This window comes from Haemorhous mexicanus, chromosome 7 (genome assembly GCF_027477595.1).
Source record: "Haemorhous mexicanus isolate bHaeMex1 chromosome 7, bHaeMex1.pri, whole genome shotgun sequence".
Taxonomy (NCBI): domain Eukaryota; kingdom Metazoa; phylum Chordata; class Aves; order Passeriformes; family Fringillidae; genus Haemorhous; species Haemorhous mexicanus.
In genome coordinates, this window is record NC_082347.1 from 1,907,820 (window position 1) to 1,979,908 (window position 72,089).

A 72,089-nucleotide genomic window follows, 5' to 3' on the forward strand; every position below is an offset into this window, starting at 1 on the left:
AAAGCTTTTTTCATGCCCTTTTAAAGTTTTGAGCCTACTTAACCTTTCTCTTAATCCTATCTCACTGCAGAAAATATATATTATAGTGAGCGCACTAGCATTTAGGCAGGACTAGACCCACCACATTAATTAGTACATTAGCCAGGAAATGTCAAATTGGTGAACCAAAACCACTGCACAAGCAATCAAAGGGAAAAGGTTTCCAAAGTTTTAAATAAATAAATAAATAAATACATACATACATACATAAATCAGCCCTTGAGTGCAATGGCAAGCTAAATACCATGCAGTACTTGTACGTCACAATCAGTGCTTCTAAATGCCACCTCAAGACTGAGTCAAGAGCGGGAAGATAAAGAAAGGTCTCAAAAAATTCCCTCAATAACCAGTTCAAAGGACTGGTTTTTTTTGTTTGCAGCACATGTATTCATTTTGCACAGTAGATAAGCTGATGTGATTTGCATCAAAGTGAGGTGTTAATACAGCATAAGACAAATATGAATTCTTAATTAATACAGTATAAGACAAATATGAGAATAGGGAGAGAAGCTTACAGCACTTAAATGCTAGAGGGATCTTTAAGGTGATGTCTTCTTTTTAAAACTTAAAAGAAAAATCTTAGATTGGTCTTGACTTCTTCTTCACATCATCCTCACCCACTGCTGGTGTTTGTGCTGTAGAAACTGATTCAGCTCAGGTGGGCTCTGTGCAGGTGCAGCACTGCTTTGATTTCAGTCTCTGTCCATAACCTAGGAGTGGGCAAGGAATGCCTTCAGGTACATTGGCAGCTTCTCCAAAACTCAGTGCTTAAGGCAGAGTGATGTGATGCCTAATTTCCTCTTACTAGGCAGTGGAAGTAGGTGAAGGCAGAATAAATTACTGCTTTTGAAGCAAACATCATACATAAACCAGTGAAACCTGGAGAATTTAGTTGGGGTGAATATATTAATACAAGTGCACAGAGCTGTGGTTTGTTGTTTTGTAGCTGGACCACTGCCAGAAAGTTTCTTAACTCTTTTGGGGCAGAGGAAGTAAAAAGCATTTTAGAAATTATGAAACTCAGTCTTTCCAAGCCAAATATTTCCTCAGGACCTGCTCCTCCTTGGTGAAATGGATGCTGTGTTTTGTAACACAGGTTTGTAGAACTTAGAAAGTTTCAAAATAAGTCCTTCAGCCTAGGAAAAGCAGCATTTCAGACACACTTGGCTTTGGGCATCTTGCTTCAAGTTCCCTGTGAGAGGAAAGGGTGCTGTGCTGCGTCCTCTGGGAAGTCTTCACTTCTCTGCTGAGACTTGGTTTTACTTGCCACTAACCGGCTTTCATCATGGAGAGGTAATTGCAGGTAATTTATATGAAATTCTGCATAGCTGAATAATAATGAACCTGGCTACTCTATCAAAAGGACAGTAATGGACATTTAATGTTGCAGTGTATTGTAGAAAACAGTGGTCAAACCTGGAACTACAGTGAACTGACTGACAGAACTGGTTTATAACAGTAGCTGGGTCTGACAAAAAGCTGGGGTTTTTTTTTGACTGCTCCCTTTCAATGAACATTATGTGTTTTCTTTATCAGAAATGTGCTAGCATACCATAAAGTTGAATGCAGTAATGACTGGAACAGCTATGAAAAATGTAGTTTGCCTGATAATAACTCTCGAGTTGAAGAGACACAGAAGGCATCATTGGCTTAAAAAATTAGCATTATGAGATTGTAAATCGTTCACTTGCAGATGGTGTAGCCCAACAGAAAATATATTTGAGAAACCTGGCCTGCCTTTTTGGCTCTGCCCATTACTTGCTGGTTATCTGTCTCATTTCTGCTTCCTTATCTGAAATAAACCCCCAGCCTCAGCCTGCTGCAGAGTAGCTGGATGCTTATATTGCAGAGTATTTTGGGCACTATTAGAGATCAGATGGCCTCATCTTCATGGGGTGGATGTTTGGTGAGTCTGAGGAGGGAAAAGAAACAGCCTCTGATGTGTTCCAGTTTAGGGGTATTGCCAGCTCGTGGTGCTGACACTGCCTTGAGCTGGCCAGGTGGCAGTCTTCCTAGGAGCAATGTGTATCTTCATCTCCATCTTTCAAAAGTGGCAGGCAAAGTTAGGAATGCACAAACTGTGAGCTATTTGTAGCCTAACTACACCAGTTAATAGGACTGTTGATAAAGTAATTGATATTCTCAGATATTTCAGCCAACTTTGGGGTGCTGCAATTAAGGGTCAGATCAGACTAGACCTCAGAGGTTGTGTTAGTAGCTCATGCATGTGTAACTGAGCTAGAATCTCCTGCATCTTTTCTCAGTTGATATTTCTTTCCATTTTGAATAAATTTACTCTTTCATCTCAGCTTGTGTGCAAGGCTGTCCTTGAAATAACTGTTAGCCAATGATTTTGGGTTCTGCACCAGTTGCCTGCAGCAAAGACTGCCTGATGGCCGTCACCTGGTTTTAGTAGAACACTATGAGCAAAGAGGTACATTTTGTAGGTCTGTTTTACAAAAGCTAGGGAAATGACAGGAACCCCCAAGAAATCTGAGAAAAGGAGAATGAAAATAAAAAGTAAAACTCATGGGGCAACCTTTATCTACTGACTGTATTGATAGGATTGTATCAGAAATTTCAGCAGTTCTGTTCTCTCCATTACATTTATGACTGTGTCACCATTTAGGCAGTTAACCCATATTTTCTGGACTTCCTAGAAAAATTCACACTGAGGTGGGATTTACTGCACATGTTCTATACCATGGTGTACTAGGACTCTTATTAAAACTGAAAAAAAAAAATCTATTAGTCTTTTCTAATGTTTTTAGAGAAAAATGAAGATTTTTATGGGTTGTGTGTTGTCATGCTTGCTGTCAGCTAAAAGCAGCTGAGTTATCCATTGCAGACTCACCTTTGCTCACTAGCTCAGCACCACTACTTATATACGTGCCTGCTGTGAGCTGTGCATCAGAGCATCTTTGTAGCAGTGTGCCTTACTGCAGTCTCTGGGAAAAAAAATTATGAAAACCACAGTGTATTTTTGGGGAGAAAATCTGATTGATCTCACCACCTTCTGTAAGTGGAATGATGTTAATTTCTACTGTCTCTAAGAATCTCATTTATGCCCTATGTTACATGTAGGCAGGCAGATGCAGTAAAAGCATGATGCAGAGCTCCTGGGGGTGTTCAGCAGCTGTGTTGGCTGTCATGACCTTGGTGATGGACCCAGGACTTGGTCAATTACTGGAAGAGGGGCATTTTGGGGAAGACAGATTAAGTGTGCCAGGGAAGAGGTTTAAGTGCAGGTATTTGTCATCCTGGCCCCAGGATAAGCTGATAAAAAGTACATCAAAGAAAAGTTCCTTAGAAGGAAAGTATTTGTTAAACCAGCCTTCATGTCAATAGTTTGTAAAGATTTGACTCTCTAGTGGTCAAAGCATATGGAGAATGGAGGGGAAAAAAATTAACAATTCAGCATACATTTACAGAGAAGTACTTTGGAAGATTCTGGATTGCAAGAAGTAAGAACAGCAAAATTAAAAGCAGCAGATTAATATGTTGGGTCAAGCATGTACTGGTGGCTGTGGATGGAAGTGGTAGCCATGCTTTATTTTGTCATGCAAACCATTGGCAGCAAAAACCAGAGCTGTGCAACACTTGGCATTTCTATTTTGTAGAAAAATGATATATTTCAGCATTTTTCCTTCCTAAATTGTATCAATTAGTTAAAATATTTTAAAACCTGATTTGGGAAAAATGAAAGTGTTGACTTCTTTGGCTGCGCTTATGTCTACATTTGTGCTCCTTCAGCTAAGCTGCCAGCTCTGCTAGCAGCAGTGTGGGTGAACTCTGTCACTGCTTGTTGACTGATCCCATCTCCCATGACACAGAGTGATGGCTAGGCAAGGGAAGAAGTACTGTGGGAAGTTTTTTGGTCAGCTCTAGGAGTTGATCCTGTGTATGTGATAGGAGGATGTGGCAGTTCCATTCTGCAGCTTGTAAAAAGCAGCAGTTCACAGTTGAATTCAAAATTTCTTCCTGGCATCACACGCAGCAATTTTATTTGATCCAAACTGCTTGAAACAAGACCATTTGGTCTCCCATAAATACACATTATTAAAACAAATATTTCCCTAAAGCTCAATTTTTCATGTAAAAATGGATTTTGATGCCTTTTGGGAACTACCTAAAAACAGAGGCCAGACAAAATTAAGGGACTAAAAAGCAGTTATATTTTTTGAAAGGTCTTCAGGTACATTTAGGGCAGACAGACCCCTCCCCTGGGACTACACTCAAAAATGGACAATGGATCATGACTTTTCACACTTTTATAAGTTTGGTCCATTTACATATTGGAGGTTAATCTTCAAATTATAGCTTCAGGTAATGAAGTAATTTACCCCAAGTTTACTCCCCCCAACTCACTTTTTTTTACACTTTTCGGGGCCTGAGGCAGTGAGGTTAATTCCCAGGCCTAGAGAGGAATTGTTTTGTCTGACCAAAGTGGGAAAGCAGTAGCTACTAGCACTGTAGGTGGAGTTTAGAACGATATACTAAAGAATTACAGGATTACAAATATATGAAAAATATAAAAACTAAAATCAAAAGGTATCAACAAAAGCACGAAATAATCATGTCTTGGTAAAGGCTTGTTATTCTGCTGCCTTCTGCTCCTGTGTGTTAATTCTCCAAATGTTATAGTCTTACCTTCAAATGTGTAAAGATAATTTAATTAGCAGCAAAGACTTCTCCTATCTAGGAAAATCCCATGCAATTTTATTAAGGTGGAAAATGGAAAAGGATAAAGATCAAGACTATAATTTTTAATTCAATATCACACTCTCCAGTGTCTCATTATACTCCTTGTAAATGATTCATAGCCAATAATTGTCTGTGAAGAATGAATGACTCCCCTTTTCCCAAATCTCCTGCACTTATCCTTGAGATACCTTTGTTTTGGATTAAGACTTTCTCCTACTGTCTGCACAAATGTCTCTTTCTCCTTGGCTGTCACAAGGCAGAAGAGATGAAGCATCTGAGAATGCTACCTCTGCTCCTTTCCTCAGGTGGGGGAAACCCTCGGGCAGGGTTTGCACTCAACAAAGTCGTTGAAAAGCCACCGAGATCAACAAAGGAGCAGATGCTAAAGCACTGTGACCATCAGGGCTGGTCTTCTGTTTTAACACTTGTGAAAATCAAATGGCGAGGTGAGCTCTTAAACTCAGCCAGAAAAGACACGCTGTGCTTGGCACTTCTCTCCCATGCAGGGTCGTGGAGGAAAACAGCCCACTGTACACTTGACATCTTGAAAAACGCTTTTTTTGGAGCATGAAGGATCTTTCTTCTGTTTTTTCTGGTCCTCTCCTGGCCCACAGATGCCTAAAACTAATCCTGCTCCTTAATCCTTCAGCCACTGTGAGGTAAATTTGCTGTGTCCTGGCTCAGCAAGAGTTGATGAAGATTTGTAGTGCAAGAATAGATAGGGAACCTTCCCTAAATCCAACTAGAAGACCTGATGAAGAGCCTTTTAGTCTGTGCCAGGGCTATTTCTGTCCTGCTTGTTACAAATCACTGTGGACATGAGCTGCTGCTGCCTGTTGCTCACCTGACACAGCTTTTCTGCCAAGTGGATGCTTAAAGGAGGGTGAGGTGAGTATGTCTCCAGTTGCTTCAGCAAGACACTGTAGGGAATCTGGTGGCATGAGGAGCTGTCTTGTCTTAAAATTGCTTGGAAAGTGTCAGCATGGGAGCTGTAGCCACTCTACAGTGCTACTCTGTTGCCTTACTCTGCTACCTCAGTCAGTGCTTTTTTAGTCCCCTCACATGCTCCGACCCTCTGAGATGGGTTCGCTGCATGATGAATTGCACCTCATAAATATTTCTCTCAGTTTGTCATCTCACTGGAAACTTTATTTCATGCTCTCTTTTCCACATGGATACTAGTTCGTCCTCATCCTAACATATCCTAACACTAATTTCATCCAACTTTTAGTCTCTCCTCCTGAGAAATTGTTTCCTTGCTTGTTCAGGGATCCTGATTTTTACCCTCATATATATATATATATACACACACATACATACATACATACATACATATATGTATGTATTATATATTATATTTTCTGTATATTTCTTTGGAGTTACACTGTTCTGTGCTTTGGGTTTGACGGTCTAACATAATGACCAAGGGCACTTCTGAGCCAGAGTGGACTCATATGAGCCTGGGAGAGAAAGTGGCGCTGCATGGGCTCCCATTCCTCTTCCTTTGGAGTGCCATGGCTGTGGTGATGCTATGGATGACCTGCTCTTCCCACCTGTGAGTGCTGAGATGCACTGTTCAGGCTGGCCTTCAGAGCTCTTACTTAAAGTCTCCTTTGTTGCTGTGCAAATTTGTGGTTGCAGCTGAAGAACAGCACAGGAAAAGTGCTAAATTTATTTTATAGGGATGACAGGAACCAAGATGTCCATAAAAATCTTTAAGAACTCCTGCAGGTCTCCTGGAGTAGAAGGCAAATTACTGCCTCAGACAAACGTCTAGAATGCTCAATAACTCTTTGTTGAACAGGTCTGAATGGATGGTGCTATCTTAGGTATACAGTGAAGTTTTCCCTTCTTAAAACATTGCTATTCTGTTAAACTGTTGGAGTCTCCTTCCTCCTTCCTCCAGTTGCTCAAGACCATATCTTGTTCTTTTCTTATTGGAAATTGCAATGAACTTCTGTTTTCCTTATAGGTAGGGAACATACTCAAATTACCTTAAATTACACTTTTCTTACTAGAGGGGGAAAAGGGGGTTATATAAAGGGTCTGTGTGTAGAGGTAGACAAGAAATTGATTGACTTTATATCTGCTGCAACTTGCAAATTAACACTCTGGCATGGGTCCCAATCCCTTAGGATAATGTTCCTGTGTATTGGTTACGAGGATTCTCAGGAAAGGTGTATGTGAATTAATAAGATTTTATTACTCTTACTCAAAGATTTCATCTCCAAGTTAGAGTCCCATTTAAAATAATCTGAGTTTCCAAATGAATATATGGTCGCTCAGTATGTGACCTGTAGAGTCTGTTGTACGCAGTATAGGTCACCCATACAGGGTTAACTCACTCTCTCAGGACAGTGAATGAAAAAATTTCAATTACAACTCCATTTCTTTCCAGAAGGAATCATAAATGTATATTAAGTTGATCTGCACTGCTCATGCTTAGCATATTGAACTGCTCCTCAATTGATCAGTTTATTTTATTTGGAGATCCTCAAAGAATCTCAGTGGCCATGGGGAAATACACTGTAGTCGAAGTTTCACTTGGAAGCTTTACAAGATAGCATAAGGTTGTAGAAGAGAAATTCATGCACTTAAGTGCATCTCCCCTGAACAAGTGTTATCCATGAGTGCACACCTGACTCCATGTAACCAGGAAACTGCTGTGATAGGAAAACTGCTTTGGTGACTCAACAGGTTGTTGGACACCAAAAGAAATATCTTCAGGATGATCCATGAATTGTCTTGGCTATTTGTAATGCCCTAATTATAGTGAGTCTAGACCTGGATCCCCTGTTCCCCTGGACGACATTGCCTGGTGACTGATAGCTCGTCAGTATTGCTCACTTAGCTCTGTTAACATGCCATTCAGAATGTGCAGTGAAGAGGTTCAGGAGCAGAATGACGTCGATTAATAGATGAAAGGTGTAACAGTGCTAAGGCCTTCCTGGCTTTGCAACTGAAATAATCTTAAAAGCAAAAATTTGCATCCTATAATTACTGACCAAAACTGTAATTCCATAATTAGGGATGCAGCTCGCTCTTCAATATGATTTGTGCCAGCTCCCTGTCTCTGAGGGCTGTCCTAGGTTGACTATATGATGCTTTTATCCCCAAACGTCTTGTTCTGTTTATGCTGAATAGTAACTTTTGCACCTTTAAGACTTGGTCCAAGGATTGAGGGGGGAGAGGAGGCGTGCAGTTTGTTTTCAGACACTGAACTCACTCCTACACATTCCTGCTCCTGGACTGCGTTGTCTGCGGATGAACAGACGGCAGGACAGGGCTTTCTTTTTTTTTGCTTTTAGTTAGTTTAGCTAGCTGAGGCAAAGAAGTTCCCTGGACTGTGGGTTTTTTTCCTTTTCTTTCCCTTTCTTTGGACCTGTTCACACCTGCTCTGGACTGAACAACCATAAAAGCACCAGCAGCTCGCATCGGTGGCCACCGGGCCGGGCCTGGGCCACGGCATTTCCAGCGCCGGAGGGACTGATAAGGGACTGAGTGAGCTGAACTAGAATCTGGGGAGGGGACTTTCTGGGTTTGTCATCTCTTTTGGAGCAGCAAGGGGTTTTATTGTTTAATATTGTTTAGGTTTTCTTGTTTAATAAACAGTTTTTTTCCACTTTTCTCCAAGGAGGTATTTTCTCCTGGACTGGTTGGGGGAGGGGTGATAGAATCCGATTTCCTAGAGGAGCCCTTTGGGGGGTTCTCTCCCAAAATTGCCCTGAACCAGGACAAATACATCAATTAACGCCCAACGTGTGGCTCGAGAAAGTGGAAAAAAGCATTATTGATTGCATGTTGGTTGTGCTTGCTCTGCAGTGAGTTAAAGCACTCAGTAGCCATGTTGCTTGAACTTGCAATGTCTCTTGGGGTGGAGGCCTTCATGTGGTTCTGGTCTATAAACCTTTTTGAGGTTTCAGTACCTTTCTGGTCGCTAGGATTATTGTCCCTAAGACGTAAGTTTCACAGTACAGGGGCACGGATTGGAATAGCTATTTTGCTGGCCTTGGTGATAATGATTTATAGGGCATTTACAAGGTTACTGGAGTCTGCTTACCATATGTGTGGTTTATGGTTTCTTCGTCCTACCCCGCGTCCTAGTTCCGGCAGTATGTTTTGGGAATTTATTAGTAATTGCACCCAGTTTGTTAGAGGAGGAGCAGGGAATGAGACTTTCCAGCCTTTCCTTTTCTTCTCTGAATCTGTTATGTCACTCTTTGAAAATGTTCAGTTTCCCCTGAATGGTAAGGAGATCACCTTTCTGGTATTTAATCTGGTAAGCTTCCTCTATATGGTCTGCAGCTTCTCTAGAATGAGGGCTGAGATGTCCAGAGGAGCTGACAAGACCCCTGACCCAGAAGTAGACGCAGGCATGAAAAATGATGAGTGGTGTGGAGAATGGGAAAATATGGGCCAAACCCTGAAGGAATTTTCTGATCCTGTAGACTGGGATTTTCCATGTGAACAAATTCAGAACCCAGCTGAGGTGGGAAAATACCTCAAAGAGAAGTGCCATGGGGACTCTAAGGAAAAAAGTCTCATTGCAATAAGCTGGGCGCTGGCCTACGCTTATCGCACCCTGCTAGGTACTGTAGGGCAGCAGACAGAGGCAGGCAGGCAGGGAGATAAAGTAGCAGCTACTCCAATCACTCAGGCTGCAGCCAACACTCCAGCTGCTCAGGCTGGAGCTGAACCAGACAGTAAGCCTAAGCCACTGGTAGTTGCTGCAGGAAAGAAGCACACGAGCAAAACCAATCGGCCAGTGACTGACGATGATGATCCAGGGGAAGGACCCTCACCACCAGCTACTGATAAAAAGCCCAAAGTTAATGAAACTGACACAGCATCAGAAGCCTATATTGAGTCCTATTCCCTGAAGGATCTTCGTGGCCTAAGGAAGGATTATACCCGGCGGCCTGATGAATCCATAATTAGTTGGTTAGTCCGTCTCTGGGATGCTGCAGGTGAGGCTACAGTTTTGGATGGTAGTGAAGCCGGGCATTTGGGGTCCCTGTCACATGATCCTGTCATTGACCAAGGAATGATGAGGGGGGCTAACCCTCACAGTCTCTGGGCATGGGTCCTTGGAAGTGTTGCACAAAGATACCTGTGTGCAGACGATCTCTATATGCAGCAAACACAGTGGAAGACCATAGAGCAAGGGATCCAGCGCTTGGCAGTGGCAGAGATTGTCTTTTCAGATGATGTAAACACTGTAAATCCAGACTTGGTACCATGCACATCTGTAATGTGGAGAAAACTTGTACAACTCGGGCCACATGAATATGCTTCTGCTCTAGCAATAATGAAGTGGGATGATGGTGAGGAGACCATGCTGGATATGGCAAAGAAACTCTGAGCATATGCAGACGCTGGGCATGGCCTGACACATGCCAGAATCGCAGCAGTGGAAACACGTCTGCAGAAATTAGAGGATAAGATAGAGGAGAATCACAAGAAGCTCAGAGAGGAGATTAAGGAAGACCTTCTTCAAATCTCAGCAGTACAGATCAGAGGTTCTGGTGCCCAACGCAGACGCTCTCCAGATGGAGAGAGAAGGTACACTCCATGAGCTGAGCTGTGGTTCTTCCTGTGTGATTGTGGAGAAAACATGAGGAGATGGGATGGAAAACCTACTGCTGCTCTGGTACAACGGGTGCGTGAACTGAAGACTCAGAGAGGAAGTTCCAAAAGGGAAGCAGCTCCGGTGGCCAGTAACCAAACTGTCATATATGATGATAATGACAATATTTTTGATGCCCTTGAAGGAACCTCCAAGACATATGTCCAGGGAAAGAAGGATAACCAGGCTTAGAGGGGCCCTGCCTCTAGCCAGGTAGAGGCTAGGGAAAACCGTGTTTTTTGGACTGTGTGGATTCGTTGGCCTGGCACATCTGAACCACAAGAATACGAAGCTTTGGTCGACACTGGTGCGCAATGTACATTAATCCCATTGAGACATGTGGGGGCAGAGTCTGTTTCGATTGCCGGTGTGACAGGGGGGTCCCAGGATTTCACTTTGGTGGAAGCTGAGGTGAGCCTGACTGGAAATGAGTGGAAGAAACACCCTATTGTGACTGGCCCAGAGGCCCCATGCATTTTAGGCATAGACTTCCTCCGAAGTGGGTATTTCAAGGACCCAAAGGGATTCAGATGGGCATTTGGAATAGCTGCTGTAGAGACAGAGGGCGTCAAGCAATTGAACACCTTGCCTGGACTGTCAGAAGACCCATCTGCAGTAGGACTTCTGAAGGTGGAAGAGCAACAGGTGCCAATCGCCACCTCGATAGTGCACCGCCGGCAGTATCGGACGAATCGAGATGCCGTGATCCCCATTCACAAAATGATCTGTGAGCTGGAGAGCCAAGGGGTGGTCAGCAAGACCCACTCACCCTTCAACAGCCCCATCTGGCCTGTGCGTAAATCTGAGGGAGAATGGAGATTGACTGTGGACTACCATGCATTGAATGAAGTGACTCCACCACTGAGCGCTGCTGTGCCGGACATGCTGGAATTCCAGTATGAACTAGAGTCCAAGGCAGCGAAGTGGTATGCCACTATTGACATTGCCAATGCATGTTTCTCCATTCCTCTGGCAGCAGACTGCAGGCCTCAGTTTGCTTTCACCTGGAGGGGAGTGCAGTATACCTGGAACCGATTGCCCCAGGGGTGGAAGCACAGCCCCACTATCTGCCATGGACTGATCCAGAGTGTACTAGAAAAGGGTGAGGCTCCAGAACATCTGCAACACATTGATGACATCATTGTATAGGGGAAGACGGCAGCAGAAGTGTTTGAGAAAGGAAAGGAAATTATCCAGATTCTCCTGAAAGCCGGCTTCACCATCAAAAAGAGCAAGGTCAAGGGACCTGCTCAAGACATCCAGTTTCTGGGAGTGAAGTGGCAAGATGGACGGCGTCAGATTCTCGCTGATGTCATCAACAAGATCACAGCAATGTCTCCACTATCCAGCAAGAAGGAAACACAAGCTTTCCTAGGTGCCATAGGCTTTTGGAGAATGCACATTCCTGAGTACAGTCAGATCGTGAGCCCTCTCTACCTGGTCACCCGTAAGAAGAACAAGTTCCACTGGGGCCCTGAGCAGCAACAAGGCTTAACCTAGATCCAGCAGGAGATCGCTCATGCAGTTGCCCTTGGCCCAGTCAGGACAGGACCAGAGGTGAGGAATGTGCTCTACTCTGCAGCTGGGAACCATGGCTTGTCCTGGAGCCTTTGGCAGAAGGTGCCTGGGGAGACTCGAGGCCGACCACTTGGATTTTGGAGTCGAAGCTACAGGGGGTCTGAAGCCAACTACACCCCAAAAGAGAAGGAAATTTTAGCAGCCTATGAAGGAGTCCAAGCCACCTCAGAGGTAATAGGCACTGAAGCACAACTCCTCCTGGCACCCCGACTACCAGTACTGGGGTGGATGTTCAAAGCAAAGGTTCCCTCTACGCACCATGCCACCAGTGCCACATGGAGCAAATGGATCGCTCTGATCACACAGCGCGCCCGTATTGGAAAACCGAATCACCCTGGGATTCTGGAAATAATTACAAACTGGCCGGAAGGTGAAAACTTTGGTCTTGCTGATGAAGAGGAAGAAGAAGTGACACATGCTGAAGAAGCTCCACCATACAATGAACTGCCAGCGGAAGAAACGCGCTACGCTCTTTTCACTGACGGTTCTTGTCGCATTGTGGGAATGAAACGAAAGTGGAAAGCAGCCGTATGGAGCCCCACACGACAGGTCGCTCAAGCTACCGAAGGAGAAGGTGGATCAAGCCAACTTGCAGAGTTCAAGGCCGTTCAACTGGCCCTGGACATTGCTGAGAGAGAGAAGTGGCCAAGGCTCTACCTTTACACTGATTCATGGATGGTAGCCAATGCTCTGTGGGGATGGCTGGAGAGGTAGAAAGAAGCTAACTGGCAATGTAGAGGAAAACCGATTTGGGCTGCTGATGAGTGGAAAGACATCGCTACCAGGGTAGGGAAGCTACCTGTGAAGGTCCGCCATGTAGATGCCCATGTCCCCAAGAGCAGAGCTAATGAGGAGCACCAACACAATGAGCAGGTAGACCGGGCTGCAAAGATAGAGGTGTCAAAGATAGACCTAGATTGGAAACACAAGGGAGAGTTATTCCTAGCTCGGTGGGCCCACGTCGCCTCAGGTCATCAGGGTAGAGATGCCACCTATAAGTGGGCACGAGACCGAGGGGTGGATCTAACCATGGACAGTATTTCTCAGGTTATCCACGACTGTGAGACGTGTGCTGCCATCAAGCAAGCCAAGAGAGTGAAGCCCCTGTGGTATGGTGGGCAGTGGTCCAAGTACAAGTATGGGGAGGCCTTGCAGATTGACTACATCACATTTCCCCAAACACGCCAAGGCAAGCACTACGTGCTGACCATGGTAGAAGCCACCACGGGATGGCTGGAAACCTACCCTGTGTCTCATGCTACTGCCCATAAAACCATCCTGGGCCTTGAAAAGCAAGTCCTGTGGAGACATGGATCCCCTGAGAGGATTGAGTCAAATAATGGGACTCATTTCAAAAACAGCCTTATCAACACCTGGGCTAGGGAACATGGCATTGAGTGGGTGTACCATATTCCCTACCATGCACCAGCTGCAGGGAAAGTGGAGAGGTACAATGGACTGTTGAAAACCACTTTGAAAGCGTTAGGTGGGGGATCTTTCAAAAACTGGGAGCAGCATCTGGCAAAAGCCACCTGGCTAATTAACACCTGAAGCTCTACTAACTGAGTGGGCCCTGCCCAATCTGAGCCTTTGCATAGAGTAGATGGAGACAAAGTCCCAGTGGTACATGTCAGAGGTTTGTTAGGGAAGACAGTTTGGATCAATTCTGCCTCGAGTACAGACAAACCCATTCGTGGGGTTGTCTTTGCTCAGGGACCAGGTTCCACATGGTGGATAATGCAAAGAGATGGAAGAACACAATGTGTACCTCAGGGAGATCTCATTGTTGGGTGAGACCTATGTGTAAGTATCACTGTTTGCTAAATGTTACTGCCATTGTCTGTGTATAGCTGTATACTGAATGTATGATGTATGTGTTTATAGAGTTAGAATATATATTAGTTTTAGTGGTAAACTGACGATATGGGGATAAGGGGTGGAATGTCCTAGGCTGACTATATGATGCTTTTATCCCCAATCGTCTCATTCCGTTTATGCTGAATAGTAAGTTTTGCACCTTTAAGACTTGGTCCAAGGATTGAGGGGGGAGAGGAGGCGTGCAGTTTGTTTTCAGACACTGAACTCACTCCTACACATTCCTGCTCCTGGACTGCGTTGTCTGCGGATGAACAGACGGCAGGACAGGGCTTTCTTTTTTTTTCTTGCTTTTAGTTAGTTTAGCTAGCTGAGGCAAAGAAGTTCCTTGGACTGTGGGGTTTTTTTCCTTTTCTTTCCCTTTCTTTGGACCTGTTCACACCTGCTCTGGACTGAACAACCATAAAAGCACCAGCAGCTCGCATCGGTGGCCACCGGGCCGGGCCTGGGCCACGGCATTTCCAGCGCCGGAGGGACTGATAAGGGACTGAGTGAGCTGAACTGGAATCTGGGGAGGGGACTTTCTGGGTTTGTCATCTCTTTTGGAGCAGCAAGGGGTTTTATTGTTTAATATTGTTTAGGTTTTCTTGTTTAATAAACAGTTTTTTTCCACTTTTCTTCAAGGAGGTATTTTCTCCCGGACTGGTTGGGGGAGGGGCGACTGAATCTGATTTCCTAGAGGAGCCCTTTGGGGGGTTCTCTCCCAAAATTGCCCTGAACCAGGACAGGGCTCATCCAGGTCTCTTCCTGCACTGGATTTGGTGTTACAGGAGCTCCAGCAGCATCTCCCTGCAGCTGCAGGACTCTCATTTCAAAAGCACCTCAGAAAAAAGATGAGAAGGCATGGCAGTAGCCTGAGGATTTGCACTCACTGAATCACCTTTTGTTCCTGATCGGTGTGTGGTTTTTAGTTTCAAATTTATTGCATGCATTTTTGCAAAATTAATTCATTTTTAAACAGAAATTCAAGCTTTACCAGACAACAGTAAAAAGCTGTTGCAAATGGACTAATTAGAGATAATCGAGAATGTTGGATATAGGTTTTTCATGTCAATATTTCTGTTTTAATTATAATAAGATTGTGATTATAAATTAATCACATTTGTCAGACATGGTGACTTTTAATTGTGCCTCATAAAATAGCATTTTAGTTTATTAAAGAGGTGGCCTGAAAATGAGTTGTAATTTCTAGATGTTTGGAACTAGATAATGTATTAATAGCAACATTCTAACCATGAATTCTTTAAATATATAATTCTAAGTGGACACAACATAAAGAACACATGTTGCCACATATCACAGTACAAGCTGTCTTGTACTAGGCAAATAAACCAGCTCCTAGTACTAGGCAAATTAACCAGGTTGACTAGCAGGGGCTTTGCCCAATCACATCTTTCCTAAGGCTGCAGGCATATCACTGGTACAAGATTTGGGGGGCATAAAGATCAGACCAATAGGCTATCCAGGGCAGGCCTTTCAAATGCCCTTTATAAGGAAGAGATGGAGAATGAACACTCTCTGTTGCCACATGAACATGGGGTGAATGGTCTCTGTCGCCAACCCACTCCCCCATGCACTCACATGTGGTGACCCTGACATGATCCCACTCAGCACACAGAGCAAGGCAAACAAATGGCATAATAGCTGGGACTTCAGTGTAATAGCTGGGAATACAGTGTCAGAACCAGGTAGAACCAGGAATTTGGTATTAGAACTGGGAATTCGGTGTCAGAACTGGGACTTCCGTGTTAGAGCCTGGATACACAGCTGTCCTGGTTCAGGGCAATTTTGGGAGAGAACCCCCGAAGGGCTCCTCTAGGAAAGCAGATTCAGTCGCCCCTCCCCCAACCGGTCCGGGAGAAAATACCTCCTTGGAGAAAAGTGGAAAAAAACTGTTTATTAAACAAGAAAACCTAAACAATATTAAACAATAAAACCCCTTGCTGCTCCAAAAGAGATGACAAACCCAGAAAGTCCCCTCCCCAGATTCCAGTTCAGCTCACTCAGTCCCTTATCAGTCCCTCCGGCGCTGGAAATGCCGTGGCCCAGGCCCGGCCCGGTGGCCACCGATGCGAGCTGCTGGTGCTCTTATGGTTGTTCAGTCCAGAGCAGGTGTGAACAGGTCCAAAGAAAGGGAAAGAAAAGGAAAAAACCCACAGTCCAGGGAACTTCTTTGCCTCAGCTAGCTAAACTAACTAAAAGCAAAAAAAAAAAGAGAGCCCTGTCCTGCCGTCTGTTCATCCGCAGACAACGCAGTCCAGGAGCAGGAATGTGTAGGAGTGAGTTCAGTGTCTGAAAACAAACTGCACGCCTCCTCTCCCCCCTCAATCCTTGGACCAAGTCTTAAAGGTGCAAAACTTACTATTCAGCATAAACGGAATGAGACGTTTGGGGATAAATGCATCATATAGTCAACCTAGGACAACAGCATCAGAGCTGGAAATGCTGGGTAAATAGTGGTATTGCAGTGGAGCTATTGGGGGAATGGAAAGCTGTGGCAAAATTCCCCTTGGCTGAAAGCAGAGAGAGCTGCAGAGTTTCCAAACATGTTTTTATTGATTGGAATCGCCGTCAGGACTATGGGGACCTGGACTTCAACACCAAAAGACCCCATTCTTAAGGTATGGATTTCTTTTCTTAAAAAGAAGGATTAGTTATGGTGAGTGGGCTCTGCAAGCCCTGCTCTCATGGTGTGAGAGTCATGAACTTGATGTGTCTATAGGAACATCATTAGACTTACCGATTTGGGATCTGGCTGGACGATGTTTACTTGCAGCAGCTTCCACTTGTGATGACACAGCCATCGATATTATAAAGCCATGGAGAATCATCCTGGATTTGTTAAAACAGGTAATAAGCAGAGCAAAAGAGGATGGGCAGAGCAGCCCATGAAGAGGGCCGTGAAACCTCCGTGCAGAGCTAGGAAGCCACCCTGGGCAGGGATGATATGCCAACTGGGCATTCTCCTTCCACACAGAAGCACAGGGCCACGGCACGCCAGAACACTCTTCTGGCATGGCATTCCCCTGCAGGGCAAGGCGGTGGTGAAACACTGCATTGCAGAGCCACACTGGGTGGCAGCGCAGCCACTTCACTCTGTCCCCCCGTGCTGGTGCTGGCTGGCCCCGGCCACTGTGAAAATGCCCCCTACTGAAGTGGAACTGCGGCTGACTGCTGCAGAGCAATTGTGGGGAGCTGCGCAGCCCCGGGGAGTGGGGGAATCCCAGCAAACAGGGACAATCCGAGCACCACAGCTGCCAACAATGCCCAGAGAGATAGTGAAACAGATTACACAATCCAGTCATGTGGAGTCATGGCGACCACCATGGTCCCAGCGATCTGTGCAGCTCTGGCAGCGTCGAGATGCTCTGTGCCCACTCCAGACTGCTGTGCCAAGCTGAGTCACTATCCAGCTGCCACGGGCTAACATATCACCAGTCCAGCCGGGCACCATGCCACCCTGCTCTGGAGGACCAGACATTCAAAACCCTCCCTGCACCACCAAGCTATGCAAGAATCCTGCGGCCATGGCGCCACACTATGTGGTCACTGGGACCGCCCTGCCACCATCCTTGCACCTGCCATCAGTATGGAAATACTAGGACCACCTCCTCATGAGGCCAGGTGGCCCAGCCCCAGTGAAACGCCTCCACAAATTTTGTGGACTTAGCCACACCTCCGTCAGGGGATGTACCTACACCACCAATCCAGCCTACATCAGGGGGCAGAGCCCTGCCCCCAATCCAACCTCCATGGAACACAGACATATTTTTGCACTAGATATTAATAAAAGCTTGTTTTTAAAATATAAATGCAGAAAACCTCTCCCAGCCAAGTTCATGGCCCTGATCAAGCCATGAACCTGGCTGGTAAATAAAAATATATTAGTAAACCTAGATGACTCTATGCAAACTTTGCAAAAGCTAAACCCTTTTTCCTTTGAGGTAAACAAGAAAGCCTCATCTGGAAGAGGTTCCTTCAGGTCATCGTAGTGAAAAAAAACCCTCAGCAACCCCCTAAGTAATAGTACTTTATTAATGCTGTTCAAAATCCATGTTTTATTCCTATTTTTAGTTATTAATACAAAGAAAAAGGGGAAAACAGTTGGGGTAAAGGTACACCCTCCTTTAAGTCTTAGGTAATATAATGTTCTCATGTCTTTCAATCAATCATATAACAATACAATAATAGTATGATGTTCAGCTACCCAAACACAAAGTAAATACATTTCAATGGACAATGGGACATGTTAGATACCTACTAGATGTGTCTGGCTTACACTATGTCCTGCTTGGAACCACAGACAGCATCTGCCTGATAACTCCTCAACAGACATCACAGAGAACAATGATGACCTACCTCATGGAAATCTGGGACTCTTGAAGTGACAGTTCATATAAGGACTTGATTTGTTTACAAACTGTTTTTCTGTTTACAGATTGTTTTTTCTAGTAGTTGAGTTTTTCTTTAACAGCTTTAAAAGTTAAATAGTTTTTTGGTTTTTAGTGATAAGTTGTAACTTGTAACCTCTAAGCATCAAGCCTGTGACATGTTAGCCTCAGTTCTTGCCTAAGAGATCCTAGATGTGAATGCTGCAGCTCCAGTGATACATAGTCTCATGCAAATTAAACCCATGCTGCCCTTTTGTCACCCTGTTTGCAAAGGGTCCTTGCAAATGGGTGATAGAGAGCAGGTTGCAATTTTTATAAAGACAGAATGGTGAGATGTTGCTGCATATCAGAGTACAAGCTAGTTTCTATTAGGCAAATTAACCAGCCCCTGGGTTGACTGACAGGGTCTTCACCTAATCACATCCTTCCTAAGGCTGCAGGCATATCGCTGGTCCAAAACATGGAGGGGGTGTAAGGATTAGACCAATAGGCTATCCCGACTGGGCTTTTCAAATGCCCTTTATAAGGAAGAGCTGGAGAATGAATGCTCTCTGTTGCCACATGAACACTGGTCTCTTTGTCTCCAACCCACTCCCCCATGCACTAGAAAACACAAGGCATGAAAAGAATCACCTTTATTGTTATGAAGTCAAGCACCTAAAATTCTGGGAAAAGGTACAGCTAAACAATTTCTGTAAACTACATTTTCCTTTTTTTAAGGCAGATGGAAAGGAACAGGTAAATAGGAGGGAACTAGGACAGTGCCTAAAGTTGTAGTTTAGAGAGCTTCCAAATAACGCATGGTTTATTTGGTGTAAAGAGCACTAACCTGTTACTGGACGAAAGAATAATGTGTGTCAAGTCATTTAATTTTGAAAAAGGGTGTTTCCCTTGTTCCTTGCAAAATGTGAAAGGTGAATACTGAGTGGGAAGGTGCAGGACAAGGCAGATATGCCCTCAGCCAGCTGGATTCTGCACAAGGAAATGGGCTCCTTGCCTGACCTTCTCTGGTGAAATCCTCAACAACGGTGTAATCAGTGACTTCATCCAAAATTTCTCATAAGCTTTTTGCTAAACCACTTTCACTTCCTGGACACTTGTAACCATGTCACAAACTGGGGCCATCTTTGCTTTAAAAATACTGAGTTTCTAATGATTGTATGGGCCTCAGATTATTCCCATTCTTGAGACTGCTGTCATGAAGGTGCAGTAAATTTGAGGAGCAATTGAAAAGAAAGCTCAAGTGCAGTGAGTATGGAATATATTTTTCCAGTCCAGGAATAGCTGTAGTATTTAAGTTAATGCTGCCTTTCCCCTCATTTTCTTATCAGCTTCTTATTTTCCATATATTGAAAGCTGTGTCATCTCATCCTCGTGGAATTGATCATGCAGTGATCTTTTCTGCTTCATTGCAAAGTCAGCTAAGTCAAATTAAACAGCCTTTATGTTAAAGAGCCACAAATTAACTCATATGACTTTGTACTGAAGCTCGTAAAGAGCAATTGTGTAAAAGAGTACTTTTTGCAAAAATTATTTTGGATGACTATCTTCAGTTCTACTGTGAAAAGCACACAGAAGAAACTAAGACTTCCAGAGCAAGATTTAAAATGTACGGAAATAGTAAGCAAAATAAACAGAAAATTGACTAGATTCCTTATTAGTTGAATCCAGTTTAATCTCTGGATTAAATGATGTCAAGGATGAATAGACTCAGACAAGACTCAGGATGGCCCAGTTGTGTCGATCAAGACTCTACCACAAATCACCTGTGTTAGGGGACTGAACTGGTGTTGTGTTTGTAATCTTAGTCCTGGTCTTTCATAAAGTGTTTAGGCTGCACCTTTACGATATTTTAAAACAGCTGATAACCTATATCATGAATTTGATACTTTTTATGAAAGCAACATTAAAATTTCAGGTGTTCAGTCTTCAAGAAGTGCCATCTGTCCCTTACCTCCTTGGTTAACACAGTCTGCTAATGTGTCTGGTACCAAGGAGGGATATTATTCTAGGCTTGGGTATATCCAGGGCTGGAAAATTATTAAAGCTCTGTTCTGTGTGGAGCTCAGAGGTGAAAGCCTCTTCCCCCCCAGTGAAAACACTGTGGTCTCTTGACAGGTAAATTTCAAAATCTCTCTTTTTGCCTAAGCTGGGCAAACCAATGGGGTTCACAAACATCCATAAAAGCAGTCAGGCAGCAGTCAACTCTCTTGTTAGCAAATTTGTCAGGAGGATCAAAGCTTAAACCAGTACAGGCATTCCCTGCTTCTGCAGAGCACTGGGGTCTAGACTGAGTTTGAACACTGTAGGATGTTTGCAATACTGCTGGAAACCGTGTACGTAAAGGGAGATTTTAATTCTGGTATTCTCTATTTCAAACTGCTTTTTCTTACATTGCAAAGAGACCTCTATGCAAGAATCATTCAAACACATTGAGAAACAGATCGAAGCACATTCCTGTTGCAATGAAAAATCAACATACACATTTCACATTTTTGTTGGAAAGCATTGTCAACAATGACTACAATATTAGTCACTTCTGTTTACAGTTCCTAAACAGGGTTTGACAGGGCAAGTGTCGGTGCTTCAAGCTGATGCTCCAGTGACAAGTTTTTCATCATGTTCTGCTGTACAAAGCTTATTTCTTTTCCTTGTCCTCCTCTTTTTATTCCCCTTCTTGCCCCTTTTCCCCATGCCATCAATTTATGTTTATTTTAAGATTTAATCTCAGCTGCTCTGTAGGTGTTAATATTCTGTTAAGGTTTTTAGCAAGTACAACCCTCCAAAACTCACTTGAACTTAAGCCAGGTTCAAGTACAAATAGATATAATCCAGAGATTCGGATCATTTTGCAGTATGTGCATAAAGGCATGGCACAATGTTGGAAATTTATGGGACATGCGCAAGAACTGTCTTGGAGCATGGCAGCCCTACCAGCTTTCCTTGGGGGCTGGTATCTTGGTTCATTTTTACTGGCTCTCACACAGGAAATTAGATGTTCACTCAGAAAATGCTTTTATTCCCTTGTTAAGCAGTAGAAATATACTCAACTCAGTCACTTTTGAGCCTGAAACAAGAGAACACTTTTAGCCTTTCAGATGCTGTTGCATTTGAAAAATATTCATTTTGATACAGCAATCGGCAGCTGTATTTTGGAGGGGTTTTTGTAGGCTTTTCAAATAGCATGAAATGAAAAAAAGGATGTACGGTTTCTTGTCCGTTACAGTTTTCAGTCATTTATCTCTTTCATTACCAGGATATTGCATGTGAAGAATGTGGCCATTTTGTATTTTGAATTTGGAAAGGTTTTATTGTAAAGATGTGTTTCCTGCTGTGCTTATTGCTATATGCACAAAGACATGTGAATGTATAATTGCTCCCATCCCTGTGGCTACAATAAATCAAAGTGGGAGAACTCTCACTGTGCCAGTCAAGTAATAGAAAGAAAGATGGCAAAGTTAAGTTTAAGCAAGTTGGAGAGCCCAAGGCAAAAGGAGTTCCCTCTGCTTTTGGAAAGGAGAAGTTTTTGTTGGTCCTCTGGTTAACCATGATGATTTTGTGCAGTAGTGCTGTGCTCATCCTGATCAAATGGCCTTCACACACATATCCCCTGTCACTGTGAATTTTTAAAGACTGTCTGATCAAAGCAACTCCTCTGAGTGCTAAATTTCTTAGAAATCTGTTTACATCCTCTTGGTTCAGGTAAGTTCGGTGTCCTGGAGAAACTAAAAACTTACTTTATATTATTCAGACACTGGCTTTTTAAAATGTATTTTATTTCTACCTCAGCTGTTGTTTAGAATGTTGTTTAGTTTATCTTAAGGACTGTGAAACCTGACAGGGTTTGGTGCTGAAGTAAACCCCCTGGATTCAAAGCTCCCCATAGTTAGCAGGAGGTGGGTCCTGTATGGGCAGAGCTGGGAGAACCTGGGTCTGTGGGTTATGGGTGTCCTGTTGTGTGTTTGCCTGTTGGGTTGAATACAACAGCCCAGGAGCCTGTGTCCTATCTGATTGTAGCATCCCCCCAGTAGAGATGCAATGCCTGCTCACTCTTTCCCTTGAGATCTTATTCTTCAGTGGCACACCAGGTAATCCAGCCAACATCAAAGCCTCATTCCTGTTAAGGTCTGATGTATATTTCTCATTAATCACCTCTTAGGAATATTACACCTGCTACAAAGGCTGCTTTTATGTATGAAATAATTGGGTCAGGGTTTTTAATGTTGGGTTTTTTTTTTTTTTAAATTCAAGATAGATAAATGAAATGGAAGCTAGTTAATGGAACTTGAAGCTTTTTTTAGCTGTTCTGTTCAAAGAAGTAACTCCAGCCAATATCAGCATAGCCCAGTGGCTGAATGTACAGGGTGACCTGTGGGGAGGTAAGGTACCACTGTGGGTCAAAATCCTGCTGTTCTTAGAGTGCAGACTTGATTCAGCTTTCCTCTACTTCAAAAACAGACCTAGCCTTCAGGCTCCTCTTCTCTTTGTCTGCAGAAGATGTGTGTATAAACAAATATGTGGTTGTTTATACATAATGGAACAGTTCCAGTGGGAAAGATGGATGAATCAGAACATCTGAATTTTGCAAATCAATATCCTGACATATATTTGTAGGAGGCAGTTACCCTTCCTGTTAAAACATACCCTGTTCCATATACCTTCTCCTCTGAAGTTGGAAGATGGTGTGTTCTACCCCCACCCCCTCTGATTAGGACTCAGAAAGACCTGCCTTCCACACTTCATGGCTGCTGTGTCCAGAGAAAGGGAAGTTTGCTCATTTGTATCCAGAGGAGAATTGTTCCAAACTTTTGTTGTGATGCAAAATTTTTAATATATTAAAAAGAATTTTACAAAATATCGACTAATTGTGTTTTGGTAAGTGTCATGAAGAAATTCAGTATACATGAAGGACCAGGCATAGCTAATGGGTCTCATGCTCTAATGTTCTCTGTGTGTTATTTAAATACCACTTTCCAGGAGAAGAGTGGTTTGGGGTATATGTGCCACTCTAACTTCAGTTCATGTCTGGGCAGTACTAGGAAGGTTTCAGGGCAGTGTATTTAATGAAGATCAGTGAAATGTGAAATCAGAAAATGAGCTACTTCAGCTCCTCAGCTGGGGTGGTGGGGAGTGATTTATTTTTTCAATTCTCTACTTGTTTTCCATGTGGCTCTGAAGTGACCAAGGCAGATGCTTGTGCTGACCCCAAAGACCAGACCAGTATGGAAAGGAACAATGTTCACTACCCCCAGGCCTGGATAAGGATAGGGGTGGTGAATGGGTTTTGGTCAGAATTGTGACAGCAGATCTCTAGAGAGACTGTGAAAAGCTTTGCTTCTGGCACCCAGCAATGACCTCCCTCAGCAGGCAGTGATTTCTGGGTTGAGGTCAGCCTGGGCTTAGCTCCCAAGCCAGCCGCAGAGGATGGACTTCCACAATCCATGATTGCCTCCCCTTTTTTCTTGGCTGGATGAAAACAAAAGCTCATCAAGCTTGGATTCTCCTACTAAATCCCTCCTAGGAAGCATGTTTTCTACCTTTATTAGTCTCATATAAATAACAGAAAGATTATTCCTGGCAGTGAGCACAGCTTATAGTAAACAGCTTTTGCTCTAATGCTTTGTTGAACAAGAAAGAACATAATTATTTGCTTATACAGAAACATGCATACGTGCTATATTGAATCACTCCTTGTGCTGGTGATAGGTGCAGGTTCATGCCCATAACTGGTTATCTGAATACTGATGATACAGGAAAGTATGTACAAGAAACAAAATTCCTATGTGGTTTTTGGTAGTTTGTAGCATAAAGGCATCACTGAAAAAAAATTGGCAAAAGGCTTTTAAGAATTACTGCTTTATCCTTTTTATGAAAGGATGGATTAAAGCTTTCAAATTAAAAGTCATTAAATATTAATAAAGAAGAGAGGCAACAGGAATCATTTTAATTTCCTTCATTACCATAGTTAATGATAGCCTTAGGGCAGAATGAGCAAAACACAGAATGTACTAATGGAAATGTATCCATTAGAACTGTACTATTTTTGCTTCCCTTGACATGAATACATAGCTAACAAAAATACTGTTACAGTATAACTGCTCACTCTGTAAATAATTCAACTATCAGCTGTCATAATGTACAAACCATTAAATGGCTCTTGCAGGAGTTCTCCTTCCTCGACATCCAGAGTTCTAGCTCCTTGAACATGGTTTTCATTTGAATCTTAAGCACCCTCACCAAGCTTATCCTGTAAGGATAGCAGTAATGGATTTGGCACCCTGACCTGATGTCAACATAGCACAGCACTCTTGCACCTGCATGAACAAAGCAGGGGGGGCGGGGGGGGGGGGGGTGTGAGGGGGGTGTAGCTCTGCAGCAGAGGAGCCCTTGTTCCAGGGCAGGGTCAGAGAACGCTTTGCTATGCTTTGGTATTGCTGCATTTTACTGCACAGAGACAAGCACAGTTCAGACCCGTGAATGGAAGGAGAAGCAGAGCCAAATGACTGGTACCTTTGTCTGTAATGGAATCCATTGTGCAAGTGAGAAGTGATGCCAAGGTGGTGGTGCTGATGAACAGTTACAGTGTTGAGCCCTCTCCTCACTGACAGCTCTCTCTGTTTGGTAGGCTAAAGGCCTTTATGCATATTTACACCGTAAACTCCTTTATTTCCTCAATGTAGGTTGTGTACTCTGTTTTCTCTGAAGGTGCTTACTTGCAGTCACCTAACTGCATGATTCAGTCATTAGTGTTTATGACACTGAGTAGCTGTAATGCTCTCAGGGCCCTGCTCATGACTGTTTGTACATGTTTCCTAGCCTGTGTCACAATATATTCGGGTTTATGATTGCTGATGCACACAGAAGGCCAATTTGCAAAGCAGAGCAGATGGACACATAATCAGTCTAATGGCTTAATGTCACAAATGAAATGCCCTTGCAGTTACCTGTTATTTATTTCTGCCAAGACTGTTTCTGAAACCTTAATACAGGCTCCAAAGTCTGCTGCTTCCTTCCTTGCAGCAAATGCTGCAGCTCTACCACCCCAGCCACAGGGCTGCATGTTGGATCCCTACCCATACCTACTGCTGCACCCTACTGTATGCCACTCTACTGTTTGGTATTAAATCTATGCCACACAGGTGATCACTTTTTTCCTTGGAAATTTAAAACCTTTCCTGAACACCTGGCTATCAGGTAGCTTCTTTGTGTGTACCATGTGTTCTTGCATTTGTTTTTTTAATTTAGCACCTATACTCCTCCTCCTCAAATATCCTTGTGCACAAAAATCATTGTCTTTTCCCTTTCCCCTTTAAACCTGTGACTGAATTTTCATTAAGTCAGTAGGACTTAGAGACATGTTTAACTTTTATGTTGTGCTGGATTAATTTGTAAAGTTAGGGGCTCAGAAGCTACTCTGACCTTACTCATTCCTTCTGAGTTACCATTTTTTAAAATTTTTTTAAATCCCTCTAAATGTCTTATTATTAAAATAGTTAATTCTGTATAGCTTTTCAAAAAAGCATATTCAGTTATGCCTCTTGGTGTGCAGGGAGAAAACAGATCTCAGTTCCTATGGTGCTTTCCAATGGATTTGTAAGAATGTACTGAAGGGCCTCAGTCATTCTGGCCTGAGGATTGTTTGTAAAACACTCCTGGCTGATGTTTGTAAAAAAGAAGAGATTTTCAGCTGACAACCTCACACCTATGGACTTCTGTCATTTCTGCATGGCAAAATTTTTCCTATTTTCCCTGTTGAAAAGAATCAATCATCAGAGGAAGTAATTGCTCAACAGGGCAGAGGGGAGTGGGGTAATCATGTGGCATCAAATTACTCAATGAGCTGTTGGTGTATTAATGTTGTCCTTAGTACGTGCACTGCTGAAAGACATGAGGCACTTAAACTCCTTCTAGTCTCTACTTTGTCTTTGCAGTTCTTTAGAAAGTTATAGATTAGGTTGTTAACTAACTGATTTATGGGATATGCTTATTAAGCTAGTAATTTTCTGCATCAGTTGTAAATTACCTTCTTTTATTTTACCATCTGCATAATTATATTTTACCCTTTTGCCTGTGTGCATAATTTGTTACCCTGACAACCTTTATCATTCCAACATTTCTGTGGTTTTGTCAATTTTTCTCATATGAATGGGATACAGAAAAATAGATATATACCCCAATGATAGAAACTTTTAAGTGACATGACTGTCTAAGGTTGAAATTAATTACCGTCTGATTGAAATAAATAGAAAAACTGTTTTATAACTGCACAAAATGATGTTACAAAAGTAACCTTTTTGTAAATTGGAGTTAATATGGAAAAATTGGCACTACTTGATTATACAATTTTTTTTAATATATTTACCCAGTTGAATTTGTCTCACTCATAGAAGTGTGGGCAGTTGTAGTCCTTGCAGCAACAAGTAGTTGAGGACTAATAATCCCACAGATTATTTCCTCTTAAAAAAATTGCTTTATAAAAATAGCCATCTCTGATGTATCCATCTCTGGGAATTTCTGGTACAGGGCGGCTTTTCAAAACAAGTTTCAGGATATTAATTCACATTTGCTTTAAGAAACTGTTTTCTGCACAGCTACTGTATAATAAAGGTGAAAGAAGAGAAATTTGTCTCTTTTGTCTAACAATAGATATCCTTTGCTTTATCTTTATGTATCTCTGTACATAGTGAGATGATAAAATGAAACAAAGGCATGAACCAAAAGTGTGTCTGTATTCCAGAGTAGAGGATAGAGCTTTACTGGTATTAAGCTAAAATTACACATAAAGGGCTTTATTTGCAATTGTACCTTATAAATGGTGTGCCCCATCAGGCATTGCCACATTAGAACCCCCACTGATATGATGTAATGAAATAGGCAGTGATAAAGTCTTAGAGCAAAAATGAGAAGATGCTATCTAAAACCTGATGTGTTATCTAGAATTATCTTTTTCCGCATGAAGTTCCGCAAGAAGTTAGGATGTATAAGAGGACTCATCAATCTGTGATAAGAATCTGTAAGGCATATTTAACTCCAAGATTGTGATTTACTCATTGGGTAATAACTCATTTTCCCAATATCTAGATGTTGTCAGAGTAAAAATTAAATTTGTTGAATTTTTAAATTGAGATGTGTAGCTAAATATTGCAATTTCTACAGATTGATGCTTGTGAATTCAGCAAATCAGTGGTTTTGTTCTGTTAAGTGTTTTGATTAGTTTTGAGGGACATCTCTGCAGTTAAACTTTTAGATTTCTCTTAGATATTGCTTTGGTTCAGCTTGTGAACAGCTCTCTTTTGTTAAGCAGTGGTTTGCAGTTAAGAGCTCATCACTGTTTTGGCGCTTGTTTGGGTTTTGTTTTGTTGGTGTAGTAACTGCAGTAACAGGTCACCTTACAGCAGCTTGTTTCTGTTGGCTACTGCTGTGAATGCTGATGGAATCCCTGGATGGAGGCCAGCTGGTCCATCCAGGACCCTGGCCAGTTACCTGTAATTATCTTCACCGCAAGTTTTCCTTTACTACCCTAAACCTTCCTTGGCCTTAGACTATTTAACACATCAAAATAATAAAACTGTTATCATTTCAGGCTCTGTTTTCTCTGAATGTTCCTGATTTGAAGTCTTCATATGTTGCAGATTTCCAACCTAAAATAATTTCAGCAACTTTTAACAATACTTTTTGCAATCAATGTATTAGTGATTTGAAAAGTTGGCAGGAAGCCCTGAATTTGGAGGTTGAGGGTGTTTATTTAGTTGGAAGGAAGGGCGGGACAAATTTTCACAGTGTTCCATAAATTAGATATAGCAGATTTGTTTTTTTCTTTCAGACTTGAACTCCATGAACATGGATTTTACAATCTATTAATTGGATGGAAGGAAAAAAGAAGTCAGCTCTTCATATTGATTTAATAACCAAATATAAAGCCATGGTTTAAAAAGACTGTGTATGGTACTAGATTTTAGGTCTTGCTCAACAAACCTTCAGAGATGGGATAGGATATGAAGAAGTAAAGTTTATTAAAGAAAAAATACCTTTTGGAAGGCACAACCCTTGAAATCTTGTCTTCTAGTGGTTTTCAAAGGTAGTTGCATCAATATCCCCAGGATGGGAGAATTCACTTGCTAGAGCTGAATTTGAAACCATTGTGAAGTATCAAGGAAAAAACCAGCAAACACAATCAATGTGAAATGACCTCCTGCATTTCTTTCACTCCCTGAAAAGTCACTGTGAGCTGCCCTTTTTTTTTTTTTCATTTATTTGACTGGGGTTTATAACAATAATTTCCCTGATCTGTGATCTGAGCATTGGTCTGTAGTGTTTATGTGCAATCCTGCTGTGGGTGACAAGATCCTTTGAAATACACAGTTTAACATTTCCATGGTAGATTTTACTATCAGCAAATTGCTTTAAAAAAACACATGTTGCTTTACACATGAGATAATAAGTAATGATGATAGATAATAGGTTAAAGAACCTGACCTTCATTTAAAAAGTACTTATGTGGGGGTTTTTCAGAAACCGGTAAAGTACTGATGCCAATGGGCACCTCCTGGACAAATGTGCTTGTTTGCTTGTATAGAACATGGAAAGGACTCTTGGAGACAGAGACAGAGCCCACAATACTGGGGAAAAATCAGTAACTGCAACCAGCTTGGTGAATTTCAGGCTGCTGTGGCTTTTTCAAGAGTAGCTAAGTGTTCCTTGCCAGCAACATCCAGTTAAAAGTTTGTTTGTGGGGGAAAACATTAACAACAACAACAAAAACTTTGAAGTCTTAAAGCCTGATGTAAAAGAACTTGAAAAAATCCTTAGATTAAAAAAATAAAGCCCATGTAGTATACAAAGTGATTACAGGAGTTTGATGTAGATATACAAATAAAAAACTTTTCTCATAAAACTGAGGTGATAGTGAAGAAACCTTTATGTATAAAAATTTCTTATTTCTTTGGAAGTTGAGGCAGATTGTGCTTTCTCATGAATTTCAGAGTTCTAAATACTAAATTTTTATGAAACCCCCCACATTTCAAGTAACACTTGAACTGCAGTGAACTACTAGTGAAGATGCTTAATTTTTTTACTTTTTTTTAGTCATCTTATTTTGAGAAATAGAGTTGTGCTAAGTGATAGTGCACTGGCCTTTCAGTGACTTTTTTGCCCCAATGAAGGTGGAAGTAGCTCAGAGCACTTCTCAGATTTACATGTGGGAGTAAAGTCAATGTCCAGGATATCCAGGATTGCAGGTAGTTGCAATATATAAATTCTCCTGAGTATTTTATTAAAATTTGTATTTTCCTGCAGTGCCTGCCAGAGCAGTAACACTGTTGCACTGTCATGTTGTAGGTGGCTTCCCTGAACAGAGACAAGAGGCTTTGAGGTTTTGTGGTGTTTGTTTCTTGGAGAGAGGAGGGAGATCAAAATAAACCCCAAGTAGTTGTCTTTTCCCTTCCATGTGGTGTCTCCTTCCATTTTTCCCTCTGCAGTTACACTATGAAGTTAATTCAATAGCAGAAGCCAGAGAGGAATCTGAATGATTTGCAAACAGGAGTGAAGGCAATGTATTTTTCAGATCAAAGTTATTTTTTATCTAGTTTATATTTCTTTCTTTTTTTTTTTTTCAATCTTAACCTTAAAACAAGCACATCTCAAAAAAGATTAATCTTGTCTGTTAACTTGATGGTACAAGTTTTAATCTTACATTCTGAGCATGAAGAACAAAGGCTATAGCACAGAGAAAATTAGAGGTAAACTTTTTTTCTTTATTTTTGATTATAGAGTTCAGGGCATGCACTGGTCCCTTTGCAGAAAGAGCCTTGTAATCACTCTTTACACTTCCTTTTTATGCTCTCCCACTACTCAATTAAGAACTCATTAAACTGCACACCTGCAGTGTCTTTAACCTGAAGTGTAGGTTTTAACCCCCTACTTCTGCATAATTGTAATGCAGCCTGTGGATTGCCTGACCTGAACTGAGCAAAAATTACAGTAAAACTTATTTGTGACAATAAATCTTCTGTACTATCTAAAGCAGTCCATAAACAAGAACTGAAAGGATTTTTGTGAGTACAGAGGACTAGAAATGTGATATATCATGACTTTTTGAGTAGATAGGATGAGGCAGCATGCTAATTGATGCATGGCTATAGTATATAGTGAATAACTATAGCGGGGTGAAGCTCCCCTGGACTGGGGATGATGGAGCACAGGCTTTTGGGGATGGGCTCTTCATGTTTCGGTTGGATGTAACTTGTAAGATGACACTTTGTCCTGATATTTCTGCGTCCCTTCATGGCATTTGAGTTCTGTTAAGTCTTGGAGAAAATGTTTTGATTCAGGTTCATTTTGGAAGATCTGTTACAGGAGGAGGGCTTTTCCATGGTGTTTGACAGAGGTTCCCTAAAGTGTCACTGCCTGTGTCCATCAGTGCTGAGTCATGTTCAAGGAGTGGTGTAAAAATATAGCATTCAGTTGGAAAACACCAGTACTTCATGTTCCCAGCTTTTTTCTCCAGCAATAAGATTCCATAATTTACAAATGATCACTGAGGATTTGCTAGTATGGCAAGAAAGGCAGCAAGAAAAGTGAGCTTACAGGTTTGAACAATTCAACCCTCAGTGCTGAGTGATGTTTTCATATGGCCTCTGGGTCCTAAGGTTTTTTCCTAACATACATTTTTACCTTAATTTCTTTCCAGGTCTAGCATTTAACACAACCAAAGAAGGTTTTATAATGCTTCTTTTTTGAAACTTTTAACTTACTGTCACTGTAAGATCCCAATGGTAAAGAAGCTGCAAGGATGTATGCTTTGCTTGAATAAGGGTTTAGCATCCTAGGAATGATTTTTACTATGTGCATCTGTACAATGTACTCCATGCACTTTTTCTGCCTACACTGGACAAATTCTATGTGGCACTTCCAAAGTCATTTGAGTGCTTCCTCTCTTAAAATTTTCAATGACAATGTACTGGTTTTGGCTTGCCAATTTGAGATTTCCTGGCCAATGCACCCATTAGTGTGATGGGTTCAGTGCTGGCCAATCACCAGTGCACTCACTAGAATGCACTTACTCATTTCCTGCTGTGATATAGGACTAGGAGAAAGGCAAAGCATGCTCAAAACTTTAAAAGGGTATAAAGAACAATTTATTAACAGTAACTAAAATAAAGAGTAATAAGAATCAGAACAAAACCTTCAGGACACTTCTCCCCCCACAACCTTTTCTTTTCCACTGACAATGTAAAGAGACAAAACCTAAAATTTTCAGTCAGTTTACCACCTGTAGAATAGTCTTTCTTCAGTTCACTTAGGGAGAGAAATCTGTTTTAATAATGTTATGGAGACTTCTCTACAAGAAACAAGTTCTCTTGTGGCTCTCAGTTTTCCATGCATAGCAGCTGCCTGGGGAAATCGGCAATTGTGAAATCCCTCCATTTTCCACAAGCTTTTCCCACAGTTGTGTTTATGGGTTATGTCAACCTATACTGTCAACTCAGATACCGTTTTAAAGATGAGCTGTTCAAAAGCAAAGGTTCTCATTATCTATCTTTCAAATTATCCTAATCTTTAAGAACAGAGATCTTTGTCTTTTCTTCCTGGGATCTTCATCATTCTTTTCTCTCTCTGTTCAAACTTCTTATAAGATCACAGCTACTTTAATATCTGCTTACTTCAGCATGGAGGCCTTTGTTCGATATCTACAATTTGAACACTTTCTTCTCCCCATACTTTCATGTGTTATAGGGAAAGAAGAGTCCTTCTCCCTGGTTTTACAAGAGAATTTCAGCCTAAAACTAAACACATCTCCTCATCCTTCCTATCTGGGACTTGACTTCTTCTTCACTGATCTCAACGTCTTCATGTTGCTCTTCCACATGCATCTTGTTCCTTTCTCTCACTCAAGGGAGGCTTGAAGCACTGAAGGAGTTATCATCTTGCCTGGGGCGATCAGGTGGTCACCTGACCCTGGCCAGGTGACCATCTGCAGAGGGAGCTGTGGCTGTGGGGTGGCAAGGATCTCAGCAGCCAGGCCAGAACTCACCAGCAGTGTGCCGGGAGGGGGCTAATGTCTCCTCCTCTCCCCTTGCCCGGAACCTGGAGGGTGCCCCGTGGCAGGAGCTGCCTGGTCCAGCCTAGCAGAGACAGGGGCTGGGCCAGCTGTGTTACCTCCTTGCTGGCCAGAAGAAAAAAGAGAAAGTTCCTGGGTTTCTTCTGTCTTTAACATGTGTTTTCACAGAGGTGTGTCCAGCTTTCTAGTGGCTGAAAGCTTTACATCGCTTCTGTGAATGCCTCCCATACAAAACCACCACAGACAGTAAAACGAGGGATGGCAGGAGGGCAGAAAGAAATAGGAGGTGGTTGCAGCTTCTTATTATTTAGCAGGAGACAGCAACAACAGCTCAGAAGCAGAGGACAGTCAAAGGAGCCATCCCAGAAGGGAACACCTGTGCTTGAGAAACTCGGGGGAAAGGAAGGAGAAATGAAGAGATAGTAGCAGCAGCACAGTCCTAAGCGTCTGCCTGTATTATCCCACACACTCGTAACTATCCAGCCTTGAGACAGATCTCTTGGTGACATTCTTAAACAGTTGCTTACTTTAAACAAGACCTGAACCATATTCAGCAACATGTTGGTTCCTAGCAAAAAGAACAGACTGGATTCTAGGATACTCAAAGTGTTTAAAGTTTGTCAAGTGCTACTGTAATCAACCTGGAGGAGAATAAACATTCTGAAAAGCAAACAGGAAGGTGCAGGAAAATGCTCCCCCATAGTCTGGCTCTCTGAGGAGAAAAGGCTACTAGTGTAATTGTTGTTAGTTCCCAATAGATGGTTCCCAGAAAACCGAGGGGATGGCAATGCTGAGGGCACATATCACAGTAATGTCACAACTAGCAGTTCTATGGGATCAGAAGACAATGTTACAATGTACCCCCAAAACGATAACCTTAGTGCAGGCCCCAGCAGTGATAAACATCACCCCAGGAAACATCAACTGCAAGTGAGGTGTGACAGAGCACAACCCTGGCAACAAGCACAGCAGCTCGGAGAGCAAATAAATCAACAGTGGCACCAGTGGTTATTAAACCAGTGCAATGCATGCTTATAACAAATCTGGTTTAACATGCTCTGCTCACATCTGCTGTTACAGCAAACCTCCAAGCCCTACACTGGCAGCAAAAAAGGACTGTTGTGATTTCACTTGGGTGGGCAGCTAAGTACCATGCTACTCACTCACATCCCTGCTGCTGTGGGACTGGAAGAGACAGGGAATAAGGAAAAAACTTGGGAGTTGAGAAAAGAGCAGTTTAGTAATTGAAATAAAGTGGAAAATAATAATACTAATGATCAATTATAATAATAACATATAATGCTGCTACTAATAGTAATAAAAATTAATAAAACTCAGGGCAAAAAATCTGCCAAAACCAAAGAATTAATACACAATACAGTTGCTCTCTGCTTGCTGACTGATGCCCAGCCCATCCCCGAACAGCAGTCAGCCCCTTGCACATAGCTCCCCCCTCAGTTTATATACTGAACATATGATAAGGAAATTCATTCTATCCCAGCCAAAACCTGTGAGGCCTGCAAAACATCCACCGAATGTCCAGTAACATCCACCTGTAACAATTTTTAGGTCGAGCATGTGGGAGAAGCTGTGGGAAGTGTACTGAAGTTGTGCCTTGCCCAGGGTTAGCAGCTGTCTTTGGGCAGGTTGGTCAGAGCACATGTGCTGCCATTGCTGGGGCTGATCATAAGTAAATAGTGCCAGCTCTTGAATAGCAGTGGTGCCTGGTTCAGTGTCTTAGGTGGCTCCCCTACAGGGGATATTTGTGTTGCAGATAGATACATGCAGTGTAGAATAATAATCACCTCCCACTACTGAGCTCTATTTGGGCCTTGAAACCTTCACTGGGTGTAGGGGATAACAAATAGATACCTCTGCCAACTGTTACGTTTACAAATCTGCTAAACTTGCCAAGTGCTCTGAAATGTGGTTATTGCACAAATTTTGTTGGGGAGAAAGGGAAAGACTTAATGTGTAACTTAAAATTATATGTAAGAAGGTGGCAGGAAAAAAGAATCAGCCTAATGTTGCGGCTGAATGAACTTTTGTCAAGGACACGAGCAAACACATAATTGTCAGTTTGATTGCAGTTCACAGCCAGGAAAAACCGTGTGCTTGCTGGACTCCATCAGGAACACCTATTAGCCAGAGGGATTCTGAGAAAAAAACTTTAAAGAATTTAGAGCTTTTAGAGGAACTGAGGTTTTAGTTAAGATTTTAGAGGAACTGAGATCTTAGTTAGAGATAAGCTTTATTAGAGTTAATCAAAAAAAATGAGTAGGCTTTGATGAAGTTAAGAGTTAGTAGTAAACTAATAATTGATTGCTCATCAACATAGTGTTTGGTTAGCTGGATTTTTTAATGAAGAATATAGAAACTGATAAATAGCTTTTAGGAACATAAGACAATTGGAGGCCTCCTCTGTTCTGAAACCAACAGAAGGCAGGGAATGGGAGTTTTACCAAGGGTTCATTTGTCATATTTGCATTGAAAAGGTAGAAAGGTCAGAACGAGGAAGACTTCATTTACTTCCTCATTTTGGGACCCCTCCCCATGAAAGGGACCACGGACCCATTTCAAGGAACAAACTACACATACTTAATGGCTTTTGAACTAATTACCATACAGAGCAGGGAATGGGATGGACCAGGGTTATGTATATGCATTTGTAATTTGGGTATTCAATACTTGTATAGATAAAAGGACTCTGTAATCACCTGTAGATTGCGGTGTGTGCTGCCCCTGTCGCAATAAACATCCACTTTCTAACTTTAAACTGTTAGAGAGTCTTTGTCCATCACAGTTGGATATTGGTAATAGATCACTATCCATAATTTCAATAAATCAATTTCTCTCTGAGGAAGCTGACAACACCTTTCTAAAAGGGATATTTTTTTCAAATGCTAGTGTTTCCCCAGGCTGTTGCTGGAGGTTGCAAATCCAAAGCACCAAGGGGAATCAAAAAGCAGAAGCAGAGGTGCCAAGTAAGGCAGAACTGAGGCATGGCACTGAGCAGCGAGGGAGTGCAGGCACACAGCGTGAGGCCATCCAGCCCTGCACGCAGGATAGAAGGGAGACTGGGCTAAAACACAACAGGAACACAGATCTGCTTCTCTGCATTGCATATCCCAGGTGTAGTGATTTCTCAAAAATTTGCCCTAAACCAGGACAGGGGCCTTGATCACAGAGTGTAAAAGTAGATGGTAACTGGTGTGTATTCTGTAGAAATATTTGGACATACGTGATATTATTACACACATTGCAGAGTAGGTATTAAAGCATTACTACTGTCATGAATTTTGGAAGGGTTAGGGGGCAAGAGGCTGTAAAGAAATTATGCCCATTCTATAAAGGAAGAGCAGTAAATCTTGTGGAATTTTCCAGCCATGTAAAATTTACTAACAATTGGTACAACTGCTTGGATATTACTTTTCTTTTGTTAACAGTTTGTGTTAAATGGTTCTCTTCTGTCCCTTTGGCTATTCTTTCCACTGGCTCAGTCAAGCAGTTGAAATAAAGGTCTCTTGAGGGGCACAGTTGTTTGCAGCATGGACAGCATGGAACAGAATATGTGTATGTGACTTACACAAATAACAAGAGTAAACAGTTCATGGCCTTTAAAAGATGAGTGACTTGCACAGAAATTTGAAAGAGCTCAAGGAGTGACCCTAAACAGTTTTGTCAGTCCCCTGAAAATTCCAAAGATTGTAAGGATGTTGTCTTTGGGTCCTTTGACTATTAAATATGTATTCCCAGTTTCTTTGGCTTTGTGGAGAAGTTACTAGTGTTAGTTCAGACTCTGAGATGTAGAGTAAGAGGAAAGGAAATTTAAGAATTTCAGGTGGCATGACCACACCATGTGATAACACAGTAATTTAGTACAAAGAAGTTTATGGACACTTACTCTTGCAATGTTTTTTTACTTTGCAAATCTGTCCCACTAAGAAGTTATATAAACTTACAGAAGATCTTACTGAAAATGTGTCCTTATTTCTTTTTCGCTGACAATCAATAGTAAAGACACCGTCCTCTCTGGGAAACCTAAGAGTTATTGAGTAGATTTTAATAGCAACAATAAAGATGTCCTAATTTGTAAAAACATTTGTGATACTATAAACCTAGGTTCACTTGGAACACTGAGTCACATCAGCAGCTCTGAGCAGGACGAGTAAGATGCTGCATCAAGCAGGAATTCTTATTGTGCAACAAAAGTAACATTAGAGAGGGATTTTCTTAATGGTGACTGAGTTATAATTTAATCATATCTATGTCTTTATGCAAGTATTTTGGTCAAAAGGAGCAATATTTGCTCTGTGGTACAACAGCTGCGTTCATTTGTTTGCCTTGACTGTAAGCTTTGGCAAATGTGATATTTCTTTGCTCAGCATTCTCCCTAGTGGATGGTGCTATTTGTCCTCACACTAAAAATTTAAGTTAGCTTTGCATGGCTCAGTGTGATGTTTTCATATTTTCTTCTGAGTTGACTAGCAATGAGATAATTCAAAATCCAGGATGTTGCTTGGTAAGCAGGATGTGCTTGGAAATGCAATATGAGGACTGCCCACGATTTTTTAATTGGAAATCTTTCTTGTGCCTCTGTTGGACAGTCCTGCACATTGTTCCGCACAACTGCTGCCCTATTCACTGATTTTACTGCAGCAGGTACAGCCTTTCCCCAGGATTTGAATTCACTTAGAAAGGAGCTCTTGCCCTAGACACATTTACACCTGTGCTCGGAATTAATACAGGTATTGTCCTCCATAAATTATTGCCAACTTTCATTGGCTGTTTGTTTGATGACAGTGAAGTTCAACAGTCACAGATGTTTACACTTGTCTCAGCTGAACCTGCTCAGATTTGGTTCATAGCATAAATCTGTTAATTATTGCAAAAAAAGGAAACTTCTATGAAGACTGAATGCATATTGAATTTATGCAGGGTCTGCAATTATGACATGTAATTCTTACAATGTAAGAAACAAATAACTATGTTACAGTTATAAATTCCGTGTTGGAAGTACTTTGTCCTTGAAAAGGCTGACAAGGGCTGCCTGCCACAGAGACTGAATAATAACTAGCTTTTTAAAAGGACTAGCACATGTGGTGTTTCATGGAATGGGACCTAATCCTGACTATGACTTTAATGTTCCACCAAAGTGCAAATGCTAAATAAAATGGGGAGTAAATTGAAAATGCCCTGAGGAAGCATCAAAAGTGTTGTAGGAAGACAAATATTATGAATAGATAAATAAAGCTGGTGGATACCGAAATATGCTTTTCATTGTAACTCAACAAAACTTTTTACTTGGCTCCTAAAAGGCACAATGTAAGAAATGAGTTGTTGAGGTCCCAGAAGCAGCTCTTGTCTGTGAACAGTGTGTGTTAGTTATGGTGGTGTTTTCAGGACTGATGTGTTTCTCTTACAACACATGTCAATGTAAAACCTCCTGGGAGTCTCTGCCAAGCTGTGTGCTTGGGTTCAGTTCCTGTATGGACTGGCTCTGTGGGAGATGTGCCTTCTTAGCTTACCTTCAGAGCATCCCCAGAACCCCCTAGCTCCTGTCAGGATGAGCTGCAGATGAGCTCTGGCTGCAGGACAGGTGCCCCTGCCATGGGGACCCCTGAGCTTCGTGAACTATCACCCATGCAGGTGTGTGCTCCCACCTTGCCTGTGCTGCTGCCTTGTGCTGCCATGGGAGGTTGTTGTTTGTGCTGTTCAAGGTCACTAAGCCCACATGCTCATTGCTCATCACTTTCCTTTTGGGTTTTCCAATTTGATAAGTCAAACACCCATCTTCTTCTGTATTTCCTATTTTGGAAGGCAGGATTTATATTTATATTGTTTGTGCTGACCCAAGATTTGCAGGACTGTTGTGTACAGTCTTTGATCATTGATGTAATTGATTTTGTTTCTCACTTTTAAGTGCATATGTATTGAATGCAGGGTACATCACATGCATTCCATCATTATTTTTTGAATTTCAAAATCTCACAGGAATATTACCTGAAAAATGAGACCAAAATTAATATTTAGTGGATTTACATCTGTGTGGCCTTCAGTAAGGCTGCATGTGTACAGTCAAGGATTATAAGTCAATTTTAGCCCCATATTTTAATAATTTATTCTTATATCTATATTGAAAATATTTTTTGCTAGTATAAGAGCTTTTTATTGCATTTCAACCCAAAAAAGTATCATATTACTACAAAACTGATTGACACTTTTCAGTTAAAGCCCTTATTTATTAAAAGCTTTTGCAGCTTATTTAAGTGAAACTTCAAATCCTACTTTGATCTGAATGTCTGTTTTTGGATTTATATAAAAACAAGCCAACAGAGAACCTATTTCCTTAAATCAAAATACCTTTTTTTCATTTCCTATCAGAGAGCATTCTTCTTTCAAGGCAGCCTTTAGAAAAATTGCGTCAGGATTCTTATCCTGATTGTTGGTATTCCATTATTTGAACAAGATGAGCAGCAGCCCCTATGAAGTCATGCCAGAAGCCTGAGATGGCAGTTGCAGAGTTACTTGCTTGTGAATCAATATGACCAGTCTCAGGGTTGGAGTTTAGCAGGTTGTGCTAATGACTGAGGAGAGTGCTGAGCAACTGTGGGGCACTGTCGGGCAGACGAGCAGTGCCACGGGAACAGAAGGTGCTCTTCAGCTGCTCCAGTCCCTTCAAAGAGGATCAGCCCCACAGTCCCGGGATTGCTGGCCCTGGATCCCAGTCTGGTTGGTCTCCTCAGCAGTTCTGGGCAGGCAGACAGGCGTCTCTGACATGGCTTGTGTGTGCTTGGTGAAAATCAGTCTCCTGTGTCCTTGCTGCTGCAAGCCAGAGAGCTGAGCTGAGAGTGGAACACGAGGTCTGTGTCTCTCTGTCCAGCTGGAAGGGAGCAGCTCCTTTGTTTAAAAGCTCAAATGCCCCAGAAGAGCCTGTGGGGCCAGGACAGCTGATTTTTTTAAAAATGGGTTGTACAATGACACAGACAATAAAGCTGCAAGTACATCCTTCACTTCACACAGTAAACTAGGAGGGCAACTAATCAATGCATTGAAAGTTTTATTTGATTGTTATCACAGGTATTCCTTATGGTGTATTCCCATATGTGTGTGCTAACTGACTATGACCTAAATTGACTCTTCTGCCTTCTACATCATTAATGAAGTTGAAATGACTTAAGTACAAAGTCAAGTTGTATTACTGAAATGGAATATGTTGTTATTAACATGTTATGTAATTTGCATAATGAAATCAGATGGCTTTAGAATGTTTAAGCTTTTTTATTTTAGATCTAATTGTCATTGTGTCTTTCATTATTAACTAAAAAAAGTTACAAGAATAATGTGCATGAACTTTTGGAGTGATTGATTTAAAACTGAAAGCCAAAGCAAATTAATTGCCTGGTACTGAGGTGATCTGGTACCAGTGAAGGACAATAATGGTTTTAAGACTAATTGATTTAACCTTAAACTTATTACTAGATCTGATGTTAAAATAAAACTGAAAGCTTAAGCTAGAAAACAGATATGCCTTATGTAAGCCTGACAAAAGTTCCTTGCATACAAACAGCTGAGTCACCTTGTAAACAATGTAGAAAGCAGACAGGTTTTGCTTAATCTTGCCTTAACAGTGCAGCTGAGGGTAAGAATTGGACTTATTCTGAAAATCTGGGTGTTCAAAAAGTGATTGTTTCAGTGGAAATCAATGAGCACTGAGCTGTTGGTGTAAATGTGCTGATTGGAGAAGCAGGTGGTTGACAATGTGTAGCTATTTGTAGGTCAATCTACAGGTGGGCTGTATGTGGACTTTTGCACATGTAACTCCTGTAGTCTGGTTTATAGCAACACCTTTTGGGTTTAATGCTTTTCAAAAATGTCTTCTGGTCCTAAATGGGCTGCAGCAGATCTGTGCTGCTCCCTTAGTAGTTGCTAACAGGTAACAGGTGAAATTCTCCTGTCTGTTTCTGGAGCATTTCCTAAAAGGCACTGAAAGAACACAGTTAAAAAACCTACTGGCCCTAATGGAGCCGGTGAAAAACCTTTTATTACTCAGCTCCTTAGGCACCACTGGCTTAAATGAACTACAAAGTTTATGACCAAGCTTCTTACAACACTGTGAAAACTGCTTTGAGTAAATCTGTAAAACAGGGACTTCCCAGGAAATAGTATGGAGCAAATGGCATTGATTAAAGAAGAATACACCACGAAAATCTGGGCACAAAAATTCCTTGAAGAAGTCCAGTGAATTTGTTGTAGATGTAATTTTGCAATGTGTGTATCTTAGATTGCTGCGGGCCTGCCATAACGTTGGAACTAAATCCAATAAAAGTGTAGGATAAAAGAGGATGTGCAAAGTGCTGAGGTGCAGACTGCCTGCAGACAGGCCAAAGCTTTGTGGGGTTGAAGTCTCATATCCATTCTCTGAGGGAGAGCGGCAGAGGTCAGAGCTGCTCTAGTCACTGACTCATCGGAGGGCTGAAGAGGGCTATAACAAGTAGATATTACTTAGCACCTGATTTCTATTTCTCTCAGAATGAATTGGCAGCTTGTAAGGAAATTACTGTGTTACAATTCAGCACCTAATTGGCTTTTAGCAGCCTACATGTCTACTTCCCTCTCATGATTAAATTACATTTTTTTACAATTAATCCCAAAGTTTGCAAGTTACAGTTGAAAGAAATGGCTTACTTATCTCTAGTATAATCCATGAGCTGAGGAAAGCAGCAATACCATTCAATCAGAAATCTTTAAAATTAGCTTATATGGAAAGGATGGTACCAAGAAATTCAACCTAAATGTCTAAATGTACCTTATTTTTGATGGACAAGTGTTAATTTTCATAACAATTATTCAGGGCTCAGTTGAAGTATTGTAATTCAATTTTCAAGAGCAGATGAACTTTGAAGTTAGAATGAACGGTATTTAAACAGGTATTACTGTTATGAAGATGAAGAAAATATCTACAGTATGCGTCAGAAGTAAGCTTTCTCTTGTCCATAATTTTTATATAATTTTGAAAAGTTGCACAAGTATTTTTACTTGCTAAACAAAAATCCCACCTCCACAAACTTTCCATGACTTTGAAGATCAGACCATGATCAAAAACACCAATTGTGGCAAAAAAGAGGGAATCTTATGATTGTGGGCAATTCCTGGTCTCTAGGAGATACTAAATCTAGATTGAAAGTTCCTTGGCAATGTAGTAATCCCAGCAGCTCTGCACTGGTTCTGTCCAGGTGTGCTGTAGGCAGGAGTGTCCGACTCTGCTGATTCGGCATATGGCAGCACTTTGATCTGTCCTGTTCTGGCCTCAGGGTGTCTCTGGTAGCTGTGTCAGTGTTCTCAGGCACAGGGTGTGACCTGGGGTATTCTGCATGGAGCTGGGAGCTGGACTCTAGGATCCTGATGTGTCCCTCCCACCTTAGGAGGTTCTATGGTAACAGCCAGTGTGTAGGGTTTGATGCCAGACTTGATTTCCCTCGCTTTGACACATGGTTCTGCAGTTCTCACATGCTCCAGTGCTTAAAATTACATAAAACCATGTATTGCTCTTTTCCTTCAAGCAAAGTTTGGGCTGTACCTAGAGATGTTTTAGGATGCAGCCCCTGCTAGGGGAGGGACACTTTCCATGTTCTTAGAGTGATAGGCAGAAGACGTTCATGAAGAAAAGGCTTGTTGCAACCTTTTGAGAATTTGCAGCTCACACAGAAAAACTAAGAAGCTGCTCAGGTGAGCAGGGAGCAGACCCAGCCAAACCTCAGAGGTGCTGAAGAGAAAAACTTCCTTAGGGCCACAGAAGAGAAAAATGTGTGGTTTTCTGCAAACCAGAAAGCCAGAGCTGAATAAAACTCTGCTGGAAGCATGAGCCCCCTGCAAACACTAAAAGCTCTGTTCCTCTCAGGTCCCTATGACAGCTGGCATAAGGTGTAGCTCTCACTTACCTGGTCAAGTTAAAGCATGGAGAGTCAATGTGGGCTTTGAATGGGTGCACAGAAATTTTTATCTGGTTTGGACTGAAAACTCAATTTGGAGCTGAGGGATCTTTGTCAGTGAAGTTTTTTTTAAATTAAAATTGGTAACTTTCCTAAAAGTTCAGGCCTCAGTAGAAAGGTGTATTTGCAAAGAAGAATCTTTCAAGAGTACTTCTAATTTAGCTCTTCTTTTGTTTCCCAAATAGTATAGGAATATGTTCTTTTAAAGTAGCTATTAGTGTATTCCAAACTGAAGAAATTAACAGTCTTTAAGGTTTGTTCTGGTTTTACTGATAACCATTTTAAAAGCTTGAAATCCCCTGAATATTAAAGGAACAGCTGCTCTAGCAAATCTACCCCTTGATGCAAGTGGCATAAAACATGAGGAGGTCTGGAAACTGAGAAATTACTTGACTTTAAGGTAGGAAAACCCCTAACAGGTCCCATTAACAACCTGTTCAGAAAAAAATCAGGCCATAAAGAGAATGATTTTGAGAAGACTCAGGCATACATTTTTCAATAAATTCAAAAATGACATTGAATGTTGCATTTGCTTTTAGTGGAGGAGAGGAAGAAAAGCTATGACTGGCGAAAGTCTGGGCTGGAATTTGAGCTTAATGCTCTCAGTTGCATTTTCCTACTCAGCTGAGGTTCGGAAACCACTTGTCACAGTGTGTAAAATGCACAATGCCAGGGACAGTCCCTTTCTCCACTCCATATCTGTTACCACAATTGAAGTAGATTAAGTGTAAACGATGTCCAGAAACAGTTGGGATACAAAGTTCCTGTCTTTATTATTTATTTATATGAAACAGAACATTAAATACACTAGTGCTTGCAATGAAGTCTAACTGAAGGTTTGTTTGTTACCTGTTGGCCTCAGAAAAAAGATGTACCTCCAAACTTCAGCTGTATTTTGCTTAGAGAGAAACAACCCTTTGTCCATCTGGATTAGTTTATGAGCTACAACAGCTCCTAAACAGACTTGTTTTTGACATCAGTTGCAGTCTTAGGTGGGGGAAAGGTCTATTTTCATCTCTTCTGGAGATGGAACCTGACATGATTTTCCCATGGTTTTAAATGAGCTATTCCAATATTTTGATGCACTTCTGGCAGTTGCAGCACAGAGACATGTAAGCATTTATCAATCTGTGCAGTAATTTCTAGTGCATCTAAGAAAATATACTGGGAGCAAGAACAAGGAAAGGGGAGAAATGGATGGCAATAACAGCATAAATGGACAAAGCTTGTGGCTTAAGTCTCTGTTTTCCTTTGAAATAGTACCTTCTACAACCTGGATGTGAGCAGTCTTTATGTGGATTACAATCAACATTTTCAACTATGATGTTGAAAATGTTTTTTCAGTGTTTTCCCCCTGGGAAAACTGGGTTATAGTAATCACAGGAGACTTCCTCTATTTAGTATTTATTGAAAAATTTTAAATGAAATGGATGCCATCCTTCAGTCCTGCTGACTTATGTTCTCAAATGAAGTAATTAAAAAGGGCCCAGAGAAGATTCCTGCCCCACTTGGGACCGTAAAATGCTTGTGATCATTGTGGAACCTGGTGAAATGACATGCTGATGATACTACTAACGATTTAAATGAAATTTTACTGAATTAACTAATTACTGCAAGAGAGACGGAGATGATCATTGTACTGGAATCCTTGTTCTAAGACATAAATAAAAAATAACTCTGCATTTGTCACAACAAAAGAGCAAAATAAAACAATACTCTAAAGTAGTGGTTTCCTTATAGAATTTGAAGAAAACAGGGAAAAAGCCTTAATGAGAGTCATGGAAAGGTTGCTGTGGAAAAAAGGAAAGCAACAATGAAAAAAAAAAGGCATATTTGAGGAGATAAGTCAGGAACATTAGGTTAAAAATCAGACAAATTTAGTTACAAAAAATCTTACAAGAAAAAAAAATCTTACAAGAAGACTTTAATTTTCTGTGGAAAAGTTCAAGAACAAAAAAAGTGTATTTGCTATATTAAATATCTGTGAAAATGTAGATGAGTTTATGCCAAGGAAGCAAAACTGATGAACAGACTAATTCTTTAATTGAGGGAAAAAAAAAAAAAAAACCAGGAATTTGAAGTTGCAATGATGTGCTAGATTGGAGAAAATGCTCTGTTTTCTAACTGCTCTCAGCATGTGCTCTGTGAAGAGATATTGATTTGCATGGTCAAGCAGAGCAGCGAGTGTGTGAGGAGTACCCCATGACAAAATGCCTTCTGTGCCAGTAAATCTGCTCTCTGCAGCTTGTTGGATGGGATGCCTAGGAGCAGAAAATGGCATTGCAGCTCCTAAAGATGAGATTTTGTGCAGCCAAGTTATGCGTTAACAAAACTGAAGTTCCATAGCGGGATTTTCATCGGGATATATCACATCCTCATTTTTTTTATACCTTGGTTGATGTACCATAACAAGAACACCAGTAAGAACAGTAAGAGAAAAAGGCTATTGATAATGCTGCTGCTCAGGCAGAGTCATCTGAGATCTGCAAGCACGAGTGCTGCCGTGCCAGGATTGATGGGTTCCTACTCACACTATTACTGTTTTGTGCCTTTCTTTGCAAAGCACAGTGACCATAAATTGGCTCAAAGCTTTCAGAGCTTATTGCTGTATCTGCTGTCAAGTTTCAATTTTGGATCTTGGTCATGTATTTTCCAGGGTTTTCAAAGGCTTGTTGGAGGAGTTTGGGCTGTAATAGAAATGTTCTGAGTGAAGAGGAGTCACAGTAAAAGGCAGCATGGTGTGTAAAGGAAGGAGGCCACTTTTTTTAGGAAACATTGAATATCCTGGCTTGAAAGGGACCCACAAGGGCACTCATGCATGAAGTAATTGGTCCCTCCTGCCGATATTATCATGTGCTCATGTGTGCTATAATTGCCCACATTGCACTTGGTGATTGCCCAGCTCCCTGATTTGCTGAGGTCTCTCTGCAGGACCCCTCTGCCTTTGAGGAAGACAGCTCCTCCCAGTCTGATGGTGCTGATAAACTTACTTTGAAGATCTCCTAGTTCTGCACAGCAGAGAAGGATGCTGAAGAGCACAGGGCCAAGGGTGGAGCCCTGCAGAACCCCACTGGTCACCAGCCTGATGTGACCCTCTCTCACTGTAACCCTTGGGGCCCAGTCGCTCACCCATCACATGACAGGATGGAGTCTTGGTGGCACTTTCCCTCCTGTAGCCAGGGAGTTTAAACTTGATTGCTTTGTGGTCACTGTCGCCAAGATGGCCACTAATACCCACGTTAGTCATGAGATCCTCTCTGTTAACAAGCAACAGGTCATGGAGGGCACCTTGCCTGGTCGGCTCCCTCTGTAGCTGTGCCTTGTCCTTCTATCCAGGCACTTCAGGGACCCATTTGTACCAGCCCCAGGGTATTCCAGGTAACCCACAAAGTCAGGGGGCTTTCCTCAAATCCTGTGGGCTAAATACAAGAGAAACAGGGAAGACTTTCACTTCATTTCACAATTGGGAGGAATTATGTTTAGAAGGAAGTGTAAATGGCATTCAGCATTCTGATATGGAGTTTTTCTAGGCAGTTGTTGAATGTCTGCAGACAAAATCCTCTCCCAGCAGTTCTTTGCACAAGGCTCCATTGCAGTACAGATGCTTTGGTAATGAGATGAGACTTATTATGAGACTGAAATTAATTTCTTTATTAAATTTATCTGTATAGAGCAGTTATAAAATTGCTTACAGCAATCAAGATCCTGGTAGCTTGCCAGCTTTTTTTAACAGATAAGCAGTTTGGAAATAATTATTTTCCAATAGTGTCATTGAAGTTGAGAACATTTTTGTTCCTCCTACTCTTTCAGCTTTCTTTATAATTAAGGGCGAGGGGGACACATTTCTAGAAATGCGTAATGAACAGGCTGTGAATACCAAGTGTGAATATTGTAATTCTTTCTCCTCTCGAGCATTCCTATGATGTTACAATACTTAAGCAGAACAACTTCTGTACTGCTCTGTTCTAGTTTTAGTGATATTTAAGGTATGTCAGTGTCCTGGATTGCCAAGCAAATTGTATTCTATTTGCCATCTGTATGGCAGTTATCTTCTGTTAAGTGGGCAGTTCTCCTTATCTCTTCCACAAACAATCCTCCCTCCAGGGAGACATCTGCTGATAACAGGCTATTGAATGTCACTGCACGACTGATAAGAATTACAGCATCCCATTGGGAGATGTGAGCCCAGAGGGAGGAGCCAAGCATTGCTACCCGGATATAATCTTGAGGTTCTGGAACACCAACAGGGCTTCTCCACTGGATTTCCCAGAGAAACAGCTGCCTCTTCCACTGGATCTTCAAAGAAGTCTACACCCTTTCCAACAGAACCACACCTGACACTCCAGGAGGGCTGCAGCCACATTCCCAATTGGACTGCTACCACCACCCTGACCCACAGGGTATCAGGTTGTGTTCTGACTCTGTCAGTGCTGTTTTGGTTTACTGCATTGTTTATTTTATCTTTTTATATTCTTCCCTAATAAAGAACTGTTATTCCTACTCCCATATTTTTGCCTGAGAGCCCCTTAATTTAAATTTTATAGCAATTTGGAGGGAGGGGGTTTACATTTTACATTTCAGGGGAGGCTTCTGCCTTCCTTAGCAGACACCTGTCTTTCCAAACCAAGACAGTTAGAACCCGTATCTACTGTACTATTAAGTAAATCTGCCCATGCGTTACATGCACTTTTCTTCTTAGCTGGGAAAGAACATCTATGCTCTAAAATGATAAAAAACCTAAAATTATGGAAAAATAGTTCATAGGCATATTAAAATGCATTTCATTCCTCTATACATTTCCCTAAATGCAGAAGAGGGATTTTACATAGCACATTACCTCTTCATGGGGTTATTGTGTGCTTTTTAAACCAACACCCATCCTCAACTGCTGCGTGGGGCACAGAGTCACTTTGAGATGCTGAAGGGGCTGCTGGCCTGCCTCTGCTAGAGACTGAAAGGGAAAAGAAAATGCAATTAAAAAAAAAATAGAAAACACGAGTAGGACATTGAAATCTACAGGATATTATATCTTGAATTCAGTTACACACCTACGGGGTTTTTTTTCCTATTTTTCCCCCCTTTGTGTGAATGAAAGAGAAATTTTGGTAATTAAAAAAATCACAAGGATAGTCAGTTTCTAAATATAGTAACTTCTCAAAATATAACCCTAAAGTAATGAATAAAAAGCTTTTATGAAAGCAACAGAGTTACAGGAAATATGTAGTAATTATTGATGAAACTGAGTGGGAAACAAAGCAAACAAAATGACTTTACTATCTTTGTTCTAATTTAGTTGAGAATGCATTGGGTTATTTGCAATGCAGTAGCTTTCAGAAGCAATGTCAAAGTGTGGCAGTTAACAAGATATTAATAGAAAGAAAAATAATTTAGAAACATTATTGATGCAAATGTATAGAGGTACCTGTTCTTTGGATTTTGTATTTCACTGACAGAGACAGCAAGGTCAGGCTTCTTCATCCAATGGCTCTAGAACTGTTTTGGGCTTGCTTCAAGAGAAATTTTAAGCAAGAAAAAATATTTCTGTACAAATCTTTTGCCAATGAAAAATCAGCCTTACTTTTCAAATTACAGAACTGCAAAGACATGGATGAGCCAAAAATGTGAAATGGACCAGAGACGAAGTCAGACCAGATTCTAGCCAACACGAAGAGGTTTTGGACCACCTTGAAATTAGTAAATTTGCTGATGTTTTCCTTTTGGATTAAATCCTGGAGCACCCATGAGTCTCTATGATACATGAACAACACCTTCTGTTCTCTTCTAGCTTCAGTGTTCTCTGAGCTAAGGAATCAGACCTACACTATGTCCTTCTAAAAGCACCCTTAATTCAAATTAAAAACTCCAGAGGAGTGGATTAGAAACTTCAAAGTAATGCCTAGGATTTTTTCTGCATTGTAGTCTTCCTTTGGGATTTAACGGTCATTTCCCCCTTGCATACCTGCCATTCCAAAACCACCACGTAAATCCTATTTCCAGAAGAATTACCTGTGTGAAAGTGATCCTGCCAGCTCCAAGTAGCTCTGTGGGCAGATGACACACACACATTTCCCACTGGTGCACTTCAGTCCCTCTGGTGCCTGTATTTATTCTAGTGGAACAGGTGTAAAGAATTAATCATAATGACTCTTGAAGCATTTACTTTATAAAGATGCATTTTTTTCACAGGACATAAAGGTGTGGCCTCATTGAAATGGCAGAAGATGAGAGAGGAGATGTGCCCAGCAGATGGGAAATGAACTGCTCAAAAAGCAGGCACTGGCTTTTCCTTCTGCTGTCTCAGTGACAGCAAGGGTGCAGTGCTGGCACTTGGCAGGGTACCCCTCTCCTGGGAGGGAAATGGGGACAAGAAGTATCACTGGGAAGGCACAGAGCTTGAAGGGCAGGCAGAGGGTCACGGCGGAGCTGTGGGGGGAAACAAGCAGATACTAGGGATGTTTGTGAGAGGTGGGCGCTGGTGGAGAGAGTGCTGTGTGCTCAGGAGGCTTGGAGCTTCAGGGCAAATGTGGCATGGAAAAGGGCAGCACAGGGAAACAGCATTCACAACCAGACCTGAGCAGGGAGCTGCAGTGATGATACTTGCCACACTATGTGTGTAAGTTGGGCTGCAGAATTTGGCTCTTGAAAAGCAGAGTTCCAGGCACATGAGAGAGGGTTAGGGTAAAAAGCACAGCAGAGTAAGGCTACAGCTGAGAACTCCTTTTGGCTCCAGCAGTGTTAGTGAACAAGTGATTTACAATGCTGTGATGTAGAAGATGAGAGACACTGCGCAGGGGTCACCGTGGGGACTTGCAATAGCCTTTTGTCCCTGTGTATTTTCCTGGCTGCCTTAGCTTAGGAAGTCACCAGGAGTGCTAAGACTGCAAGCTATACTCTTCTGGCAGGCTACATTTCCTTGCAGATGGCTTCCTTAGCCAGAGCAATAAACACAAGCAGGAATGCAGCTGTAGGCAGCCTAGCTTCGGCCTGACCATGACACTTTCTCAGCTGTAAGAATAATTTCAGAAGAGCAGACTAAGGGAAATAGTTTTTGCTTAATAGGTTATAGCATCTCATCAGTCACATACCATACAACACACAATTTTATAAACTGTTGCACTTTGCCCGGATATAAATGGATTGTAACTGATAACCCATAATAAATTACTAGTTAAAGTTTTTTTTAATGGAGTAAAAAATATTGCAGTTCTGAAAAAGCTGAGATTTTAAGGACTGCTAAAGCAACAGATTCATCAGAAGAATGTGTTAGCAGAACAACTGTGTATACTCTTGGCTACATATGACAAAAAGAAAAGATGACAATGTTTACAGGCTAAGAATAACAAAAAACTGGGGGTAACCAAAAATCCAAGAAATTAAACCGGGGCTGTGTGAATATGTAAGAGATCAAGACTGAAGGGGAAAAAAAATATTATCTAAAAGAGTACTTGAAAGCCAGTACTTTGGCTGAGTTGCATCCCTGGATACTCTTGATCTGGTCATTAGCTTATATGGTAGATACTGTGCAAAATCATCTCACCACAGAGTTGCATGGTTAGAGTAAAGATCTGGGCCTGTGCTGTTTTATAGTGGTTTTCTCTTTAAGTATTTCATTGGCCATTTTCTATTCAAGTGACATTGGGTTTTTATAAATCTCAATTTAATTTTCATGAATCCCGTTTCCCTCTGCCCTTCAGAAGGGGTGTAACTATTTCCTTGTGACAGAAGGAATCACAGGGGAAGTCAAACAATGCATGACCAAATCAATATCAGTAAGTGAATGCCATTGAGTAATTGATCTGCATTTTTTAGTGCAGCCTGTTGCCATAATGAGTCATCTGCAGAGCAGAACTGCTCTAGACAGAAGATAAAGGCCTCTGGTGAAAATGAGCCTTTTTCAGATGTAAATACAGGAAATAGTGGAATGAGGGACTATTTGGCTTTAATTAGATGCAGCTCTCTTTCTAAACCAGCACCAAAACTTCCTTACATTAAGAAATGAAGAAAACACTGGAATTATTATTGTTTAACTGTACAATGGGTAGTTATCTCTGTCCCCCTTTCTTACTTTTAAGGACCTATTTGCTGAATTTAACAATAAAATTCCATTATAATTAAGCACCTAATTTTCTTTGTAGAGAAAAAATAAGATAAACACTCTGTTTTCTTAGGTAAATCATAGGTATGAATTTAATGACTTGCTCAAAATCAATGTTTATAAATAATGTATAGGATTCTTTTCCAGCCACCCCATAAATACAAAGCTGATTGAAAGAAACAGAGAACATAGTAATAGAAATACATCTTTAGGCAGTGGTAAGATTTTGTAGGTATGCTCCAATTTTTATGAAATTGATTTCACACTTTCACTGGTGAATGAAGCCTTGAATCAATCAAGTGAACACACACATGAGCTGGTGTTCACACAGCTTCCCTCTTGCCGAGGTGCTGCCCAGGGCACCATTGCTGGGGACTCCTTTGGCTTGCAAACAATCCCACATCTTTGCAGGATTAGGAGCCACACTGGGCAACTGTGAGCTCAGGCAGCTGCTCCTGCTTGTCTATATGCCAGCCAGCCCTCTTGTGCTGAGCCTGGTCTGTGTGTGTGCCCTGCATCAGGGTGGCACCTGTACTGGCTGAGGCAGAGAAAGCACTACCTTGGCAGGCAATGGCTGTGCTGGAAGCAATTCAGGAAACAAGGATAGGAGAAAAGACAAAACTATTTACGTCATACAGGTAAAAAATTTTGCCCTTTGGTAACCCATGTAACTTTTGTTTATTACATTATGCACAAGAAATTATGTAAATCTAGTCAGGAGGTTCTTTTGTCTTCTCTTTTCTGTGTCCTTGCTCCCCCATCTCCAAAAAAAAAAGAGAGTAGTATTATATAAGAAACGAACTGAATAGAAAACTCAGTATGTAGGTTTTCTTCAGCTACAAATGCACAAATCTTGCCAATGGGTCTGATTCTGTTGCTTGAATCAGGGTAAAACTAAATACAAGGAAACTGATTCCTGACTGGCACTGATGAGCAGTGTAATGTGTGGAACAGCCTGTGCTGTGAAAGAAGGGGAGAGTCACATGTGGCAGCCTTTGAAGCCAAGTACAGTTCATCTTCTGGAGCATGCAGAGCTTTCCTCAGAGCCAGCCACACAAACTCTCTATTTTTTGAGGTATTTTATCTTTACAGCTGAAGGTGGATGATAAACCTGGGGAAAGCTGGCCAGGGGCTGCTCCTCAGGGGCTAGTGGTGAGCGATTGCTTTTTCCCCAGTTCTCTCCCATCCTCTTGCAGTGGGGAGTGAGCGACCAGCCATGTGATGTTTGGCTGCCTGCTGGGTAAACCACTGCAAAGGTGAAAGGCTTGTCTTCTTTTTCTTTGAAGATGGAATTAAAAGCTAGGCAGAAAATATGTATCCCTTGGGATGGGAACCATGGTGCTCAGCACTGGGGGCCTGTTTTCAGCTGTAGAAGTAGATGGTTGGTTAGGAGGGAGGGTCATCTCTGAAACAGTGAAGATGACTGAAGTGTGGGGCAATGCATCATGGATGAGGAGGGAGTTTCTGTGTTTTGGCTGCAGTGACTCTGAAGCTCTGAGAATGAAGTGTTAAAAAGAGGTCTAAAACCAGAAAGAGTACCAAAAAGCTGCTAAACAATAGAGTATTTAAGGAAGGCAATAAATTGTATAAGGTATTGAACAGATTTATAGACTTGGAAAACAGTGAAGAAGAAAAATGCATTCAGGTTAAAAGTAAGCAAGGAGTTTCTGAACAGGTATGAACACATCCTGAATAAAGGAGAATGAAGCTGGGAACACTGCATGAGTGCCTGCTATAAAACCAATCTCTCTGACTTGGAAATGTCCTGGAAGTGACATTTGGCCTAATTATGTGAATGCTCTGGCTGTTTTATTAAAAAGTTTCAGCACAGTTTGTGAAACACTGATTCTAGAAATCATTTCAGATATGGATTGCTCCAAACTCTTCTTGGTCTGTGAATTTTGAATGTGCCAGGCAATGCTGAACCTGTCACTTGGGCAAGCACATGGGTCTTGGCCTGCAGGGTGCATTAACTGAAGAGAGGACTAATAAAAAAATCTGTGGAAAAAAGCACCAAAACCCAGTAGTCTTGATAGTCTTCTGTTTTCACAATAGCTTGTAAAATGAAATAGGATGGATTCACACCCCTAGCAGTGTTGATGATGGATTCCCTTCCTGCACTGCTCTGATTTTTGCCTTACAGTTTTATATGAAAAGACATTGTGAGAGAGTGGCTATGTGAAGATGAACACATATAGGCCTTGTGTCTTTATTAATTGTTCAGGAGATCTTTTCAGTTTTCTGAGGAGCAATAGCATATGCTATGAAACAATAAAAGAGGAATTTCAGAAAGGCTTGGAAGTCACCATAGTAAAGTGGGCAGAGTAGAGATGCAGAGAAATTGCAGATAGGAGTCAGTGAAAAACTATTAGAAGTCAGTATAAGGACCAGAGAAGAAAGATTCAATTTATGAAAAGAAGAGATGGAGATCTCTGATCTCTGTTTGAGACTGATATTGGTGAGTGTTAACTTTGGTGAGCCAGAGTTGTAGCAGTGCCTGCTAGCACAAGAGCCAAGTCAGTGAGTGAGGCTTTGGGTATGAGGATTCAGAGGTGGGAAGCTGAGATCATCTGGACACTGAATCCTAGGAATGTGATTTGGTCTCTCTGGGGTAACCTTGCAGTGGTTTTGTTAGAATTAACAGTTCATTATATTATGTTTCTCAATGCTATACAGCTATTTTCTTCTCAGAAGTTTGCATATCAATACCTGCTTAATTATTTCTTGGCCCAGAATATTCTTGAGTTGCGCTCTCTATCTTTTGCTCTTGTCTTTTCCAATACTGGAATTACAGTTAGAACCTAGGACATGCCTGACTTTCCACAGGTAAAAGCAGATCCCATTTCTGTTCCAAAGTATCATATTACTGATTCGAATCATTTTTGCTCTAATCTTTTTCTCATTGTTAACTGAAAGCTCTCAAGAACAAATGTTTTTCTCAAGTACTAATTATTGAATAATTCTCAATCACTATTGCTAATTACATCCTTTTTAAGTATGGAATTTCTCAGCACCTCCATGCAGAGGTCAGTAGGAGAGTTATAGCATGTTTGCTCTCTAAAGTGCAACACTTCTGTGGATTCCATTTTCAAAGCATAAATTGAAGCTAAAAGTTACATTTTTATTTTCTGTCATTACATTTCCTTTCACTTTAGTGTTACCCTTTGCATGTGGCAACCATGACACCAGACCTTCAGGACTGTTAGCACGTCTCATCTTAGTGACTCAGCCATTTTATTTTATTTTATTCATTTGCCTCTCTTACATCATTTTAATAATCTGTATTTCTTTCAATGGAAGAAAGACCCAAACCCTACACTGTTACCAAACTCAGCAGAGATGGAATATCACAGAGGAACACCAGGTGATATTTTCAGAGAAGTGCAGCCATCCTGATCCTTTAGCTCACAGAAAAATAAATTTTGTTACTTTATAAAAGCTGATAGCATCAGCTACCAGATATTCCAATGAGATAATGCCATGCTCTGAGGCAGCCACCTTCTCCCTAGAGGACAAGTAGGGAGGGAGATAATTTTCGCTTCATCTTTCTTGTAGGTAAACCAGAAAAAATCTAGGGTCATGAATTTTGTCTCCTATAAAAATAGGAGGTAGGATCTGTATATGCACATTACATCATGATGTGACTTATTGCAGAGCAGTATTTTTGTGCCTGGGGCAGTGCAGTTCTGCAGGTCTTGTTGAATCTAATTGACAAACCACTGCAGAGATAAATGTCTCTCTCTGTTGAGGGTCCTATGGAAGAAAGCCATTTTTCTCCCACTTTTCCAGAAAAAATGATCCTTAAGCCTTTATCTCCTTGTGCTTTTTACAAACAAGATTCATGTTTCCCTCTGGCCTCAGACAAACAAGGTTTTATGTGCCCATGTGGGGAAACCATTGTGGTGGGAGATGAGTCCCCCCAGTCTCTCCTTAAGCACACCCTACATTGTATTTTCCAAATGCTGCTCTGCAGTGGTCGGTGTCACAGCAGGCTGGCAGGGGGAAGGATGAGTGCAATTGTCATCTGGCAGCAGTCATGGTACCTCAGACTCTGCTGTTTGGGATGGCACAGGAGGCTTTGTGACCATTTCAGCCCAGCAGCTGCCAGCTTTGTTCTGCCTGCAGTCAGCTGTGCAGCATCCACCCTTATGGAAGGAATTGCAGAACTGACTGAGAAACCATGATTTCCCCTCTCCTAAGGGGAGAAGGGGAAATCATGGTTCACTGAAACTGAAGAATTCCAGGCACACTGCCTCCAGTGTCTTCACTGCTCAGTTGTTCAAAATTCAGCTTATTTTACTGGCAGTGCCGGAATCATTGTCCTCCCCATACCACCAGCAAAACCAGTTTGTCTAAAAGTGAATGAAGGTGAGTAAAAAGGAAAGGCATTTAATCTTTGTTTCACAGGAAGGTGGACTCAAAAGCCCACATATTCTTCACCTTAACAAGTTGCCTTTAAACAAAAATTATTTTATTTATTAATATATATATTTTTTAATCTCAGAATCTGTTTCACAATGTAAGGTACTGTTTGGTTTTGAGTAGTCTGTAATCCTAAGAGGGATTTGCAGTGCAGCTGCTGCTATCACCCGGCAGACTAAGTGTATGTCAAGGAACATAATTAGGTATTGAGACAGATGATATGGGCACCATTAGAGGAAACTTAGAAAATTGCAGCGTGGTAAACCCTGCCTTATCTGATGATTAGTTACAGTTGAATGTTTGTCACAGAAAAACCGGGGACAGGAGGATGGTGCATGTGCTGATGTGTTTGGGACTGGTGTTCTGTTGAGAGCTTCCAGGAGAGCAGTGCAGAGGTTTAATGAGACACCTCACTGCACTCAGCCAAGGGGAGCACACTTGGGAGCCCCATCCTTTCATGGAAAAACAGAGGAGCTGTGCCTCTTGGGGCCAAGGAGGTGCCTGAAGCTCACAGGAGACTATCCTGCTATCTGGGTATCACTACAGTCCTCTTAATCTTACCAGCTAAGAATATGTTATTACATTGTTGACAAAGGATTATTTTTTTTAAGTGATAAGTTTTGAAAAATGGCAGTTTATACAGATGAAAAAGAAAACTCTTTATGATATAGTGTGTTTCATTATTTTCAGGATTCTTACTTGAAATTTCAGATTAAGCTTTTCATCTTTCTATTTTTATTTGCATATGATGCAAGTTTGACATCACTTACTTCAAATTAGACTGAATTAAGTGACCCATAAGATGTACTCCTGCAGATGTACTATCCTTTCTGATGTGCAAGCTTGACAAATTGTAAGATACAGTATTTTCTGAAACAGAAGAGAAACCACTTCAGACTGAATTTTGGTGGTGTTTCAGAGTAGGTCTTGATTGTTTTCCTGTGTAGGCAGAAAGTAGGAAATAACCCACAGGGGTGTAACAACTGTGGAATTGTGTGTCTGTGGTGTCTGGGAATTACAGATAGATTCAGTGGTTTCATATAGCTCAGAAGCTGGCAACAGGGCCTTTGGGTGATTGTACTCTATTTCTGATATGCTGATTCAATTTTGGAACAATAATTAAGGGGTGATACCACTCCTCCATGCAGAGCCAGAATATTGCTATTTAAACAATGAGTGTGCTGTCCCACAAAGTTTTGAAAACCCTGCAAAATTGAAGTCACTGAGTTCAATGCATCTGAGGCTTATCAAAGAGCAGGGATCAAAGCAGGCTGTCACCTGGTCTGTTCCTGTCAACTACTTCCACATCAACAGACAGGCTAATGCTACACTGGTTGAAGGCAAGGGAAGGTAAAAATTAGAAGTAACTTGAAATGATCCTTCAGCCAACTCAAGACAGTTTCCTCTGAGTGTCGAGCCTGTGTTTTGCCGTCCTGTTTTGCTTTATCTACAGTGAACAGAGTTGAATAGTGAACATAGTTGAAATATATTATAACAAAACCTCACTTTTTTTGGAATGGCCAAGCTTCTGTGGAACCAAGACAAATTAGGAAAGAATGTGGCAGAGAGGCATGAAAAATATACACTTTTTTTAAAGTCTTCATTTCTTAGAGGCAAAAAGGTTTGGTGTGAACTGTAGGGTCAGTGCCTACCTCTTAAAAGCCTATAATATGAAACAAAACTAAGTTCATATAGTGAAACCTTCCAAGAGTTGTCTTCTGAAGACTGATGCCAGGAATAAAATTAAAATCTCACTTGAAATAGCAGTACTCTGCATCAGGAAGGAAAAGTAATGCTAATTTGAAAAAAATAAAAAAGAATCCAGAAAAGAATGGGAAATATAATTTTAGGGGAAAATATATTAGCACACAGTGCTAGCTAACATATAAGATCTATGACTAGTGCAATAAAACCTCTGGCAGGGGATGGTGAAGTCCCATTTTTATGAAGTCTCCATGTTGTGTACACTCGAAAGTGGTTGAGGGCAGCAATGAAAACTGAGCAATAGTTCTGCTGGTTACAGTTTGAGACACAGCAGGAACAATGCAGTTTTCAGTAACGTTACCCAAACCATCCACTCTCTGGTATGCTGTGGAACTGAAATCCTCTCATCCTCCTGCTCCTTTAAGACTGCCTTGTTTCTCATTGTTCATAATAAAATAAGGATTAAAAAGGTTACAAATGCCAACAGCCTGTTAATGATATATTTGCAATACTGATTTTACTGCAGAAAGCTCTAAGAGCTTAGTGTGACCTGAGCAACCTGATCAGCCCCATATCTGACCCAAGGTGGGACCAGAGTTTTCCTGAGTAATTCTGAAGTGCAAAGGATACTTGAGTTTAGGATACTTGCATGCTAGAATGTGAAAGCTGTGTGGAAATACTTGGGAGATGCTGAGCAAGGAAAGCACACTCCTCACAGCTTCCTGGCCAGGCATGTTCTGGAACCATTTTCTTTTCTGGTTTTTTTTTGTTTTTGTTTTTTTTTTTTTTTTTTTTTTTTTTTTTTTGTTTTTTGTTTTTTGTTTTTTCTGCTTGTTGTGAGACCTAAAAATATACTCATTTGAAACAAAGGTAATATAACTGCTAATGCATTAAGGTATGTTTCCTTTTATAGCATCTCCCATTACATGACTTTAAAATCTCACAAGAAATAAATGTATCTGAACATTCTACTTGTAAAACTTGTTCCTTAATTTCAACTAATATTGCACTTGAAAAACATTACAGGTTATTGGTATTCAAGTGACTGCACCAAGTGTGCCATCCTTACTTTAAATTCATATCTGATAAATTCCAGGGAAATTATTTCAAAATTGGACTTGCCTTGTGTATAAATTAGGATTTTCTCTCAACTGTTCTCATAACACTTGTGATGAAACAAATCGTTCCTCTGGTCCAGATGGTGCCTTTAGTCAGGTTAACTAAAATACCGTGCCTGCTCTATGGGAACAGTTATGCAAATAATTAATTTGTCACTTTGACAAAGCTAAGAGAAGCAAACAAAAAAAAATATCTACAAAAGCTCTGTCCAAAACTTTGAAAATGGTTAATGGAGCTGTTGCATTAGATTCAAATCCTTTTGCTCTTGAGGATTTGTACCTTACTGTTGAGATTTCCCTGCACTGGTGGCATCATTTGGGGAACAACATTCTAAAGTGCAGGAAGAGCAAAAGTGAAAATATAATCACAGGTGGAACACTGGCATTGGCCAGCAGTGGCTTTAGTTTTATCTCATTGTTTGGAGAGTAATATAATATCAGGAATATAGTTCCTTCTGCCTTGCTAGTGGAGAGCTCAGCAGTTCACAGTGTGAGAGCCTTTGACTGGAAACATTTTTTAAAACAAAAATAAGGAGGTGAATTTTTTCTCTGATAGTGCCAAGCACCAGGCTGACCCAGAGCAACAGAGACTCCCACGTGGTGGGACTTCTGTAAAAGTCAACCTGATCCTGCAGATGCATCACCGTGTCTCTGTAAGATGATGCTTCAAAAAGGCAAATGATCCATTACAATTTACTTTCCCCTCTCATCCTTCTTGTGGCACTAAGTACTGTAATTTATTGTCTATCAGCATTGTAACGGAGAAGCTGGAAGCTAATGCAGAAAACCATGATGGAGCTTTGAAATTCTTTTTTCTCTTTAAAGCTTAAAAAAAAAAAAAACCTAGCCCTTATTCCACCACAGCAATTACCTTGTGCTTCTTCAATTTGTTATTTTAACCTCTGAAATGCTGAGGATTGTTCTATGAATGAAATGCCTTTCAGAGCAACTGGATGTGTCTTTTGTAACCGATCAAGAGTTATTTTTTACAATCCTAGGTTTCTGTCTTAAAAGTGGTGGCATTAAAGCATGAACCAGATTTGTCTGGAGATGACTGCTGTAGCACATTTGCCTCACATCCATGTTCACAACACCTCCTGCTCTTTCTCTCAGTTGCCGTGTGAACACTGTGTCATAGTGCTAAAGGTAAACTTTATAGCACTAGAGGAAAGGTGTTTCATCTCACTGCTGCAATAGAACACCTTCTCTGGACTTTGAAGTCCACTGAACTTTCAAGGGACCCTCTTCGTTAAACAGCAAGTTGATGTGTTTCTCAGTGCTTTCTTACACTGAAACCTTTTCTGTTTCCTACACATTATTTCTAGTAATTCTTGTGAGATAAGTACCCCCTGCAAATTTCCATTCCTGAAGGCTAAGAATAAGATCTGTAGATGCTGTGTGGACCTAGAGTACACAGGCCAAAAGCGCTGTTTATGGCTAACACCTGCATAACAAAGCTGTGAGTTGTATTAACCCTCCCAAGTTTCCATGTAGCCCCAAGATAAAGAGGTAGCATAAACCAGTTAAGTTATGAATTCTTAGGAATCTTGAAATACCTCTTACTGAAACTAGGGCCCTCATTTGGAGTGCTGGTATGCACTCAGGATTGACATTTGTTACTTGAAGGTCTGATATACAACCATCTGTTAGCAGAAAAACTTGCTCAACTGGGAGCAGGTTGGTAACTCCCTGAACCAGAGATTAGCACAGGGTGGTATTTCCTGAGCTCCACTCCCCAGCTTGCATCTAATGAATAATGTAAGCAGTGGTTTTCATTGCTACTTACTGTTCAATGAATGGCAGAATGATGTGTGACCTGAATAAATATTTAAGTGTACTACTGTCTGCTAAATTTTCTTTTTGCTATAAAATGCATTTAAGAATACACTAGGCAATTCCGAAAGGTTAAAGCAGTGAACTGGAATTGTCCTAGCTACAGGATGGAAAACATAATTTGTAGTTTACTCAGCCTCTTCTTTAATCTAAAGGTTAAATAGGTTTCTGATGAAAAATGACATCTTCATGCATTGTAAATTGCAGCTGACTTTGTTACTTGTCAGTGAGGCCCTATAAAACAATAAGAAAGCAGTAAAATAGCGTGGGCAGGTACGTGTGCTGAGCTGCATGCACAGGATTAAAGAAAGGGCAGTGAGAATAGGCTTAACATGGCAGATCAGAACTTTTTCATTCATGCCAAGAGAAGGGTGGAGGATGGGCACTTTTCAAAACAGGAAACAGGATAAAACTATCTCCTCTAATTGTGGAAGTACAGTAAGGACAGCTGTCTTACCTGTTTGAACTCTTAACTAGGCATTTTGTTCAGGATGGGATATTTCTGACAGTGATTCTCTACTAAGCCTAAAGCTGCATTTATCTTAGACTCTGTGAGCCTTGTTATTGGTACTTCTTTGGCTTTGATGCTTTTGCCACAAGAAATGTTTGCCTTTGTGGTTCAAGATGTTCCTGATAAACAGACTGAAAGCCTGTTGCTGTGGGTGACTATCTGAAGGTGGTTGATGCATCAAGTCCCACAGCCCTCTTTCCCCATGCTCATTGTTAGTACAGGAAGGTAGAAAGTGAAAGATAAGTATACTAAATATTTTCTATATATTGCTTTGCTTGACTATTTTCCCTGTGCATCATATTAAGTTTGTTAAACCCCATGATTTTCTCAATACTACTCAATATAGAACTTTGTTCCTCTATTACCTCCTGCAATTCTTAATATTTTTACTTGTCTTAATGACCATTTATGGATGGACTTTATGCATTTGAGAAGCACAGTGAAAGCACAGCTGCTAATTCCTTCTGGGAAATTGACTGGAAATTGCCAGGGACTGAGCACTCACAGACGTTTTAAAGGAAAGTTTTGGCTGGACTGTCCCAAGGGTGTGCTTATTTTGTTTAAACTACTTCAGTAATTTCTCATTTGAGAAGCTCTTGGCCTGTTACCTTTTCAAATGTAGATTCAAACCCATGCCTGTTTCTTGTTAATACTTTTTTATTAACAAATACTAAGTAAATTGACCAGTTCTAAGATACAGTAAGAGTATTTGCAATTGACGGTATTTTTAAGAAGCAGGAAAATAAAGATTTCCAGTGTTTTTTGTATTTTATTTATCTTAAAAGTATATGCATAAGGATACATATGCAAAGGTATGCAAATCTGGGTGCATTTTGGTATTTATGGAAGAAGGTATCAAACTTTGGGCTGGGATCTGGAACACTGTGTATGAATGCCATAGACTGCATGGGCGGGAATAACCTGGAAAGGAGTTTCAGAACAGCAACACTGAGAACAGAGTAATCTGGGTGTAAGTAATGGTGTCTGTTCACATGCGATGTTCAATTCAGACCCTGTCTGGAAAGCTGATAAAAATGGACTTGAGCATGGCATAAGCAATCAGACAAGTGTAGCTGTCTCAATGAGCAGAACTTAAAGAACAGCCCCCTGGCAGGGTATTACTGCCTTGAGTGGTTTCTGTGTCTGTAGAAAATGCCCCATGATTATGAACCTGTGGTCCAAGTCAGCCAGAGTTTGAGTGAATTCTTGGTGCCATTGAAATTAATGGCAAAGCTTGTGCTGAGTTTTACTCAGAGCAAGATTTCTTCTCTTAGTTTTCCTAAGTACAGAGAAACAGTAACTACAAAGGCCAAGGTTTTAAAAGTTACCAGAAGGATTTAAAGTGCCCTGAAAACATAAATTGTGGGTGTTTGTTTCCCTTGGGCAGCTCTTGCAGTCTGAATTCTATGTGAAATGTGAAACCCTGATGAAATAATAAGGATTCTCAGAGAGAAGACACACCGCAGGCACCGCAGATGGATTGTTGAACTGGCTATTCAGCAGGGCCAGCCCTCATATGTCAATGCACAGAAGTACAAATCCAGGGCAAGAGATTTGTCACTTGTCTGGAAGTGGTATTTCTCTTGCAAGAGAGTATCTGAATTGAAGAATTAGCAGTCATACCAAAATTGTAAGGAAGGAGTACACACAGGTACCCTTGGGGTTGCTGACACTGAGCTGCCAATGAGTACAGCTGAGTGAGAGCACAAACGAATGATAAAGTTATTTTTCCAGACATGAAGGCTTTTTGAGCTTTCTAACAGAAAATCAGGTAACATTCTCAGTTAATGAAATGTCAGATTGGAACCATGGCACAACCAAATTAAGCACTGGTCACATGAACATGCTCGTAGTGACTGCTAAAACCAGTTTCCTTCCTCCTGCCTTTGTTCTAATCCAAGTATTGTTACAGGGCAATGCTTAGACTTTGAAGCAGCACAAACTTTATTTAGGAATTTGGTGGGTACATAGGATGGGACCGACTTCACCTCTGAACTGGAAGAGTGTGTCCACCTGCTTGAGATTATCAAGTACCCTAACGCCACCTATTGAAGCAGCAGGCTGTCGGGGGAAGGCTTGTCCTTCCCCTTTCGCCCGGCAAGCGACCAGCACTGCTTGCAGCAGGGGCACTCTCCTGGGTCTGGTTAGCCGAGACAGTGCCTAGGGATACAGCTCCACGCTATGGTGAAGGCAGCTCCCTGCATCGGACGGGGCTCGCAGCAACAGCCAACAGAAAAAAAGAGAGCTGACTCCAGCCGAGGGTGCAATCAGACTTCACAGGCTCTAATAAATCCCAAGATTGAAGCCCCGATAACAGAAATGCAGCAGCTTTTAAAGGGGCAGGGGAAACAGGGGAGGAAACCACCTCTGGACGAATGGGAAAACAGAGGGGAGTGGGATGCAGGGGATTGACATTAGGGACAGACCAACGGGAATACATCGAGGGAGGGGTCCTGGTCCCTGATCCAATCACTCGACGCTCCAGCTAGAAGTTTCTAGAGGGAAGGGAGGGAGTGCCAAGTGACAGACAGAGCACCAGGGAGGGATCAAAGGAAGAATACATAAGGCTGGGGTGGGGGGGAGCAGGGATGACAGGCAGTGGGGAGGAGGGCAGAGTGAACCAAGGTTGAACCATTGCAAACTAAGGGGGGAAACAGAACAATCCAACATACAAACTGAGAGGGGAATAGAACAACCCAACCCAACACAACAACCTCTTTTCTTTACAGCAGGTCTTAATTTCACCAGTTCACCGAAAATGCTCATAACAGAAAGCAGCAAGGAACCTTAAGAAAGGAATGTGGCATTTGTGTTTGTTCCCTCATCCCAGAGTTCATAAAAATGTTCGTGTCTTATCACAAAAGAAAGGGAAAAGCCATCTCTTTAAAGTTTTATAAAGTGTTTGAATCAGTCTTTGTTCTGTGCTGTTCTCAGGGCTGTACATGCTGCTTGGTAAGTTTTTTGCACCCAGAGACTTGTTTGTTAAGAAGAGTGGAAGATTCCCCACAGTCTCTTTGTGAATGAGCCAAACAAATGTTTGTGCTTGGCTGTTTGAAACAGATGCTATTGAAACTCTAAAATAGCTCCAAGTTTTCTTTTTGAAACAGGAGCCAACATAACAATCAGTATGGCCACTATCACTCTTTGTCTCGGACTCGAGCAGCGTCGTCCAGGCTGAGTCTGATTGGAACATCGCTCTCTTGTCATGGCCCAGTTGTCTCATCTCGCAAGGGTATGGCATTCTGTTAGTAATTAATTTGCTGCATCAAAAAGTGACTTGGTGTTTCTTCCTCTGCCCTCTCCACTCCCAGTTTCAAACTAAACAAAGCTAAAAATTTCTGCTGCCAAACTTCCAAGAGAATATAATGAAGAGAGTCCTGGAACAGGGAAAATATATGAAAAAGCCATTTCCATTCTGTTCTCTCATTTGTGCCGGAGGCTCTGTGTGGCCTTTCAGTGTCAGACCCAAGGTGTTCATTCAGAAAGACAGCCTGCAACAATACGTATTTGCATATTGTTCTGTACCACAGAGTGCTGATGGTAAACTTACAGTCTCACTTCCCTCAGCCTGTTCATTGAGACCATGAAGTAAAGCAATGTGTTTGCAAATCCCATCTATGTCTTTGTAAAAGGGGAGATAGTTACTATTTTTAATTTTCGTTCATAGAGAAGAATTGAAAAAGAATCCTATCTGAAGTACCTAAATGATATAGAATTGGTTTTTTATTTTATATATTTATTGTTCTAACAATATGGATTTTTAATTAATATAAATTATCAAGAAATTGGAACTTAGAGGTTACTAAGACAGACTAATTGAAGTAAAAATTCCTGCAGATGCTAAGCAACCCTAAACTAAACTATTTGTGTCAAAAGTCCCATTAGAGAAAATCCATAAGTCCAGTGAAAGTAGACATGAGTTAGGCATTCAAATATTGATAGTTCTGTATTTCCAAAATAAAAAATGTAACAATCTGAATAAATAAATCTCCTAAAATATTTTGGTTGGAAACTGCACATGAATTAAATGGAACTAGTTAGTATTACAAAAGGTGATAAAACTTTGAAATCTGAAGTGTTGCTGCTTCCAGGCCTTGTACTTGCTGACTTTAATGTTGAGAGCCTGGTGGAGTGTAGTAGATGAGTTTTAATCTCTGGAATGGCCCAGGGCTTGGATCCTTTCAATCTATAATACAGAGAAAGAATAACTAATTTCTGTGTATCTTGAAATTAAGTTTTAAAAAATACAATTAACATGGATGACAGCTACTGAACAAGGATGTTTTATCCCTCCAAAGAAGGAGGATTAAGGGTAAGTACACAGAAGCATTGCCAATGCCTTGTTTCATTTTTTGGACTTGTTTATGTTTTTCTCTTTGTTTTCAGATATGGGTAACCTAAGACCTACAATTAAGAGAGTAAAAAGGAAGCAAGAATAAATTAATGAGAGCAGAGGATAAATTACCATAACCAGTGTCACTGAATGGAACCACCTGAAAATTTATAACTACCAGAAAACATCCTGCTGCCAGAGGGAGAGAGTAATTTTGACAGCCATTTTCTGGCTGATATTCTCAGTTTTGGGTATGTACATATTTTATTGAGTTTATTGAGATAATATTTTACTGTGAGGTAGGATCACTCAACTTGGTGAAAGCTATGAGCTGTGTGCAGTGGGAAGAACATAACAGATGTAGCAAAAGAGAAATGCTCCTGTTCAATTAACAAAGGCATCAAAGGTTTTAAAATATCAGGGCCTATCCCCACTTTGGCAATTCTTAACACTCGTGCTACAGATAATTGTCTTTTAGTAGAAAACCAATGATGTGATCAAGAGGAGATTTCTGTCATACAGACTGTCCTAATAGAGAGAAGGGCCAATGTCTAGAACTTCTACTGGAAGACAACCTCACACTGAAGTGTGATATTGGGTTTGTACATTTTTAATATGTTGTCCTGGTTTAGGGCAAATTTGGGAGAAAGCCTCCAAAGTGGGGTTCCTCTAGAAAGCAGATTCAAGTGACCCCTCCCCCAACTGGTTCGGGAAAAGATTCCCTTGGAGGAAAGTGGAAAACCTGTATATTTAACAGGCAAAGCATTCCCCAGCACAAAAAATTAAGAATATTAAACAATAAAACCTCTTGCTGCTCCGAAGAGATGATGCACTCAGAAAGTCCCTCCGTGGGCTGTAGCTCAGCTCACTCAGTCTCTTATGGGTCTCTTATCAGTCCCTCCAGTGCTGGAAATGCCGTGGCCCAGGCTCAGCCTGGTGGGCCACAGGTGAGAGCTGCCAGTGTTCTTCTGGGTGTTTAGTCCAGAGCATGTTCAACCAGTTCCAAGAAAAAGAAAAGCCACAGTGCAGGGAACTTCTCTGCCTCAGCTAGCTAAAACTAACTAAAAGCAAAGGAAAGCTCTCTCCTGCTGTCTGTCCATGCTGCAGACAACACTGTCCAGGAGAAGGATGCGGGAGAGCAAGTGCAGTTTCTGAAAACAAAATGTGTGCATCTTGTCTCCCCCAACCTTTGCTCTCAGAAACAGTCTTAAAAGGTGTAAAACTTATTTCTGGGCCAAACAGACAAATGGGGATACAAGCATCATAAAGTCACCCCAGGGCATATGTAATTTATATGTTTTTATGTTAACTTGCCAAATTAGAAGGTTTTGTCATGTGGAGAACTGTATAATTCAGAATAAGAGGGCACATTCTCAGAAGAGGCACAAGAGCAATGATTTGGTTTGACAGTAGTTTTGTTTTCTAAAATACATCCAACATACTGCATGGCCTTTATTTTTTTTTGCCAGATTAATTATACAGCTTCCCATTTCGCCCTGCCATCACTAGTGTTATTTTATCCAGGGATGAGCCTCCAGCTGGGCTGGCTGTGCCCAGGCAAGCCATGGCAGGGTGTTGGGCTGTGCTTGTGTGTTCTTCCTGCTCCACACCACAGTTCCAGGACTTCTGTTTCCTGGGGTGTGTGGCATGTCCCTTCAATTTAGATGGCAGACACACAGAGGCGTTAGAGCAGTGGCTTGGGGAAAGAACATTTATATCCCAGAGTGTCACCAAAGCTGCAGCTGTGCTTAGTTTGGAATCCAGCATGTGCTCTCGGGAAGTCCAAAGGCAGCCTCCCAAATCTGGGGGAACAATGCTCCAGGCCAGTTCCCTGTTTGGAGGGTTAGAGGGTTTGTACTTCTTTGAACTAGAAGCAGATTATAGGTAAAAGACTCTGATCACAGAGTCCCAGAATGAGATTGGGTTGGATGGGCCCCTAAAGTTTACCTCATTCCAACTCCCTGCCATAAGCAGGGACACCTTCCACGAGACCAGGTTGCTCAGAACCCCATCCATTTCTGTACTTTCATGGAGATCTCCCTGTGATTCTCTGTGTGTGATGATAGTCATAGCTGATTTCATTTTTCTAATGTGCTTACACAGTTCTAGGGGGATTTTATTATTATAATTATTTTGTTCCTATGAGGGTTTTTCCCTGAAAAACTTCCTATGCAATAGTGCTTAACTTGTTGCTAGACTATAGAAGAGACATTCTCAAGGGAAGATGGCACATTTTTTCTGAGGCCAGCTATATGCTAGCAGGAAAAAAAGTCTCTATTTTTTAATTGATTTAAAGATACATTGGGAAGAAATTTTGGATATAAATTTCTTTTTCAAGTATTACAAACTTCTATTGAGTGCACATTCCCATTATTTTCTTCAACAGCATTTACTATGCTATGACAATTGAGAGAGATAATTTAGTTAGACCTGCATGTAGCAAGGTTTTGTTGATGGTTAAATTGTCTCAGCAATACTTCTAGAACATCTTTCAAAGCAGTCCAAGGTTTAGTCTCTTTCTTCCTGCTAGTTGCGTCTTAGTGATGTTTATTATTGGATACTTTGTCTTCTAATGGAGATTATAGATCAGTGACACTCCCAGTGAAACCCTTTTCCTGCATATTGAATTACAATTATCAGGACTGAAATGCTGCTTTTATAGTTTATTATGTTTTTTAAATTACAAGTGACTCCTTTAAATATTTTCAATGTTAAGAAGAAATCATCCTTTGAAAATTACTTATAACTCAGCAGAGCAACTTTGGTAGGAAATAGACAGGATGTTTTGTTCGAGCATCCAGCAGGGCTTTGGGTGACTTAAGTGTCATCAGATTTATTCAGCTGGGTTTTAACTCAGAGAGAAGATGCTGCTGCCAGGGGTGTCCTGCACAGCACAGTGGAGAGTTCACTGCCTACACAGGAGCACTTTTACCAAACAGTCCCTCCTGTTGCCTGGACTGCAAGTAGCAACAACATAGCAAACGATTCCCACTGTCTTTCTGTGACACAATTTTTGGGAGGCCTTTTTAAGTAATGAGTAAGGGCCTTCAAAAACTACTAACTGGGTGGGCATCCGGGCCATGTTTTCTGCTCTTTGTTTGCAATATGTTATTATAAGAGAAAATGTTCTCAAATATCTATCCTAATAATAACTTTATAGCAAGGCTGATTTTTTGAATTAATGACAGTCGTAAGTGGTGTCAAGAAATACAAACAAAATATTTGAAAACTTGTAAAACAAATTTAACATAGTTTTAAAATTAACTTTTAAACTAATGCTGTTTCTAGACATTTACTTTGCATATATAGAAGAAATAATATTAAAAAATATTATCGGGAGAAATTCTTTGGAAGAGAAACCTTGTTTGCTTCGTGGATATAGAATTACTGGATAATTAAATCAGGAATTCTTGTTACAAATATATCTGAGTTTTGGAGCAGGTTTCAGATCACTGTGTTTTTTCATACACTATTCATTTTATCCATGTCATAATGACCCCATATGCACAGTTCCAGAGTACATCAAAGTGTGCTAACAAGATTGTTTGGTTTATTAAATTTATTCATAAGGATAAGAAAATAGTGCAAACCAGAATATTTTGCTGAGCAGGATCTTTTGGTGATATTTCAGTTTCTTTGATTTTTTTTTTAATTTTAATTTTTTTTAAGAAGAAGCAAGGAGTTCCTTAATATCCTGCCTAGTGAGTTTGGACAGCAGCTACAGGAACAGCAGGCATATGAGCAGGGTCAGTCCAACACAGTCTACAGACAGCCACAGAGCAGAAAGAAAACATTCTTTTCATTATTTCTGCTGTCTCCCTTCTCAGCTTTTTACTCTCTCTAGTTTATGGGAGATAGATCTGAAACACACAAGGGAAATAAAAAGAAGAACAGTGATAGAATAACAGGCAATTCTTGATAATAATGGGTCTCTGAAAGTACAGCTTGTGTTTGATTTATTGTGGTGTCTTGTAGTAAACATGGAAAGAAGATACTGCTCTTGAAGGTTTTTTAATGTTATTTTAAAATCTGAATGAAAGCTAATGGAAAACAAAAAAATCTGCTATCTTCAATGTTATCCCCATATTTTAATATCCTATATGATGGAATAAGGAACCTCTACATCATTCTTCGCTTGTGATACCACTTTGGCCTTCATATCTTTTCATTTTGTAAAGAAAGTGTTCCCTGGTTTTGTTGGGTTTTTTTTGTTTGTTTGTTTTTGTTTGTTTGTTTGGTTTGTTTTTTTGGTGATAAGTGTTCCTCTTATTTATTTTTTTCTTCCATCCTTCCTTTTTTTTTTTTTTTAATAGGCACTAAAAATACTCCTACTTGTGCTATTTCCCCTCCCTACCCCCCAAATCTCTTAGCAACAATCACTGGGAGGACTTCAGGCAGAGCCCAACTGGCATGGCCATGGCAGCTCCTGGGCTGCTGGGAATGACCACTCCTCATCCATGTGCAAGTGGTTTCAGTGGGAAGTGTTGGTGTCCCCAGGGTTCTCCTAATGGATATGGAGGCAGGGAAAGGTTGAAAGAGGAAAGGTGACCAATAGGTTTATGGTCAACAAGTAATTTACTGACTGGTTTTATTTGTATGTTAGACACTTTTCCACCCTTTATTAAGTATTGCCTTATAACACAGGACTTTTTCCCTACTTTCAGTTCAGCATCTTGTTAAGTTTGCATTTATTCCTCATTACCCGCCAGTGAAAGAAACATCTGTGCTCTGGAGCATTAAGTGATGAGGTAATACACAATCAAAGCAGCATTCAGCACTTTTGAAGTATTTTATATTTTAAGATTTTCACTAGAATATCATCTAGAAATAAGTTCTGCTACCACTAAACTATTTTAATCTGTCCTTGCACTTGAAATCAATGTTTACATGCATTGGCTCTCCACTGAACCATTCCACCAGTTTCCTAATTTGTTTTGGGAAATATTGTGCTGCTTACTTCATTATTTGTTGACCTGTGACTCTTCTAAAATATATCTGATTAATTTTATAAGATGCTGAGTGCCCCTGTGCACTATCTCCAAATGGTACTATGGCACAATGACACATGCCTGGATCAGTAATTTAACCTATACCTGGAGGGGTTTTCTGGGCTTCTTTCCAAACTGGCATGTTCTAGTGAAGGTAACCAGACCAGAGCCACACCACAGATGCATGTTTATGTGATATGGAATTGGTGTGCTTAGAATTTTGTGGTTAGACACAGCACAGGAGCATTACCATTATTGAAAAACCAATGATCTTTGCAACCAGTATTGCCAACGTTGATTGCTATTATCTGTAACTATTCAGGGTAATTCAACAACATGTGAATGAGCATAGTTTGGGCACTCAAAGTGCATTAACAATACTCTGCAGTGCTCCATGCACTGGCCATATGGCTCAAATTAAGGCTTCTCAGTATTTGTGTTTGCACACTAGAGAAAAAGAAACAGATCTGTCTTGGATGATAATTTAATCCTCCTCTCCCTTGTGCCACTTCATGCTGTAATTAAAGATATATACACATCCTAATTATGCAATTCCACTTTTACTATCTATGGGTTTCTTTTCAGTCCAAGCTCAAATCTAGCATCTAACATTTGAGTTGAGTATAATTGTCAGGTTAGGTGAGGTCCTTTATGGCACACTGGCAGCACAATTCCAAACCCATGTCATCATAATTCCAGACCCATGTTATCAGCTTCTGCCAGGAAACTCCTGAGACCTGGCTTTGTTAGTGTCAGAAAAGAAAATTTCAATGAAAACTAAACAAGCATTAAGCCAGAATATTATTAAATAATGGTTGGGTGTTCTTCTTTCAACTTTTTTTTGGTCGGATTCAGCAGTGTACTCTGACTGTATTCTGTATCAAAAGCAATTGTCTTTTTTCCATCTTCTCATGTTTCCTTATTCTTTCATCCTCTGTGTTTGCCTCACACTAATACCACTGATGTTCTGCTTGTCTTACTCACAGCTCATTCCTTTAATCCACAGCTCTGCCATTTTCAATTTTCACTGACAGTCTCATTTTCCCAGCCCTACTTTTCACTACCCACCTTCACTACTAAGTTGTAAAGGAGCACACAACTTCTGGAAAGAAATATTTTGGACTAATGTATATGTTTTTTCCCTTGAATTGTAGGATTGCAGTGTAGCCTGTTTGCAGGGGTCAGCAGAGACTGCTACACACAGCTCTGAGACTTGAAGGTGCTTCTTTAGCAAACATATTAATTGTTAGTGCATCCTTGAAAATGACCTTTCAAGGAAACAGTATCTCCTGAAACTTCTGGGGAAACCTACAAAAGAAAAAACAAATGGTAATTTTCAGTAAATATTCAAATTGAACTTTTTCTATGACTGAAATGTGAAGCAATATACTAAAATGGACTCCTGTTTAAGTTAGTCACTAAACTTTATTTGCCGCAACATGGACTTTTTCTCAAGTGCTTTTGACTAGGATAAGTACCGTCAGCTCTGTACAGAGAGGAAAGGTGGGGGTCCATGTCCCGGGCCAGGGAAGTACCCCTGCATGCTCCCAGCCAGGTCGCCCAGTGGCTCGAGTGCTGGTGGAGTATTGTTCTGCCTGCAGGTGTAGAAATTACACAGGGCCAGTGAATTTGCAGGGTGTTTGCAGTGCTTCTCTGCATTTGAACATGAGCTGAGTCCAGACTTGAACTTCAACCCTGAGTCTGCCTCATGCTTGAGGCTCTGCTAGATCAAAATTATGTTTTCATAAACCATCTCTTCGTGCCAGTGGTTTTTGCAGAAGCAAGCTGTGTTGCACAGAAACCCACACTCGAGCCACAGCCTCATACATTCAGTTAAAGTTTGCCTTCCTTGTCACACTTTTCCTTGCTCTTGTTCAAATTCTAGCTTTCTTTGTTTTGCACCTGGCAGAGGAACTTCTGAGTCAAAGTGCCAGTGTAGTATTCTTGGAACTAAAGTTTTATTAGAGAAATTGAGTCTAATTAGTCTAATTTAGTCTAATTTGTCTTCTCTTTAAGCAGGTAAATGTATGACTGTAGTTTCTGTATTTTTCATTGCAAAATGTCCCCAAATGTTGAACTACCATTATGAAAGGAGATTTCACAGCATTGCTACTGCTGCTACTGGTAGTAAGTAAGAAAAATCAGTACTGGCATATGATTTTCTAGAACTCAGGTGTCTGGCTTATTCACTGTTTAAATAAAGAAATGGGTCTAAACTAAAGTCCATAACAGCAAGGAATGTCAGCTGATGTATTCCAGGACCACAAAAGAAAATTAGATTCCTTTGAAGCATGAGGGCAACATGCCAGTTATGTAACTATGAGGATTCAGGGGTGTTCCTTCCTTTTCTCCAAATCCTCAAAATGTTGCTGTGAGTAAACAAATGCCTTTCTCATGTTTAAACATCATATAACCCTTTATCTCCTGTTGCACTTACAAAAAAAAAAAAAAACCACCAAAAAACAAACCCAAACACTAACTGAAAAGTGATGACCCCTGAGTAGGGGAATCAGTAATGCAGGTGGAGGTGAAGGTCTTTGTTCTGGAGTCACAGTTCAGTTCCAGTTTTTGTTACAAGTGACAACAGATATTTGGAGCAAGGACTGTGTGCTCATTGTTTTATCCTTTCTTTCTTGCCCTCCTGGTACTATCCGTGCAGAAGAAGGACTTGACTCCTTCCCCTGGATCTCTGTCACTTCTTTTAAAGGCTAAAATGGGTGAGCAGGTTGGGAGTTTATTCAAACTCCTTCATCTTTAGTCCACTTGAGGATTTTATATAAATGAGCCTCTGTTTTGAGCAGGAGAGGTGTCAGGGGACAGG